Raw genomic sequence first — 71,734 nt, 5'->3', positions numbered from 1 at the left:
AATAATAACAGCAATATCTCAGAAATTCTTTGCTCTCAGTATTACAAAACTATTTGAATATGTGTTAAGTTATTGATATGTGAAAGGACCGAACCTTAAGACTGAACCAGACATTACTCTGACAGACTAGAGCGTGGTGAAATTCCCCTTTTAATCTGTTTCCAAGTTTAGTAAATGTTTGTGTAAGTGACAATCAAGCCACTTGACACTTTTGACACCTTTTCTCCTCCAACACTTCAGCCCACTGTGGCTGATGTTGCACGGCTGCTATAAAGACACCAAAAACAGACATTATGACACAGCATCACGTCTCTTCTTTGCTCTCTCTGAGCCTCGCCCCATGCTTTGGTTCAGTCTTACGCTCAATCAAACTTCTGACTTGTTGGTGTTTGTGTAAAAAGAATGTGTGAATATTCAGTTGTTTCATTAATTCTGCTCCACTTTGTGTAAAAATGTTATTACTGCACAATCTTTACTTTAAAGCAACTACAAGGAGAGTTTCCATGAGCGCCCCGCCTCGTGTCGTAAAGATCTTAATCCTAGAGCGTGCATTTGTTGTGGAAGCCAATGAAAAAACGACGCAACATAATACATATTAGTTTTTTTCTTTTTTTAACACACAGCTGTTTGCAGCATCCATAACGATGAGTTCATGTATCTATTTGTGGCTAAGATTAATAACTGTGAAATGAAGTCGGTACAACAAAGTAAACTTTGTTTGAGTACTCTTCATACACCTCGATTACATGTAAGCCTATAACAGATCTGGATGCTTGATAATAGTAATTTTGTTGATAAAGTTTATGTTTTCATAATAAGCCAGCAGCAGGATATAGCCGTTAGCAAGGCCAATATAAACATTACATTATAAGCCAGTTAGCTAGCTTTGTTTTGACCATCAATGGTACTTAAAACCACCACTTACAATATATTTCATGAATAAAACAGACACATTACCGGTCTGGGAAGAAAAGTAGCAATTCCGAATCAGTTTTGAATCTTTTGAAATCCTGCAATTCTGACTTGTGTTTTTGCCACTGTCGTCAGCCATAACCACAAAATATCATTCAGCTTAATTTGAAATGGCTAACGTATTCACTGCATAATTGAAAATGTAAACCAAGGCTCTTCCGGTTTGCGTGCCGTAAATCGTTTCGTCACAGGGATACCCGGTAAAGGCATAATGAATAACTGTAAAGAAACAGCCACTCTTCTAGCTGATGGTCTTGTTTGCTTACGTAGGTCATATAGAGGTGTCACTATTAAATTGACTCTGTTTCATAACAAGTTTTTAAAAAAACTCCTTATAATTGCTTTAAAGTACTGCATTAACACGATATATCAGTAGATAAACCACACAGGAGATGATTCTATTACAGAGAATTTCAAAGAAGAACTGCTATAATAATGCAGCCAGAAGTACAATTCTCCAAATAATCATATTTGAATTCATACACAGTATTTATTTCACTTTTAAACAGCTATAAATAATCTCTAATGAGGTCCAATTATATGCAATAGCAAACCAATAGCTTATTTTTGTAAAAATGTCCATACAATCACTTTTGTATCAATAGTATTTCAATTGAAGATCAACCCATTAATGATTCCAATCTGTGCTGCTTCATTTATGTTTCAAGCTTTTTATCAATATCATTTTGTGAAATTAGGCTTGATGTTAAGCTTCAAAAGCAGCCAAGGACAACTGAAGTGACTCTCGACATGAAGCTAATGGGCGTTTTTAACATCATACCTGGCACCATTATCACTCATTTGACGCGTTTAGCCTATAAGCCATGTGAGATATCACAAATTGTAACCATCTTTCATCAATGGAAAATTAGCATTTAGGCTTTCAACACAGTGGCAACTTAGATTCAGAGCAAACTGAACATTATTGAGTGGAAAGCATTCATTTGTCTTGTTTGTTTTTTCAAAACTGTGTCACCACTTGCATAATTTCTTTAATTCTGACATCATCATAGGCATTATCAAAATATGGAGGCTTTCCTGAATATTCCCCGTCCCATATTTGATCCCCAGTGCATGATAATTTTAGTGACAGTGCTTTTTTTTTTTTACTTTGGAAAACATGTACAGTAGTATTGATCTGTGCATGAAGGTAGGCTATAGCACCTCAGTGTCTCAGCATCCTTTTTATGCAGATCCATTACCCACCCACCTCCTCTTCCCTTAGCATGTTCTAGTTGTTTCTATTTATTTCATGTGATAGCATTACATCATCATCCATTGTGCATCTGTCTGGTGGTGAGAATACAAAAACAGTTGTGTTGTCCTCCAAGCATGAGCAATATGTAGGGTCACTTTTTGAAGAAAGGACTCTTATCCCTTCCTGTGCTGTTGAAGAAAGCATGAAAAACGATTGTGTTGTCATCAGCGTTAAAACATTTGAATCGTAATGACAGTTGAAACATCGAAAGAACTTCTGAATGTAAAAACAAGTTCAGTATCCATGGGATTTCCCCCCTTCAGTTTACAGATAGAAAAGCACACGACTTAAAAATAACTTACAAGCAATATATGGTAATGTAATGTTTGTAATAATAAAGCACCATGTTTAAAACACTGTGTGTGTGTGTGTGTGTATGTATGTGTGTGTGTGTGTATGTATATGTGCATCATCTTCAGCCAAATAATAAAATAGTCTTTAATCGATGCAGCAAGTCCTCTGCAGTACGACTCACTCACTACAATGTCTGTTTTTAGCCCTCCCTGAAGCAAAGTGTTGGTAATGAGGATTGGAACCAGCGTTTTTCACCTCGTTAGTGCTCTCCCATCTGCTTCTTTCCACCTGGACACTTCCAAAAGAGACCGTGGTTGGAGAAAATGAGGGATCACGGCCCAGGGTGGAAAACTTTCAGAGATCTAGAGACACGCTTGAGGTGTGTGCTCCTCATTAAAAGACCTATCTTTGACGTCTGAAGCGTAATGGCCAATTATTTTTTAGTTTTCTTGTGAACCGAAAGGATTTTATTAATTAGCATTTGCACAAAGGCACTTGCATCGCACCATACCTCCTTGATGCTGCTGCCAACACCCTGTATTTAAATCTTCAGAGGAGAGGAAAGAAATACAACACCTTATCTTTGATGTTTCTGCACTAGAAACAAGTCGGATGATTTAATTACATGAACAGGTCGATCTTTCTTTGTATTTAAATACATTATAAAAACTAAAAGTTTATGTTAAAGAATACAAAGGTCTCATTGCATGTAAAAACTTTCAGGTCAGCCGTTGCAAGAGATAATTATATTAAATAATAGTAGGTGACAGTGGTTTACAAGGAGTAGGCATGGGTTTGAACGTAACTTTAATAGTTCGACATTTGGGATACACGCTCGTGCTTTCTTGCAGAGAAATTAGAGGATTCATACCACTCTTGTGTTTGTTCGATAAATATGGAGCTGATTAGCTTAGCACAGCTAAACTAAGCTAAGCTGATTAGTTTAGCTTAAATAAAGAAATTATGCCTACAACCCTCTATAAGACTCATTAACATGTTTTATGTAGTTTAATGGTAATAAAACCAAAGAAAAGTTGTGGTTGGAGTTTGGGTTTCATTTCCTCACCTTTGGACACAGACGAGCTGTTTCTAAGTTTCCAGTCTAAGCAAAGTGCGTGCTGGCTGTAGTTTCATATTTATTGGACAGATATCAGAGTTGTATTAATCGTCTCATCTAACTCTCAGCAAAAGAAGTCAATACGTGTATTTCCCATCATTTCTAACTATTGTACAACTTTTAAACATCAACCCCTGAAGCATAATGATGTACTTATACTACACCTCAGAAACCCGAACACACTGTTTAGTCCGCACTTTCAAAGCTGCAGAGGTTTGAGCTTACAGTCACCGCACAAAATAAAATGTATGTGTGACAGGACCTGTAATACTCAAGTAATAGGCAGTTAAAAAAGATAGGTTGAATACAGGAATAGTGTTTTCAGAAACACAGTCTGCTGTCAGGACAAAGCTGGTGGCAGACAAACTGTCCCTAAAGTGGCCATCATGTCTGCACACCATGGCATAAAGAGACCGGAAACAAACGGTGCAAAAGGCTGTACAAGCTTAGCAATAAAGGCCTGACTAATGATGTTTTGAGATTATAAAGCAGAAAACTCTTCCCCACATTTGGATTTACACACAACACAAAACTATAGTACACCTGTTTGAGCACTGAACTTGTGACCCAACATTTAACTTTAAGATGCGTTTGTAAGCAAACATGATAAAAGCTGCGATAGGTTATTTCTCACATTAGCATCCCTAAATTTTAAAAAACACTATATCCTGTAACATGATGGTCATGTTTATTTGTCAACAAAGTTTGTAATTTAACCAACACAAAGGAGCAGGAAAATGTTCTGCTGTTTTTCTTTAAGTCTGTTGTTTGCTCTAAAGTTTCAATTTGTCATTTGAAGATGTGCAAATACCCGGGAAACAGAAGAAATATCGCAAATCTTAAAATGTAGAGATTGGGATGCCCATGATAATGTACTTAAAATGTACACAAAAATGCAATTACTAAGAATAAACTGTATAGTCATTAGGTTCAAAGAAAGGTGTAAACGGACATCTGCTTTTATAAGCAATAAAACATGTATCTTAATATGCTACAGAGTTAATACTGTCCAACATTTGGCGGACAGCTATGAATAAATAGATCAGTTCTTCTGGTGTTTCACTTGAAGAGGAACTCGATGACAATCCAACATCTACGCTGATGGAGGTTCATGCTCAATTTCTTTTGCAAGCTGTGAAAAACCCTCTCCAAGTGAGTTCCTCAGGGGTTAACCGACCACAGGTTTTCAGCTTGGTGCCAAAAACAATTCACAGGTTAGATTTGGGTCCACTATTGACCGGAATGGCCCTGAGCTCAGTCCGCATGCACAAGTACTCTCCAATTACAGCCATCAACGCCATGCAGGCTACATTGACGAGCCACCAGGACAAGGAGGCAGGAAGATGAGCGTTATAGATCCAGCAACCGATCATGTGGAAGAAGTGCACAGTGACTGTGAAATCCAGGCACTGTTTCCCCCGACGGATGAAGAACCACAAGCCCAGGGCGCTGTAGAAACGACGACACAGAAAAGGTTATCAGTGCTGATTTATGTTTCAGATAAGATTTGTGTGGATACAAAGATGCCCCTGCAAAATTGTAAATGTTCAAGTCTTGCCACGTACCAAATCTATATAAATGAAGTTTTATTTTTATGTAAATAAACATCTTTTCAACCATGGTTAGTTCTACTGGTGGAAATATTTCAGTTGTGTAGGTGTGAATGAATCCATTATGCCATTTTATCATTAGAGGCTTGAACAACAGCATTTAAGTGGGTGTGGGTGTCACATCGCTCATCTCTTTGGATGTGTACAGAGAAAAAAAAAAGGTAGAAATGACTTACCAGGTAAGAGAGTTCAGGATGAATGCCATCATTGAGAGCCTGCCCTGCATTGTTGCAAAACCAAGGATCTGCCAAAGCAGATCAAATATTTAAATACCTTTTCAGCAGTTTACAGATGTGTTACAAACATGTCATACAGCTGGAAGAGATCTATGTTATCTATAACTTACTTCATAGCTGAAGATCTGGTCCAATGACCGACTAGATTGCACCAGACTGTCCACTCCAGCTAACCACAGTCCCAAGAAGCTGTAGTAGATGCACTGCATCAGCACAATCTGGCTCACAATGAGGACCGGGTCCCAGATGTAGCTACGAAAGTGACTGCCCATTGCGAACTAATGTTACACGCCCCAACCGTCACCAGCTGGGCCATCCAGTTTGAGCCGAGTGTAATCTAGAAATCTGAAACATAGAAAGGCAAATTTAATTAATCTTAACCCAACAGCTGTATTATGCAGAAACAGGACAATAACCGAGGGACCATAATTATAGAAGTAAAAATACAGCCAACTCCACTGCTGTAAAGTACTCTATAAACAGTTCACAATATAGAATGAGAAGTATACGCTAAAAGCAATAAGAGCACAAATTTAGGCGTTGCATGAGGTAGAAAATATTTGAAAAACCCTGGAAAGTTTAGAGCTGGAGCTCAACAACGAGCTCTACTGGGAAATACGATAACCTCTCCTGGGTTTTAATAATTCTGTGACATTTTAGGCATTTTGTTATCGGGGTATTTGGTGTGTGACGGCATAGGTGATTCATTTAGGCAGTACAGAGAGTCCTTGTTTACCTTACAATACCTATTGTCAACAGGCCAGGAATGCAGTCAATTGAATCTCATCACTTTTTTATATCTTTTATCAAATTTAAACATTGGATACAGCTAAAAGGTCAAATTAATTATTAATAAAAGCTGCTGTTAATTAACCCAAAAAATGAGTTAATGCAAACATCAAGTACTGAATGAGGACATCTGTTCTGTATTAATAGCTACCAAAGAGTGATATTTGGAGCCTTTACTACTCATAAAAATTAAACAATGATGATAACAAATGTTTCGAGACATAATTTTTTTATTTTTATAAAAGGAACATCTATTGAACTTAAAAAAAAGTGTCTCCAGCCTGTCTGCAAGTAATGCTGAGAAAAAACTATTGCATCGGCCGATACAATACACCTAAAAAACGTAAATATCTGCCGATAATATCGGTCTATCGCTAGTTTCAATGTCAACTATTAGTAATGTATTTGCTCTTTGGTGCCACACTAACCACCTACAGCTCAACACCTCCAAGACAAAGAAGCTGGTCATTGATTTTGGGAGGTCCAGACCAAGACTGTGACCAGTCCTGCTAGAGGGGGCTGAGGTGGAGGCTGTGGACAATAAACTGGACTGGACACCACACACCAGCCACCTGTACAGGAAGACACAAAGCACGTTTTACTTCCTGAGGAGACTGGGGTCCTTCAACATCTGCAGCAAACTGATGTGGATGTTTTACCAGTCTGTGGTCACCAGTGTCCTCTTCTACACTGTGGTGTAGAAGAGGACACTGGATAAACTGATCAGGCGGGCCGGCTCTGTGGTCGGCATGAAACTGGACTCACTGGTGAAGGTGGCAGAGAGGAGGACACTGGACAAACTGCTAGACATTATGGACAATGGCAGCCACCCCCTGCATACTGTCATCAGCACCCAGAGGAGCCTGTTCAGTGGAAGGCTGCTCCTGCCCAAGTGTAGGACCAACAGGCTCAAGAACTCCTTTGTCCCTCAGGACGTCATCCTCTACAACTCCTCACTCAGGGGGAGGAGGAAATAAAGAGGACAGAAGGAGTGGGAGCCACTCACTGTGACATTAATAATCTACTCTCACATACCTGGACACTTATCTTCTTCTTTTCTTTGTGCAATAACTTTATCCACCACCTAAGAGCTTTTTCTGTCATATACAGTCATACATATCTTATATAATACATTTCCTCTACATTTTACTTATCTGATTTAAGTTTCTGTGAATTTTAATTGACCTGTATTCTTACATCTACCTCAAGAGTTTATTGTTAACTGTTTGTCTCTTTTTTATACTTTCTGTATTTATTTAGCTAAGAGTTTATTGGTTATCTTCTACTGTAATTTTTATATCTCCCTTGTGTTTTTGTAAGTTGCTGGAATCTCAATTTCCTTCCTTTTGAGTTCATCCCAAAGGATCGATAAAGAGAAGTCTAAGTCCACTATAATTTAACAAAGACCAATGTCTTCTACACACCTGGAGTAAATCTCCCACTGCTCCTGTATCAGGTATGTTACACTTAAACACATCACAGCCTAACGGAGCTCAACGACTAACGTGTGATTAAATTAATCAAAACACACAGTGACATTCAGTTCAAACAGACACAACACCCCAAATGAACACACACACACACACACACACATACACACGCATACCTGTGTGTGCGCGTGTGTGTGTGTGTGTGTCTGTGTGTGTGTGTGTGTGTGTGTGTCTGTGTGTGTGTGTGTGTGGATGTAAACAACAACACCGGAGTCTCTTTCTCGTCTAACGGTCACGTCACACGGACGCGCAGAGTTAGACCACGTTAACATGTTTATTTACCTATAAACAACAAAACATGGAGACAGCGGATACAGACCTGAGGAGATGAGTACAGATGTCTTATTAGCGAGTATCCCTTCAGTTATTTTCTGTGTTCACAGCGTAACCGGGCCTCGACATCGAATAAAGCTTGTTAACACAACACGGAAGTCCCGGCGCTGCACCCGGAAGGACTTTTCAGCGGTCAACACTTTCTTTTCAGTGTAAAATACCTCACTGATAAACTACGTGCTGATGTCCCTGCGGAATTAGTTTTCTGCAAACTACAAAGGGAGGAAAGCTCACAGTTTATTATATTATAGCTACATTTGTGCTTTCCATGATGCATTATGCTGTTTTTTTTTCTTTTTATGCAAGAGCAACATTTATTTTGAAATCCTTTCCTTTTTTTAACGTCCGGGGATGTAACCACTTTTAAATTCCCTTTATAAACTTCAGTTTTGTGATAAAAAAAACATATTGAAATTAAAAAGTCAAATAATAATTATCATATAAACATAATGTATAACGATAGATATAAAGGGAATACATTCTGTCATTATTGGGTTTCTCTTTTTACAAACAATAATGTGTTTCTTGCAAAATTTTTAAAATGTTAAAATGATTTCTTTATTTAAGATTCTCAAACAAATAAGAACATTGGTTTGGGAACCGTTGATTAAAAATCAATAAGGCAATAAACTATATCTTATACTTCATATTGTCATAACTAACTGAGATAACCTATTTTGCACTAATTATCCACTTCTACATCTATCTATTGAAGTGTCTTTATATATATATGTGTGTGTGTGTGTGTGTGTGTGTGTGTGTTATGTTTGGGTCAGCATGTCTAGTCTTGGGCCCAGAGGGAGGGGAAAGCAGTTCAGTCTCCCCTTCCCCTCTGTTGCATGACATTCGTTAGCTTGAAAACATCTAAATTAGAAACAGATGTTTTCTGTCCTTTCTTTGTGTGCCCCCTATAAACCTGAAGCTTTGTGTGTATTCAGGAGAGAAGAGAATCTCCAAGTCGATTGGGGACTTGGAGACACTGTATTTTTTGTAATAAACATTTTAATAAACTACACGGACAGCGTCGGCGGACTTCTTCTACATTACATCTTCATATCATCTGTAATAAGACACCTCACTTTCTACCTATCTATCCATCCATCCAGGGTCATGAATTAACGCCCGCCAACTCATTTAGGAAGGTTTTAATGATAACTTACTGGCCGTTTGGCCGGTGGTGTAGAATATGAGGCGCTGCATGCCTGATACAAGCCTGTGTTCTCGGTCATTGAGCCCTGTTGCAGCACTTCCTACATTTCCCATGAACGCGTTGCCGTAATGATACGCGATGACGTTTCAAATGCCCATTGGCTGAGCGCAGTTTGCAGCATGTGAAACCATGGAAACGAACGGCGTGTGCAACAGAAAACACAAGGAAGAAGAAGAACGGAGACGAAACAGGAACATAGACTAAAGAGGAGGGAGTTAGCTAATGTTAGTAAAGTAAAGTCTACAGTTCAGATTAAACTAAATGACTAAAGAGGAGGGAGTTAGCTAATGTTAGTAAAGTAAAGTCAAAAGTTCAGATTAAACTAAATGACTAAAGAGGAGGGAGTTAGCTAACGTTAGGAAAGTAAAGTCTACAGTTCAGATTAAACTAAATGACTAAAGAGGAGGGAGTTAGCTAACGTTAGGAAAGTAAAGTCTACAGTTCAGATTAAACCAAATGACTAAAGAGCAGGGAGTTAGCTAACGTTAGGAAAGTAAAGTCTACAGTTCAGATTAAACTAAATGACTAAAGAGGAGGGAGTTAGCTAATGTTAGTAAAGTAAAGTCTACAGTTCAGATTAAACTAAATGACTAAAGAGCAGGGAGTTAGCTAACGTTAGTAAAGTAAAGTCTACAGTTCAGATTAAACTAAATGACTAAAGAGGAGGGAGTTAGCTAATGTTAGTAAAGTAAAGTCTACAGTTCAGATTAAACTAAATGACTAAAGAGGAGGGAGTTAGCTAATGTTAGTAAAGTAAAGTCTACAGTTCAGATTAAACCAAATGACTAAAGAGCAGGGAGTTAGCTAACGTTAGGAAAGTAAAGTCTACAGTTCAGATTAAACTAAATGACTAAAGAGGAGGGAGTTAGCTAACGTTAGGAAAGTAAAGTCTACAGTTCAGATTAAACTAAATGACTAAAGAGGAGGGAGTTAGCTAACATTAGGAAAGTAAAGTCTACAGTTCAGATTAAACTAAATGACTAAAGAGGAGGGAGTTAGCTAACGTTAGTAAAGTAAAGTCTACAGTTCAGATTAAACTAAATGACTAAAGAGGAGGGAGTTAGCTAACATTAGTAAAGTAAAGTCTACAGCTCAGATTAAACTAAATGACTAAAGAGGAGGGAGTTAGCTAATGTTAGTAAAGTAAAGTCTACAGTTCAGATTAAACCAAATGACTAAAGAGGAGGGAGTTAGCTAACGTTAGTAAAGTAAAGTCTACAGCTCAGATTAAACCAAATGACTAAAGAGGAGGGAGTTAGCTAACGTTAGTAAAGTAAAGTCTACAGCTCAGATTAAACCAAATGACTAAAGAGGAGGGAGTTAGCTAACGTTAGTAAAGTAAAGTCTACAGTTCAGATTAAACCAAATGACTAAAGAGGAGGGAGTTAGCTAACGTTAGTAAAGTAAAGTCTACAGTTCAGATTAAACCAAATGACTAAAGAGGAGGGAGTTAGCTAACGTTAGTAAAGTAAAGTCAAAAGTTCAGTTAAGTTAATATATATATGTATATATTTATATATATATATATATATATACATAGATAGATAGATAGACTCCAAGTTTGAAATGAAATGTTTGCATTTTCTGTGTATATTTTGTTGTACGCATTATATCCATCCATCCATCTATCTACCTAGCTAACGTTGACTTTGCTATGTAAATCATGAAGCTGTCTAAAATCAAATATTTGATCAGAATTATGCATTATAGCTAATGTTAGTAAAGTAAAGTCAAAAATTCAGTCAAGTTAATACATATATATATATATATATATATATATATATATATAGAGAGAGAGAGAGAGAGAGAGAGAGAGAGATAGACTCCAAGTTTGAAATTAAATGTTTGTATTTTCTGTGTATATTTTGTTGTACGCATTACATCCATCCATCCATCTATCTATCTATCCATCTATCTATCTATCTATCTACCCATCCATCATCCATCTATCTATCTATCTATCTACAATCTATCTATCCATCTATCTATCCATCCATCCATCCATCTATCTACCCATCTATCTATCTATCTATATATCTATCTATCTATCTATCTATCTACCTATCTATCTATCTATCTATCTATCTATCTATCCATCCATCCATCCATCCATCCATCTATCTATCTATCTATCTATCTATCTATCTATCTATCTATCTATATATCTATCTATCTATCTATCTATCTACCTATCTATCTATCTATCTATCTATCTACCCATCTATCTATCTATCTACCTATCTATCTATCTATCTACCTATCTATCTATCTATCTACCCATCTATCCATCTATCTATCTACCCATCTATCTATCTATCTATCTATCTACCCATCTATCTATCTATCTATCTATCTATCTATCTATCTATCTATCTATCTATCTATCTATCCATCCATATATCTATCTATCAGAGTTGTGATCTTGATATTAGGCAAGGCAACTTTATTTGTATAGCACTTTTCATACACAAGGCAGACTCAAAGTGCTTCTTATTATTATTCCATCTCTTTCCATTAGAAAGTTCTGTATAAAACTGAAGAAGTATTTCTATCTAAGAATGGGTTGCTGATAAAAGCTAACGTTGACTTTGCTATGTAAATCATGACGCTGTCTAAAATTAAATATTTGATCAGAATAACGCATTATTATGAAAAACAGTGTGGACACGTCATCCCGAGTAAAGCGCTATTTTGCCAAACGAGACTAATGAAAAGAGGTTGAGTGACCAAACCTCTGGGGGTACGATACATGCGCAGTAAAATCTACTCTGCTATTTCCACGGCTCAATGGGTGACGCACTAATAAAGAAAGAGAGAAAGAAACGGCCCAAACCATCACTTTAATTCTTGCGCCATCTGGGCTGAACCCTACAACAGCACAGCTCCAGTTCCACTGCGCATGCGTCATACTCCCAGAGTGCCGCCATTCTTGTTTGGTGTCCCAACCTCCTTCCCATGAACATACAAAAATAGCTCCTTTCATGGCGAGGACATATTTAAAGAAAAGTTTCAGAGCTTTGGTGCCAAAGTTTACGCACTTTTCTACGCTGCTGTGGAAGGTCCCTAGTGGTAAGACAACCTTTTAAATATTTTTATATATAAAGTCACCCGTTTTGGTTTTCTGCACAGTGAGCCTAAAGAAAGTTAAACTCGGGATCCAGCACCCCTAAATTGAAACTCAGCACCCAAAAAACCTGGAGTAAGACATGCTGTCATTTTAAATAATTGTGTCCGTCTTTGACAGACTGCGGCCGCCGTTCGTCTTTTCGTAGTCAAACCAGCCGCGCCCGTATTACAGAACGTATCCTAAACGCACGGAATTTCCGGTTTTCAAAATAAAACATTGATTATTCGAAGGCAATAAAAACAGACGTGCCAATGAACTGAAATGCTATAATCTGATGCTTTCAGACTAATTTCTTACAACGAATGACATTTTGCACCTCAATACTACGTTTACTGCTCACTGACTCAGTATCAAGCACGGCCTCAAACTTACTTTTTTTGCATTGATAAAAGGCATTATGTGCAATATTTACTCTACTGTAAAATCCCTTTCAAACATAATTTCTGACAAAGGTTGTCAAAGCTGCTGTGACAGTATTTTATATTGAACCAGTTCTTGCAAACCTGACTGATTTTCAAGGATATAGAGAGAACACACGGAAATTAGATTATTTTTATTTACTCCAAATGTTCAAAAGAATTACACACTATATTGCATGTAAGTATGGGTGAATGGAGTAAGGGTTAGGTCAACTGTATGCTTCTTTGTCAGAAAGTATGGATGGACAGATTTTTACAGTAGAGGAAATATTTCACATAATGCCTTTTATCAATGCAAAAAAAGGAACTTTGAGGCTGAATTTCTCAAAAACTATTCAGTAAATATGCTTGATACTGAGTGAGTTAATAGTCAGTATGGTCCCGAGGTCAATTGTATCATTCTTTGTCAGAAATTATGGATGAAAGTAGAGTAAATATTGCACATAACACCTTTTCAGCTGCTATCTGGTGTGGAGATCCAGGTATTTAACCTTTCATAACGCCGATGATGTCACTGGAACCCTTTGTGCTCCAAGTGCCAACGACCGTCGTTAGAGTGGCAGTCGTTGGTGGGAAGTAGGTTTTGCCCTCACAACTTGTGGTTACCTCAGCTGGACCTTTGTGAAAACGGCAGCTGCTTCCAGAAAGAAAACCAAAGTGTATGTGACTAGGGTATCAGAGAAACTCAGGAGGATCTGCAACAAACACTGCATCCCTGTGTATTTCACACCCAGTAACACACTCAGACAGAGACTAGTACATCCCAAGGACAGAACACCACACAACCACAAAAGCAGGTTTATGCTGTTCAATGCAACGAGGAATGCAAAGATCTCTACAATGGAGAAACAAAACAACCACTGCATAAACGCATGGCCCAACACAGGAGAGCTAACTCCTCAGACCTGGACCCTTAATCACAATTGGATTTTTGATATCTAGTTCTTGCATATATCTCTATGAATCACACATACCAGCATATGAAAATCATTATCAACACAATATTGACTGGAGCAAGTTTTAAAAGATGCTAAAACTTCATACGAAACCTTCATTTCGTTCTATTCTCCTCATAAGCGATCGATTACCTGATCACTTGTGCATCCTGCTTTTGAATTTGCCTCTTTAGAACACTGAACAGATCTCTGTTGTTATACTGTAGCCTATACGTATAATGTTTTTATTTATAAAAAAGCAGAATATCGAGTTATAACCTACCAAATGTGTGTAGAGGTCTGTATGGTTAAAGCCTGCTGTAGCAGCAGTTTTCAGGTGCTTTAATGAAGGCAAACACAGTGGCCTGTGCATAATGCCAATGTGCTCAAGTGCACGTATTAGGTAATCCCGTCGTGCCTACCTGAATACATGGCATTCAGTATATAAGGCAGTACCACTGTCTTCTACACCCTCTTCAACACGCACCATATGAGAGACCTGGCCTGAGGTAGAGGGCTCCGCTTGTGCTGATAAAACTAGGGTTACATTATTGTATTCTTTGTTTTCTTATATTTCACATAGGCTTCACCCTCTGCTGGACTGTACTGGTGGAGTGGGCGGAGCCCGATGAATGAACGGGTGACGTAACATCACTCAACCACACTGATTCTGAAGAGCTAAAGGCAGCAGCCCACCTACCCCAGGGCTTTGCTCTTTGACCTGCCGCACATATCTGTCATCAGATAAGATAGCCAGTCAGGACAAAAACACGTTCTGGTAACTCAGTAACACAGCGTAACTTAGATTAGTAACTGTAATATGATAACTGATTTGAAAACAGCAATCCCTTACACTTGTTACTGGGGAAATAATAATTACAGTAATGTGTTACTGCCCAACACTGCTTGTGACGGTCGGGGGTGGTGGATCCTGTTCTTGTCCCCTGAATGGTTTGCACAACCTGATGTAAATGCCCCAGATCTGGGGCATTGTCCAGGGCTGGGCTGTCGCTATTTATATTTGGCATGTTGGTCCTCAAGGCCTTTATTGACGCCTGAATAAGACGTCTCCATACGACCCAGCACCGTGAGATAATCCACCGAGCCGGCAACCAAAGTTCTCGTCTGCTGCTGCAGGTAGAGGGAGCTAAACAAAAGCCGTCTGGGCTGGCTACGCTGATCAAGTGCAACCTGGCAACGATGGCCACAATAGGGGATTTAGAAATCTACGTAAATGTTAATGTCAATCTTAATCTAAGTTGCTAAAATGGGTGAAGTGTTCTATCAGACTGTGAAAGTCTGTGCCAGCATAGGGCCGACCGCGATGGCACTGACAAGGTTTCTGTAGTGGAAGTAAACAGCGGAGACATTTGAGTCCTGTTGGGCTACACGGATCAACATTTTTCAGCATGTGCTGACATTTTATAGACCAATCGACTTATTAATTAATTGAGAAAGTAATCGACAAAGCAAATAATAACCTGATGTAACTGAACAAACAAAAAGGAAAAAATAGTATCTTAATGACTCAAGTCAATGAAAGTCTTAGTGACTAAAAATAGCAGAGTTCAGTCCTGAGTGGAAAAGCAAAAACTTGCATTTTTCAGGACTCAGCCAGTCTTTAAGTAGCAACTGTTTTCTGACACAATAGGTCATGCTTACCAACAGAGGAGCAAGCAGCGTATAATTCACCCTTGGATCAGTTACAGTACAAGGTTTAATATGTAACCCTGAACTTCCGTTGACAGGGCAGAAGAAGCAGAGCTCATGTGACTGGGGCGATAATACGGCAGCTCATAGAAACGAAGATGTTCCCAACCATCGGTCTTCATAGGAACCTGACATGTTTGCATCGTGCTATGGGTAAGAATATTGTTCTTTATTATGTTTTTAGGGGTTATATGGAGAGCTTGTGTGTGAGCTGAGCAGTGAAATGTACTTTGATTTACATGAAGGTTTGTGATGTATTAATGTTGTATTTGCAATGTATTCATTTAACATTTAGACAAAAGTGCTTGTTGTTTTCTGCATCATTTCACTGTAGGACTTTTGTAAGTGAGCTGCTCAAAAACCTGTTGAGAGAATTTGATGTAAGTGGTAAGGGGCCAAGGACTTGCTCTATTACAATATTAAGCTTTTTAAAAAACATTCTTTCTATCTCATGAAGTACTGTACCAAAGTTATTGAAACCAGTCTGGGACACTTGTCTCCCCATGCAGAAACATATGTACATTAGTAAAGGAGGGTTACTGCAGGTCAGGTGGTCTGCTATTATTTAGAAGTAGTGATTTTGATTTCCAGCTCTTCCTGTCCACATGTCAAAGTGACCTTTAGCTAGACAATGAACCCAAAATTGCCTTCAATTGGTGGGGTTAGGTATTTAAATTGCTGTGGACAAAATCATCTGTCAAGTGCATTAAAACATCTTCAGACCTGAGCCAATTGGATCATTATCAGCCCTGTGATACTTGATAGTTTGACAATAGAGCATTTGAAATACGCTATTATCTACAGCGCACTCACACTGTCCGTCCGTACCGTGCCCCCCCCCCCTTGCCCGCGGGGGGGGGAGCAAATGCTTCTTGCTGCCTCTAAGTCATCACGTCGTAACACGATGCGACGTGATGCAACACTGATCAAACGAACTAGACTTCAGCGTGAAGCGTGCTTGGGCAAGGAACGGATGGACAGCGTGAATGCGCCCTTAGAGTTTCTTCTGTAATACTTTCCAGTTTTCTTCTACCGTAGGTGGAGTTCGGTGGAAGAGCCGCTTTAGGCCAGCCCCCCTGTTGACAGCCGCTCCTGTTCGTGGACTCATAGATGAACAGATCAGCATCAAAGGACGTTTCCTGCCCCCACAGTATCCCGTCACAGTGTGTGCACAAATGAAGAGTGATGATGGTGACCTGTGGGAGGCATTTGCCCATTATACTACGAATGCAGATGGCACTGTCAACTGTGAGTCGCATTGAGTTACATGGTAATAAACTGCACGATTAAAACAAGAGTTATTTTACAATGACGTTTTTTGCAGGTAGTTTATTATTCACATCTCATTTAACCAAAACTCATACAGTTATTCACAACGAAAAGGAGATTTGAATCACTAAAAGAACAATATAAGCTGAATAAAGTAATATTAAATCAGAGCAGCAGATATGGTTGATGGAAGATAAACATTGAATCCATGTGTCATGCAACTTTTAGTAATCAGATTATATTAACCATTGGACGGCATTTATAAAGGCAGTCATTAATCCCGCCTCTCTGTCTTTCTGTCTTCTCAATAGTGACCAGGGATCATTCAGTCGGGGGTTCATATGTGGGCTGTGAGCCGATGGGACTGTTCTGGGGACTGCAGCCGGCTCCTGGTGCAAGAGAAGGATTGAGGCGGGTGATAAAACAAGTTCACTAAGAGCTCAAAACAATGTTTGTGGCATCAAACCCATTGTCTTATTGTTGCAAAGTCTACCAACTCCGCATAAACCTTGTTGATAATGCAGCGTTTGACAGTGGTCTTTTTTTTTTTTTCATATTTTCCATATGCCTTCCAATAATAAATGACCACAACCTAAGTGGCTGAGTTATTTATAAATTAGTCTACTGGGTAAATCTCATAACCCCAGAATGCATACACCCACCTGTCCCATCAAAATGTAATATCAAATGAATATCAGCTCATGTCCTTTTCATTGGGTCTTGTTTAATTTACTGGGAAAAGCCACACTGCCACACTCAATGCTGTCATTTCGACAATAAGTGGTAAAACGTTGTGTGACTGAAATTTGCCCTTTCTTTACAGGCTGAGGAAAAAAAACGTTGAGACACCGTACGTAATGCTCATTTCCTTACTGGAGGGCCACGTTTCACCCAGTGAGAGACAGAGCACCGAGCTGGCTGCAGTGGCTACTGAGCGCTGGTACATGGCACCAGGCGTACAGAGAACAGAGATCCGCCAGGATGGAGTTGTGGGGACGTTGTTTTTACCCCCCGGTGAGCACAAGATTTAAAGGATTCACTCACAAATTTTTAAGTGTGCCGTGGACAGACTGTGGACTCCATACTTACCGTATGGATTTTCCTGCAGGCCCAGGCCCATTTCCGGCCATGTTGGACCTGTGGGGAATGGGTGGAGGACTGGTCGAGTACCGTTCTGCCCTTTTTGCTTCAAAGGGCTATGCTAGCTTGTCCCTTGCCTACATAGGTCACAAAGATTTGCCTGGACCACAAAGCCATGTCAATGTTGGTGATTCATATTTTAAAGTAAGATGAAATGCTTTACCTTCATTTATTTTTTTCTGCATCATGTAAACAATTCACTTTAACAAAAAAACTCACATTTACTTTGATCCCCTTAAAAATAAAACAACTTGATTGTTTGGGCAGTCAGCATTCCACCTGCTTCAAGATCATCACCAGGTCTGTGCCGACAGAATTGGGATCATAGGCCTCTCCTTTGGAGTCTACCTGACTCTTCGAATTGCCACTAAGGGCGATGTCAAGGTATGTGAGAGAGGCCGTTCTCTGTCATCTACAGTTTGATAAATACAAAGCACCATGCGCATGAAAAATTGTATGCGGAAAACTAACACCTGATTTTTAGAGAATGAGTATAAAATGTATATTATTAAGCAGTAGCTCACGACAGGCCGTGGTATGTTGGGCTTCGCGTCGGGCCGAACAACACCCCTTAGCTGTGATATAATCCCAACATATCACAGCCTGAAGTGAGCTATTGCTTTTATAAAACGGTTACCAACTATGGCAATATTAAAGTGATGGACAGATTCCAATTTAAACCGTTTTATTAACAAAAATCATCCACAAACCATTGTTCTTACAAAACAATAGGCCCTCCTGACCTGTGGTTGCTATGGAACGTACTATCTTGATTTAACTAAGCCTATTGCTGCCCTGTTAGCTTAACCAAGCATAGCCTAGCGTTAGCATAGCTTGTAGGCATCGTGAAATTCACACATATACACATTTAAACACGACACATATAAACACCAAACTTTTTTGCTTGCTTAATCTTGTTGTAACTTGGAAATCTACTGAAAACAAAAGCTTTTTCTGTAGACAGATTTAGCTATTACGTCTGTGAACATGTAGGGTTAGCTTAAACTAAAGATAGCACTCTATCAACACCGTGTTACCGGCACACCAGTACAGCTGATTGACATTTCCAATTACATTGTGTGATTCGAGTGATCCGTTTTATAATATGTGCCAAGCAACAGAAAGTTCAGACTTTAAATGAAGTTTGGTGAGTTCACATTGACTTTCAACAATTAATGTTCTTTCCTCCAGCCCTCTTGTTTGATTTGTATCAATGGTCCAGCAGGAAGTACCATCCAGCTCTCAGATACAGAAGGCAGGACGGACCACTTTGAGAGGTAAATGCCCATTAAAGATGTAACCTGTACAATATTATTGTAAATGCATGTGTGAGCACGACCAGTGGTGGTGGACAGGGCAAGGCCAGGTCTAGAATTTATCAATGAGGGAGAAAGGGTAGCTGTGCTTCCTGCCCTTATTTTATTTTCTTTGTGGAAAAACCATGTTAAACTAAATTTTAATAATAGTGTAGATTTTATACACTGTCTACAGTGGGGTTTTAATTTAATTGTATCATTGATTGACATCTTTTAAAATAGCTTTTTAGGTATTTTACCCAGATTTTATGAATTTGAGAAGCAGAAAATGTGCACCACGGAGGTTGTTTTCAACAATCTTCCTATAGACTGATTAAGTTGTGGTTTTCTTTGTCAACGTGTCCTTTTAGTGACCAGAAATATTGGACTTACGATGATCAAGGCCGTGTCAGTTTCAGAGAAGTCTCCTTGCCTGCAAACATTTCCCCTGAGAGAAAACTGAAGGTGAAGACTTAGAAGCCCCCCTAAACCCACCACAACACACATGTACACACTTAAATATCAACTCAATATGCATATTGATGTTTATGAATAAGAGAAACTCTGCTCCAGAATGACATCTTGTGTTTTTGCAGCTCGAGCTCCTCAGCTGTCCATTAATGTGCATAGTGGGTGAAGATGACCTGAGTGCTTCAAGTGTGGAGAACGCAAACCTGGTAAGACTGTCTTAATTTACTGTTTACCAGTATTACACATTATTGATGTTGGAAAGTATTTATTAAGCAGTCCTTGATTTTTTTTTTAGTCATGGCAAAGTATATTTGATAGTGTTTTTTTTATGTGTAGTAGCCCATTTGTCAAACATTTCAAAGGTCTTGATCTCACTTCAAATCCACTAGCTTTAGCTGTAAATTAAACTGATGTTTAATTTTGTATGCATTTGTTTTATGGGCTCACTCTAGGTTCGTGGTTGTTGTTACAGTGTTGTTTTATTGTTCATCAGATCGAAGAGACCTTGAGGGCTGCCGGTAAATCCCAGCTGTTCACCCGCTTGTCGTACCCCGGTGCCGGTCACCTCATTGAACCGCCTTACACACCAAATTCAAGAGCGTCCCTGTGGAGTGTCAAACCAAAAAAATGTGAGCTGCATTTTTCATTAAGCCAGATCCTATTTTAGACTTTTTGTCATACATTTTTAATGTGTGAGCGGTCGTTGTAATATAGAATATGGAACTAATGTGAAAAATAATAATAAATGCCCAATTTTTTTCCCGCAGTGGTCACTCTGTGGGGAGGTCACCCCTCACCACACGCTGCTGCCCAACAAGATGCCTGGAAGAAGATCCTGGATTTTATGGGGAAAAATCTGAGACAATGAATCCGTGGTAAAATTTGAGATAGAAAATATGTTGTCATAATGTGAAAATGGGAAATGCTGCATGTATCTCAGGACCTCATAGAACTGATATATCAGAAAATCTCAACACAAATTCACTTCTTCATATTTAACAGGCTGCAGATTCTCCACAAGGCAGCGGGTTTGCAGGTCTAAAATGCTGCACACTGAGGGCCCTTGTAGTAAATGTATGGATCTGCCTGTTTTCATCCTTTATACATTTTATTTCATGCAACAAACTTTTATACTACGAAACTTGTAACAAAGATCCACCATCCAACCTGGTCAAAATGTTCTCACACACCTTGTGTCACTCAGTTAAACTTAAAGGGGAATCTTCTGGGTTTTTGTTTGTTTTAAATGCTGTTTCAAGAGCACAGAGCGACAGAGTGGAGGTAGGCTAATGCTATTAGCTAACGCTAAAACTTGCTATGTTGACCTGCATCAGGTGCTACACATCAAAGCATGGCAGGATAACGGATAACTTTTCCATCTTCTGACACCTATGATTATAACCTGAGCCTTTCAAAAACAAGCACTTTTTGTGGATGTGTATTGATTGTGCAGCGTTGTCCTGTTAATTACATTGTCAGTTCACAGCGGCCAGGCTGCCGCGCTCACGCTCAGTACTGAACCAATTTTTTTTTTAAAGTTTCACATAGGGTCCAGGTTGAAAAATACCGAAATGTCCCTTTAAAAAAGTTAGATGAGTAACATGCCAACTAATCATTTGGGTCGTTTGGGATGAACTCTTTGAAGTCAACCTCCAGGTCTCCGTTCTGGTCGAGGTCTGCGAAGAGTTCGTCGAGAGTGTCATTCTCTTGGATTTTCTGTTCAGCAGAAAAATGGAAATAAAGTGAAATGTTTGCAGGCCATGTTATTTATTTACAGTTTTTTCTCAATTGTTAACACATTAAGACTGGTACTTGGGACACAATAACGACAACCTGTTACTCATGTACCAACCCCTGAACCAGTTCTGCTTAAAGACAAACACTTTTCATGATTATCCTCAGATTAAAGTTCTGAAGACACAGACATGGAGATTGTAATAATCGTCAAAGAGGCAACAAGTGCTTTCATTAGTGGGTCACATGATCAATCACCATTGTTTTAACTCACTCTTTGATAGATAGTAACTTCAAAGACAATTAACTCTCACTCTGACTCCTCACATGGGCAAACACATATTGCACAATTGTTCAACTAGAAATCAGAGCTTAATCATTCAAAGTGCCAAATGTGAGCTCTTCTGTTTTATAGCAATGGATGCCAACATAGGAGAGAGAGGAAGAGGAAGGAGACGAATAATCACTGATGAGCGTTAGACCACTGGTTGACCACGTGCTCCACCACGGTGTAACAATGTGTTCTCTAAGGATAAAGAAGGACTATGAGTGCAATCCCAAATGTGTATTCTGCAAGCTATGGATGACGCATGTGCAGATAGAGCGGTAGAAGCATCCTAGTGCACGGGGAAATTCGATGTTTTCACTGTATTATTATTATTCATATTACACACACACAGGCCCGAAATACACCTATGTACATGCAATTAATGGAGAGATGTTAGAGCGAGGTGGCTGCCAGTGACCAGCAGTTGGTCCACCTAAGGACTGAGCCACTGCCGCCCCATTTGAAATGCTGAGCGATATTTCCTCCACTGCCTGTGTTGTTGAAGCTGCCTGAGCTTCATGTTTGATTATATGTATACAATATTTTGGTGAGAACTATGAGAAAAGGGAATTTAGTGTCCCTTTTCTTTGTTTTTTTTGTCTCTAAATGATCTTGTATAGTCTATTGTAATTTTCATATTATAGTTACTCTGTTATAGTTTCTATTTTTTATTCTATTATTTTAGTTTAGTATCTTTTTTCTATATTCTGTATGAATTACTGTGCAACAACTGAATTTCCCTGGATCAATAAAGGTGTATTTTATCTTTTATTTGTGTGTTTTAAACTTTTTCAAAAGGCCGTTTTGGTCCCCTGCACTTTTTACCGTTTCAAAAACAATGTTACGTGATAGTAAACAGACGTGTTTACAGAAGCTGAAGTTCCTCCATTGGCTCTGCCGTTTCTTGTGTGATTGGCCGTCCCGCCGTCACTCCATCTTGCTCGCACACCGGTCTGCTAATAATACTGCTACTGTAAATTGGGACTTTGTTCTGCCTGGTTCGCGTCAGCTAGAAGGATTGTAAAATCAGAGGTTTAATTTACATCTGGGTCCATGTGCGTTTGTGTTTGGTAATTAGGCGCAGCTAGGATGCTTAAAAAAAGAACATAAGAGACTTCTTTAGAAGTCAAAGTGTAAGTTACTCAAAGAAATGCGTTACACCCATCCTGCAACACCTTTACTGGCTCCAAATAAAGAAGCATATTCTCTTCAAGATCTTCCTAATCATTTGCAAAGCTCTCAATAATCCGATAATAAAATGTATTATTGTTGTTGTTATTATTATTATTATTATTATTGTAGAGCCTCAATAATGCCATGCTTTAAACAAAGCTTATATTCATTGCCAAAGAGATACACTTATTTCCCTGTATTATTTTTATGTTGAAAGGCAGCAACTGTTAAAAAAAACACCAACAATGAAAGATTTAGAGGAAAATACAATAAAACCTCAGATTACAAATTTGATTTTATACATCCAAACTCATGATCATTGTGACGTTTTTTTTTACTTTATAACAGTAATTGATGATTGTTGCACCACAAATTGTCTCACTGTTCATGTCATGTATCAGGCGCGTTGCTAGCTTGTGGAAACATCCGGGATTTTAGCCCAGAAACCAGAGTCCTATTTAGACGGGGTTCGGGGGATTCTCCCAGGAGAAAATTTTGAAATCGGGCAGATGAACATGCAATTGTGACCAGTGGCTGCTCCTGACAAATTTCTTAGGGGGGCAACTTTTGGGATGATGGGTAAGATGACCCGTTCAATGGGTCAAATCATAATGAAAAAAGGTCTGACAGCTAACTTGACAGTGTAACATTAAATTGTTTAATTTGGTTATCCTGTTCAACCACTAGATGGCAACACCAGACATGAATTATACATACATTATTTTTGTAAAACTATATCAATATTATAAATAATAATATATTTAAGTGTCTCAAATAAAATTAACTTGGTTCCACCATAAAACACTTCCAGCGTGGCCATGATCATTTCAATCTGATAGAAATCGCCCCAAGGAGGCGGTGCTACTGGTTGGGGAGTGATATTCAGGCTGCTGACTGGACAATAATATTAAGACCTTTATACAGTCAATGATTACGACTTAGATCAGTACAATATATATTTTTTTGTGTGGCTGAAGGAGGGCGGTGCACTAGCAATGGTCGTGTGTGAGAAAGTGAACAACAGACACCAGCAGCCAGAATGAGACATAAGAACAGCCTGTAGCCTCCGAAACACTGACATGCACCGACCCGATGTCAAGTGGACCGGGCTGAATCCTCTGCAGGTCTGAAACTGTGCAGACTAGAAACCATCACTGATCCGACGGACGTTTTCTCTCCTGACCAGTGCATCTAGGAAGAGAATGGGTTAGCTGTCGTTGTGAATGCCTCTATGTTTAGTTCTTTGTTACAATGCTAAACATAACGTTACCTACCTGATCAGTCTTTATAGTGTGAGGAGATGTGTCAGTGGTGTTTTGTACGGAGGAGATGGAGGAGTAGAGGCTGGAGGAGTAGAGGCTGGAGGAGTAGAGGCTGGAGGAGGGAGAGGAGGAGGAGATGGAGGCTCACAGGTGAGGTTGAAAGAATAAACAGCATAAAGTAGCAATAGAAAACCAGAAGAACTACTACAAAACACACTGAACTAAAAGAGTTGTATTAAGTTTTATTAAAAATACTTTTCAGTGGGTGAATGCATGCCATTATTGGAGAAGAGTATTAACCATCAAGTTCCGGAGAGGGCGGAGCCTGTGTGAGATAGGACTAACTGTTGAACTTGCGTTGAACTAATGACAGCTCAGCGTGTTAGCTGCACCAGGCAGGGGAAGCTGATTTGGGAAGTTGCTGCATTTACTCACATGTGAACAACCAAAACCATTGTGGGTGTGTTCAACCAACACAGTCTCACTCCGCTCCTTGAAGAAATAACACCACCTGCAACTGCCTGCTCGGTTCGGATTCCTCCTTCGCTATTGATTACATTTAATTTGACAAAAAAAAAATAACAATGTGATTGCAACGTGTAACACAACCCAGTGTAGAAATGTAGTGGAGTAGAAAGTACAAATATTTGCTCTAAGATGTAGTAAAAGTCAAAAGTACACAAAACTATATCTACTTAACTAAAGTACAGATACATGGAAAATTGACTTAAAGTGAAATTCCGACACATTTACTCAAACAAAACTATAAAGACTGATCAGATCGGTGACGTCATGTTCAAAAGTGTCTTGAAAAGTATTCAGGAATTCACAAGGACAGCTACGCATCTGCCATCACTATGGCAACCGTGGACGCAGCTGAAAGTATCCAGTTAACGGGTTAAACCCAAACACCGGGTCAGGAGAGAAAACGTCCATCGGATCAGTGATGGTTTGTAGTCTGCACAGTTTCAGACCTGCAGTGGATTCAACCCGGTCCACTTGACATCAGGTCGGTGCATGTCAGTGTTTCTGAGGCTGTTCTCGTGTCTCATTCTGCTGCTGGTGTCTGTGCTGACCTAAGAATTAACCTCCTCAGTGGACCTGCCCCGACAGGAGTCACACATGACCAGGTCTTTCCTTTAATTCCCAAACTACGTCACAACTGCATGTTTATCAGCACAGGTTCAAACATTTCTCAGGGGAGAATTCCCCGAACCCCGTTTGGAAAAGACGCTGACTTCTGGGCTACAGCCCCAGAGGTTTTCACGAGCTAGTGACGCGCCTGCCCTGAGCTAATCAGTGTTAGCCACATTCGACTGTTAGTAACTGTCTGGAATATTTCTGTTAATAGTTGTTACACCCTACATTTGGGTGGGGTAATCACACAGGTGTGACAAACAAGAGACCTGGAACAAGACAACATGTGAGTCACAAAATAAAACAGGAAACACAAGGCTATAAAACACTGGGAAACATAAAACAACACTAAGGTCACCCCAGGTCTGGCGTGATAAGCAGGTTATGCAGAACAAAACTACAGAACTATTGATTACCAACTGACAAAACTATAAAGCAGAGTGTATAGTTCAACCTCTGATCAGTTACATCATGTGAGTAAGACAATACGGCAGCTCATAGAAACGAAGATGTTCCCATTCATCGGTGTTTGTAGGAACCTGACATGTTTGCATCGTGCTATGGGTAAAAATATTGTTCTTTATTTTATTTTTAGGTGTTATTGGAGACCTTGTGTGTGAGCTGAGCAGTGAAATGTACTTTGACTCTGAGTAAATGTGCGATCCCAGTATAATACTGCAGTTTATGAAGGTCTGCTAACGCTGTATTCAGAACACGAGAACCCTTTTCTACTTGAACACTACTGAGAAAGTCGGCGCAAAGAGCTATTTTTGTACCCTTTTGTTAAGAAAAACGGAAGATTAATTATTAATTATTAATGTAATATTTGTAATGTATGTATTAGTTTAATATCTAGACTCAAGTACTTTTTGTTTTCTGCATCATTTCTCTGCATGATTTTTGTAAGTGAGCAGTTCAAGAACCTGTCAAGAGATATCTGTAGAATTGGGTGTAAAGTAACACGATGGGGCAAGAAACAAGTTATTCGTTTAAGTTACTAAACCAGGGTTTTTGTAGAGGACAATTGCACTATTTCAATATATAGCTTGTTTTAACATTCTTGCAGTTCTCTCATGAAGAACTAACATTCAGTTACTATACTATTCACTATTTTTTTATTCCACTATTCAACGCAGTCTCTGGCAAGCATAGATTATTTTTATAAATATTTTATATCAGTAATTATGTTCTGGACAGGTTCTACATTTGATCCATTAACAGTTAAGTAAAGCCCTCATCACGTATCACTCATCACTTCATTATTTGGCTTTAATACATCATCTACAGCCTGTTAAACCGGTTTCGCCCAGTTTATATACGCTCATAACATGCAAATTATAACCTTTATAATTATCAAAAAAAGTTCATGCAATAATTAATATGAATTACTTTTTCTTATTTTAACACATTTTCACAAAGAATAACTGTATAGTTCAATTGAACACATACATCTGCAAAAAGCTGTCAGACACTGTCTTCATTTCAGAAAACAGTTTCATGATAGTATCTCCATGACTACAACAAATAAAATGCTAACTGCTGTTTGGTTTCTAGTCAAGCTAGCAAGCTAGTAATGTGTAGTTGATCTACATCTAACTGATTCTAAGGGTTAGTTTTCACACACTCAGCAGGGAAGTCGCCATAAATAAAATAAATGACCATAACTGTAAATGGATAAATGTTATGTTTTCGTCGCCCATGTTCCTGAACAATGTCAGCGACAGCCTTGAGGAAACCGGCCGTGGCCTGCAAATGTATGCAGTTTTTGAGACATTTGGTTGTCCTTACGGCCACGGTCCTACCATCAGATCTGGGGTGGCCAATGAGATTTGAGAGGTGGCTTTGGACAACGCCTTAAAATCGCCAATGCTGTCTACACGTCAAAGTGACCTTTAGCTAGACAATGAACCCAAAATTGCCTTTAATTGGTGGGGTTAGGTATTTGAATTGCTGTGGACAAAATCATATTATCTACCTCTTAGAGTTTCTTCTGTAATACTTTCCAGTTTTCTTCTACCGTAGGTGGAGTTCGGTGGAAGAGCCGCTTTAGGCCAGCCCCCCTGTTGACAGCCACTCCTGTTCGTGGACTCATAGATGAACAGATCAGCATCAAAGGACGTTTCCTGCCCCCACAGTATCCCGTCACAGTGTGTGCACAAATGCACAGTGATGATGGTGACCTGTGGGAGGCATTTGCCCATTATACTACGAATGCAGATGGCACTGTCAACTGTGAGTCGCATTGAGTTTCATAGTACAGAATATTTCCTCATGGACTATATGTAATGCTTTTGTAATAATGTTATAACCACAAATGTATTCTCATCTCATCTAATGTCATCTCAACCGCTTATCCGGGGTCGGGTCGAGGAGGCAGCAGCTTTAGCAGGGGACCCCAAACTTCCCTTTCCCGGGCCACATTAACCAGCTCTAACTGGGGGATCCCGAGGCGTTCCCAGGCCAGCGTGGAGATATAATCTCTCCACCTAGTCCTGGGTCTTCCCCGAGGCTTCCTCCCAGCTGGACGTGCCTGGAACACCTCCCTAGGGAGGCGCCCAGGGGGCATCCTTACTAGATGCCCGAACCACCTCAACTGGCGCCTTTCAACGCAAAGGAGCAGCGGCTCAAATACAATACAAATACAAATGTATTATATTAACTTATTGCAATTTCTGAATTTAAACACATTGGTTTATAGACGTAAAAAGGGTTCAAATTAATGATGGAAATGTCATAAATTTGAGATTAAAACAGAGTTATTTTACAAAGATGTTGTTTTTTGCAGGTAGTTTATTATTCACATCTCATTTAACCAAAACTCATACAGTTATTCACAACGAAAAGGAGATTTGAATCACTAAAATAACAATATAAGCTGAATAAAGTAATATTAAATCAGAGCAGCAGATATGGTTGATGGAAGATAAACATTGAATCCATGTGTCATGCAACTTTTAGTAATCAGATTATATTAACCATTGGACGGCATTTATAAAGGCAGTCATTAATCCCGCCTCTCTGTCTTTCTGTCTTCTCAATAGTGACCAGGGATCATTCAGTCGGGGGTTCATATGTGGGCTGTGAGCCGATGGGACTGTTCTGGGGACTGCAGCCGGCTCCTGGTGCAAGAGAAGGATTGAGGCGGGTGATAAAACAAGTTCACTGAGAGCTCAAAACAATGTTTGTGGCATCAAACCCATTGTCTTATTGTTGCAAAGGCTACCAAGAGCAGGGGAGGCAGGAGGAGATGCAGGAGGTAAAGTAGGAGATGCTAGAGGCTCACAGGTGAGGTTGTAAGAATAGATGGCATAAAGTATCAATAGAAAACTAGAATAACTAGTAGAAAACACAGTGAACTGAAAGAGTTAGTTCTCTTAAAAATACTTGTGTGTCCCCCCACCCCCCACCTCTGAAACCAAAATTTTGTCCTTGCACCCGACCAACAATCTGCCAACTTCATACACAGCATTGCATTAATTGCCTGGAGGGGACGAAATGGTCGACTATTACACACAACATTTCTTTTATGAATGACTTAGACTACTAGGAATGCTGCTTTGGCACTTTTTGACCCTCCTATTCATCAACCGCCATGACGGTTTTCCCATTCACACACAGATGTCGACTCTGTGACTACCTCTGCTGCCGGCTCAGGGGAGCAACAGATCTGTCTCTTCATTTCATTTTCGTACCCTTCACACAGACGGCGGGCTGTAAAAAAGATGCAACAGCACTGCGGTGCACAGGCAGTGTGAAAGGGGTTTGTGCCTTGCTCTTATGTAAGAGAGGTGGAGGGGCCTTTTGCATGTCAAAGGAAACCGGCATGATATCAAATGAAGCTCACGTCCATTTCATTGGGTCTTGTTTAATTCTGTCAACGTCACACAGATTTGTTCTTGAGCATTTACTGGGAAAAACCTCCCTGCCACACTCAATGCTGTCATTTCGACAATAAGTGGTAAAACGTTGTGTGACTGAAATTTGCCCTTTCTTTACAGGCTGAGGAAAAAAAACGTTGAGACACCGTACGTAATGCTCATTTCCTTACTGGAGGGCCACGTTTCACCCAGTGAGAGACAGAGCACCGAGCTGGCTGCAGTGGCTACTGAGCGCTGGTACATGGCACCAGGCGTACAGAGAACAGAGATCCGCCAGGATGGAGTTGTGGGGACGTTGTTTTTACCCCCCGGTGAGCACAAGATTTAAAGCATTCACTCAAAAATTTTTAAGTGTGCCGTGGACAGACTGTGGACTCCATACTTACCATATGGATTTTCCTGCAGGCCCAGGCCCATTTCCGGCCATGTTGGACCTGTGGGGAATGGGTGGAGGACTGGTCGAGTACCGTTCTGCCCTTTTTGCTTCAAAGGGCTATGCTAGCTTGTCCCTTGCCTACATAGGTCACAAAGATTTGCCTGGACCACAAAGCCATGTCAATGTTGGTGATTCATATTTCAAAGTAAGATGAAATGCTTTACCTTCATTTTTATTTTTTTCTGCATCATGTAAACGTTTCACTTTAACAAAAAAACTCACATTTACTTTGATCCCCTTAAAAATAAAACAATTTGATTGTTTGGGCAGTCAGCATTTCACCTGCTTCAAGATCATCACCAGGTCTGTGCCGACAGAATTGGGATCATAGGCCTCTCCTTTGGAGTCTACCTGACTCTTCGAATTGCCACTAAGGGCGATGTCAAGGTATGTGAGAGAGGCCGTTCTCTGTCATCTACAGTTTGATAAATACAAAGCTTCATGCGCATGAAAAATCCAGGCTGTTCTCATCACTGTTTAAAATTAAAACTATGAAAAGTAATGCACTATTTAATTCGCATACAACATAACCCATGTAATCATGGAGGATTTTAGGTGACCGCAAAGTGATTGTAAACTGACTCCACCACATGGATTGATTCGCATGATTTGCATTTGCTCAGCATATTTATCTGGGAACTCCCGGTTGGAGATCTTTTGATAAGGGGCTAAAAAATACTGATTGCTGATTGGATAGATCATCTGTCTATCCCCACCTATGTTGGTGATTGACAGGCCAAATCAACCAATCAGATCAACAAAGCGTATGACGTACTAACAGAGCATCAAGGCAAAGTAAACAACATGTTGGTAAAGGATATATGCATCTTTTTCTCCAAGAAAAGCCTCCAGTGCCGTTTTTTGCTTTTCTTCCAGAGAAGGAATACTCTCTATTTCTCATAAAACTTGCTTGAGAGCTGCGCTCATCTCATCTGTGGGAGCCACCATGTTGTTTACACTGAACAGTCCCTTCACATTGCGTCACACTTAAACCTGCCTCAAAATCAACTCTAATTGGGCGTTTACTTGGCAAACGGCTCCATGTTTTCACTGTCTCGCGTTACCAGACAGATTTGTGAGTAAAATACAATAGAGCTCGCAAGATCAGGATGGCCTCACGAGGCTACAGGGATGTGGAGGTCGTGGTGAGTCGACAGATGCGTCAAACTAAAAATCAGGACTTTCACCCAGGAGACCAGCGTTGGTGTCCTGTGTGAAAGCAAAAGTCAGCGCTGAGTTATGTGAATTTAGTTTTGTTATATAATTTACATTCTTGATTATCATTCAAATTACATAACAGACATACTTATTTTGACCCAGTCCACAATCTTTGCCTAAACGTAACCCAGGTAGTATAAGCTCGTGTTGCTGGACATACGTAAGACAAAGCAGAAAAAATTATGCGTTACTTTTCGTAATATATCATACAAACCATTATATGATGAAAAATTTCACCTGTATATAATATATGCATAGCAATAGCAAGATAGGACTTTTAATAAAGTTTGGCTAGTTCACATTGATTTTCAACAATTAATGTTTTTCCTTCCAGCCATCCTGTTTGATTTGTATCAATGGCCCAGCAGGAAGTAGCATCAAGCTCTTAGATGCTGAGGGCAGGACTGAAAATTTTGAGAGGTAAATGGTCATTAAAGATGTAACTTGAAGGAATCGATCTGATCAGGTCTTCATAAGTATTGATACAACAGGACATTGTTAAAGCCCCCCCCCAAAAAAATTTTTTTGTCTCTTAACTTTATTTCCTCTAAAATGTTTGATGTTGATTATAGTGACTTTTATCCAAGAAAAGTTTGTCACTACAGAAGTGTTTTCACATTCCTCTCCTGAAGGAGGAGATGTTTTCTCCGAGATCTGAGAAACATATTGTTAGTTTGTACATCACTAATCCATGAACCACTCACTGTTTAATATGGGGAGCCTGTCTCAGTGTTCATCCACCCACGAGGCTCTGCGATTCACACTCGCAATACTGCGAGACGGCAATCCGCTCAAGGGGCTCCCTGCTTTGCTGCCATTTGTCAGAGTTCGTCTCAAGTAGACCTATGACTAATTCTCTCCGATATGTTAAGTTGACTTGATGGCCGTGCTTCTCTTTCACCTGGTCGACTACCCTGAATGAGGCGGGTCTATCTCGTCAAAAACGCCCCTAATTTGCATTTGAGTCGCTCAGGAGGCCAGGAGTAGAAAGAGGCCCTATTGGAGAACAGGGCCTCTTTCTTACTTTTGTCCCCTGAGATATATCCGGTTGCTGATTGGATGTAGCTCTCAGCGGGATGTGACGTGTGGTAGAACAGACGCCACAACACCAGGGCGAAGTAGAGACACTTTTATCCAGTGGTGTAAGAGAATGCAGCGCAGAAAATGATCTGTGTATGGATTCTGGATTGAATTTCCGTCCTTTGCTGCATGCTCCATACCTCTCTCTCTCTCTCTCTCTCCCATTTACACACAAATGTGCACACACACACACACACACACACACACACACACACACACACACACACACACACACACACACACACACACACACACACACACACAGTTCTCTTGAGGAAGAAGGTGCCGCTTTATCACTGATCGGCTGATCACTGGCGATCTAAACCCATTAAGAGTGATGCGTCATCTCCGGAGTCTCGTAAATCCCTCTCGGGCCTTTGTTTTTCAATGGAAACACAGCGAGTGAAAGGTAATTTGAGAGGGCGTGGACTGAAACTTTCCTGGAGGCCAGTCTACAGGGCTAATGGGAACATTTTTATTGTGAGTACAGGCCGGGCCTGAGCCGCGGGGGAAGAGGGAGGGGGGCCAATCACCCTGAAACATGCAAGTGTGATTGCACCCTAAAACATGATTGGAGTGGGACTTTAATTCAATTGTCTAATCCAGGGGTCTTCAACGTTTTTTAGGCTAAGGACCCCTTGGCTGAAAGCCAGATGAAGCAGGTAACCCCTACTACAAATATTGTACTAAATTAAATTGCATATTAAATGGTTGGGTGCATATAATACTAAGATATTACAGTGATCATTATTAACATATTCATATATTTATACATCATATGTTAATGTTAAACATACATTTGGAAAGCACATTGAATACTCCAGCTCAATTGCATGGCTACCTTAGTGGCTTTTTCAGTAACTCTTGACCCCCTTTTGAAGATCTCTTGTCCAATTGATTGACATCTACTAAAATAGCTTTTTAGGTATTTTACGCAGATTTTATGAACTTGAGAAGCAGAAAATGTGCACCACGGAGGTTGTTTTCAACAATCTTCCTATAGACTGATTAAGTTGTGGTTTTCTTTGTCAACGTGTCCTTTTAGTGACCAGAAATATTGGACTTACGATGATCAAGGCCGTGTCAGTTTCAGAGAAGTCTCCTTGCCTGCAAACATTTCCCCTGAGAGAAAACTGAAGGTGAAGACTTAGAAGCCCCCCTAAACCCACCACAACACACATGTACACACTTAAATATCAACTCAATATGCATATTGATATTTTATATGATTAATATAGTATAGTATATAGAATATAAGAAACTCTGCTCCAGACTGACATCTTGTGTTTTTGCAGCTTGAGCTCCTCAGCTGTCCATTAATGTGCATAGTGGCTGAAGATGACCTGAGCGTTTCAAGTATGGAGAACGCAAACCTGGTAAGACTGTCTTAATTTACTGTTTTTCCCCCAGTATTAAACATTATTGATGTTGGAAAGTATTTATTAAAGTTAAAATCTGTAATATTTGAGATACGATGTTTCCAGCGGCCCCTTTGGCGGTAAGATGTAACTGCAGGCGAGCCCATTCTTTCAGATTCTCCATCTTGTCACATTCATGGTCACTATGGCCCTCATTTATCAAACGGACGTACGGCAGAAAAACGTGCGTACGACCATTTCCTGGCAAACTTCGGCATTTATCAATTTGGACGTAAGCGGGAGCTACGATCAAATCTCACGTCTGGTCTGAGATCGAGAAATTTCAGCCTGTGTATTTGCGGTGCAGCACAGCAAAATCTGGCTGAAAATAATGAACAAACCTCAGCTGTCATTAAGCATAAGCAGTCACATATTAAGAACAGATCAAAACGGATTCTTAAAACGAATAAAAAAAATAAAAATTGTACTCATGTGCGTCTGAAGGCACCATCCGTGAATGATTACGCATTCATCAATCGCCAAAACTACCACTCGATAAATGTACAGGTAATTTGTGATGCCAAGCTGTCGCTTTTAAACGTGGTGGCCAGGTGGCCAGGGGGACACACACGATTCTTTTATATTTCAAAACAGCTCGGCTCCAGCCCCCCGCGACCCCGACAGGGACAAGCAATTGAAGATGAATTAATTAATTAATGTGTTGGCGCGCGGCAGCAGCAAGACGCACTGCAGAGCAAAAGTCATCTCCTCGGTTCGTGGCTACCCTCGATAAATTGCATTAAATCAAACAAGGTATCAGATGATTAACATCTTGGTATGGTTCTTCAAGGTGACAAAGGTATCCTCTAACGGAATACCTAATAACCCCGCTGGCAAACCCTGCTACAGAGCAAGAGCGCAGGTGTTGTGCCGTATTCAGCACCCCTGCTCACCCTCAGCAAACTACTCCTATAGGTGGAAACAACAGCCTTCTGATCCAGAATATCACCTATAATGCGAGGGGGTGCATTTCACGGCAGGGGTGCTGAATACGGCACAACACCTGTCCAACAGTGCGCACAGGCGCACACGGGTCTCAATGGAGCGCTGCTTCGGGTTGACTGCCTCCTTTATTCTTTTCCATACAGCGTTTTTATGGGCTCCTTTTATTCCACTCTTAAGACTGACAAAAAGCACATCTTTATTTTGCTAGATCTCGGATGTCAGGATGCTGATCTCTGTCGGAAAAAGTTTCTTTTCTTACACGTGTTTCGTCTCCGTGTTTGACCTCAGTGGGCGAGGCCTCCGAACCAGGAATATTTAAGGGCGTAACATGTTAATGACGATCGAATTCAGCCTCATTCGAACGCTGAGATTGGTCGGATACGAATGTTTCATAAATCACACGTGAGTCCTTTCCTACGACCAATTCTGCGCTCAGATCTGCGCCCGTTTTCACGCAAGATTGATAAACGAGGCCCTATGTGTGTTGACCTTTTTTTTTCTCTCTTTTGTAAACTTTATTGACACACATTCACCTCTCTACTTCCGGACCGTCCCCTATACGTTCCCCACTTAAACCCAAACACATGTTCCTATTACACTTCTGCCCTTACTGCAAGCCTGACTCAGAAGTTGGAAGTTCCCGATTGCGATTACATAACATTACTTTTTTCATGGCTGGAAATTATTTTTAGCATTATAAAATATAAGAGAGACGGGTCAGTTCACACAGCTGCAACTTTCCCCTGCAACGTCCTAAAACAGTTTTGTCTAATCACAAATCTTTGGTATAAACCAAGCCGCCACCACAGCGATTTCCTGGTTGATCCAATATGGAAGTGCCAAAAAACTGCAGTTCTCTGAGTGGCCATTAGGGTAGTTTGCACAATAGAGCAGTTTCTTAGTCAGTGTGTTTACATCATAGACTGTATAAAAAATGGACGTAGCCTCTCTCTCAACTTGATCCAGTCATATTTGCCTCTGGGAGCTGCCATATTGTCAGACTTTGACTCCTCCTCATTTCCTCTTACCAAAAAGGGCGATAATGTGACATTTTGGGGGGAGGGAGATACGTCTGTCTGGGTAATGTTTACAGAATTAGCCACATTAGCTCACATTAGCTCCAGCGCCCAATAGCTAGGCTAACAGAAATAGTGACTAGATAAACGGGAGTGGGAGTCTACCGGAGACTACACCAGCTATGATATGAAATAAAGTTTTGGGGGGAAAAAACAAAAAAAACACAGGCTTCGAGAGTAAAGTGCAGGCATAACCATAAGTACAGGATGAATGAAAATGCAATTGATGTGAACCACAACAGTTAAGTTCTCCCCAAAGCCATTTCAGTCAAAAGCAACTGGACTTGGTTATTTGTCTAGGAAGACGTTTCATCTCTCATCCAAGAGGCTTCATCAGTTCATGTACGCATCTGACCAGACTGGGACTGGTCCAACTATCTGGTGTGGAGATCCAGGTATTTAACCTCTCACAAGGCCGATGATTTCACTTGAACCCTTGATCACTACCTACTGCTTGAAAAAACTTCTTCACTCTATTGTTTTTTCTCGAAGCGATCTACTGTGGTTTAACTCATACCTTCATAACAGATGCCAATGTGTAACCTTTAATGGAAGTCAATCCAACTCAATTGTTGAGAAAGGGGTCCCGCAAGGTTCGTCATTGGGACCACTCCTTTTCTCTATTTTTATAAACGACCTCCCTTCATTAAAAGAAGAATTGTCCCTCAGCTATTGCTACCAATACTGGATTATGCTGACATTGTATATCAGAATACATTTGATTCACATCTTAAACCCCTCAGTGTAATTTATAATAGTTTCTGCAGATTTATTTTAAGGTGTCCATATTTAACTCACCACTGTTTTGCGTGTGTGCCATTGTTATTGTTTGATGTGTCAAGTCAATTGGAAAATGTTGTAAACTGCAGCAGGTGTGTGGATAGGTGTATGTTGTGTCGGTTGTTGTTGTTGTAATGGTAATGTCTTGTCTTGTCTTGTATGTTCTGTTGGAACCCCTTGAAAACGAGATGACTGCTCATCTCAATAATGAAACTTGAAACTTGAAAGAACTGGAGACTTTTAGCTGAGTGCCTCTGCGGTTGCCATAGTGACTGTAGATGATGAAAACAGAATTATGTTCTAAGAGAGATACTCATAAACTGTATAAAAGATACTCTGAGATATGTTTTACTACACCAGGATGACAGGAGACAGGTACGTGGCTGGTGGCGCACCGAGTTAATCTCTTTTGAATTTCATTTATTTTCCCACAACGCATGACAATGAATCTCCTAAAAAAGTTTTAGTTTTTTTTAAGTGGTTGATAAAATTATATGCACACATGTTTACACAGGCAGGTTTCAAAGACGAATGATTCATTTAGAAAATGAATTAGAGATTAATTATTAGGAAGAACTCACTCCTCCGAATGAAAAACGAAACATAGAGGTATTTTTACAATGACAGCTACCATTCTATTCCTGTTATTAACATCATTAACACCGCAGACGCTTTCAGCTGAAAGTGTCCAGTTAACGGGTCACATATTAAACCCAAACACAGGTCAAAAAGAGAAAACATACTTCCGAGCAGTGATGTCTTCTAGTTCGCGAAGTTTGAGGACCTGCAGTGGATTCAGCCCGGTTCATTTGACATTGGGTCGGTGCATGACAGTGTTTATGAGGCTGTAGGCCAGGGCTATTCAATTAATTTGGAATTGGTCCAAAATGAGGGCCGGGAAAAATGAGCATCACATTAATGGATATCGTAAAACAATGCAGCGACATAGGAGTGCATATATTGTCTTTATTTTATCCATGTAAATATTAGTCATATGTCTCAAAGTGCAACAAGCTTGTCAAAAAACAATCCTTGTTGAATGAACAAACCTGTTAACCAGAGGTTTACTCTCAATTATTGGACTAAAGTACAAGTTTGAGGCTCTTATCCTTTACTTGAATATTTTCATTACATGCTACTTTAAACATCTACTCCACTACAATCAGTAGTAGAAATATTCTGCTTTTTACTGCACTACATTTATCTGATTACTTCAGTTAATAGTAACTTTACCAGGCTTACAGGCACATACCAAACATTAGTTTATTTATCAAAAACTGCACTGACAAAAATTAACATAACATAAATGCAGAGTATTTTTTACAGTTCAGTGGAAAAGTGGTGTTGAAATTTGCATGATTTTTCTTCAAAGTCCTTCTCAACTTATACTCTTTACACACTGATATGACTGCAGAGTAAACATAGGCCGTCACTGCTCCTTGGAGGTAAACGTCAGCCAGATGGACGTTTCTCTCTCCCCCCAACATCACATACATGCCCCTTTTTGGTGAGAGGAAATGAGGCGGAGTCAAAATCCTGTATGCGGGTACGATTGGATTAAGTTGAGAGAACGGATCCCGATGGGTATGCTACATCCATTTTTTATACAGCCTATGGTCTAAACTGGGCTTAAGTGACGAGTTCAGCCGGCAGACCAACCGCTGTCAGCAGCATCACTAACACAGCAGCGTATTTGCATCTAGGGAGGTAATGTCACAACAGACACAGAGAGGCAACAAGCGATTAAATTAGTTGATCATAGGATCAGTAATAGTGATCCGATACATCGGCCTGATATTTTCGGCCGATATTTGTGTGTTTTTTAGGTGTATCAATGCGGGCTGCTGCGTTCGGTGATAGTTTTTTCCCGTCATTGTTTACAGACAGGCGTCCACAGGCAGCTCTGTGTTGCTGGAGACGCCTGTTTTAAGTTCACTTACTTTGTTAAATTGAGACTCGTAACATTTGTTATCATCATTGTGTAATTGTTTTATGATGTAATTGAGGGATCAAAAGTAGCATCTGCTCCAAATATCGGCTCAAGAAAATCGGCATTCCGTATCGGTCATCGGCTAAGGCTGATGGAAAAAAAAAATCGGCATCGGCCCTAAAAAATCCATATCAGTCGATCCCTAATCAGTAACCACCATTTTAACTCCATCTTTGGTAGATAGATAACTTTACATACAATTAATCTAGATGAAAATCTTATGGATCACAACTTTAAGCAGTCCTTGGTTTTTTCTTAAATAGTCAAAGCAAAGCATATTGGATAGTGTTTTTCTTTTGTTTGTTTGTTTTAAAGATTTTTGGGGGGGAGTTTTTCAAGCCTTTATTATATAGGACAGACTGGAAATGGGGTGAGAGAGAGAGAGGGAGACATGCAGCAAAGGGCAACAGGTCGGAGTCAAACCTGCGGCCACTACCTCGAGGACCTTCAGCCTCTTTGCATGGGGCAACTGCTTTAACCACTGTTCGACCGGCCACCCTGGATAGGTTTTTTTTTATGTGTAGTAGCCCATTTGTCAAACATTTCAAAGGTCTTGATCTCACTTCAAATCCACTAGCTTTAGCTGTAAATTAAACTGATGTTTGATTTTGTATGCATTTGTTTTATGGGCTCACTGTAGGTTCGTGGTTGTTGTTACAGTGTTGTTTTATTGTTCATCAGATCGAAGAGACCTTGAGGGCTGCCGGTAAATCCCAGCTGTTCATCCGCTTGTCGTACCCCGGTGCCGGTCACCTCATTGAACCGCCTTACACACCAAATTCAAGAGCGTCCCTGTGGAGTGTCAAGCCAAAAAAATGTGAGCTGCATTTTTCATTAAGCCAGATCCTATTTTAGACTTTTTGTCATACATTTTTAATGTGTGAGCGGTCGTTGTAATATAGAATATGGAACTATTGTGAAAAATAATAAAAAATGCCCAATTTTTTTTCCCGCAGTGGTCACTCTGTGGGGAGGTCACCCCTCACCACACGCTGCTGCCCAACAAGATGCCTGGAAGAAGATCCTGGATTTTTTGGGGGAAAATCTGAGACAATGAATCTGTGGTAAAATTTGAGATAGAAAATATGTTGTCATAATGTGAAAATGGGAAATGCTGCATGTATCTCAGGACCTCATAGAACTGATATATCAGAAAACCTCAACACAAATTCACCTCTTCAGATTTAACAGGCTGCAGATTCTCCACAAGGCAAGGATGGATTAAACACATGGGCCCCTGGGCAACTGCTGAACTGCTGAAATAAAAAAATTTGAAGGATATCAGGAACGCCGAAAATTAAAAATATATACTGAAAATATGGGATTTCTTCACGCTAGTAAATGTTAGCAACTGTTCTGCTGAGGCAGCATCCGTCAACGAGGACAGCTCAGCTGGCCAGTCACTAGCTAATGTTAACAGGCCCGAGAGCGAAGAGCCCCTGGCAGTATCTTCAACCGTTGACCCGGATTCTACTACCAGTGCAACTGTTGAGGGAAGCGGTGATGGGTCTCGAGTCTCACCACCATCTGAACCGCTCGTCGACCATGCAAGCATCCCCTGTACCTCAACGCCTCTAACGTTACTCCCCAGGGATCCTGCACTGTGGGGGCCTGTTACAGAGCCACTCCGGGAAGAGGCGATCTTTCGAGGCCTGCAGCTTTCCAGAACCGGGCTAAATATGTGTGTGTGTGTGTGTGTGTGTGTGTGTGTGTGTGTGTGTGTGTGTGTGTGTGTGTGTGTGTGTGTGTGTGTGTGTGTGTGTGTGTGTGTGTGTGTGTGTGTGTGTGTGTGTGTGTGTGCGTGTGTGAGAGAGAGAGATACCTCTTTGGAGTTTTATTTGAGAGAGACTGCAGTGATAGTGATGCGTGTGAAAGAGCTACTAAACTGTGCCATTGAACTGTTAGTGCCCTTGATTTTGAAGATATTGTACACAAGTTTGCACATTCAAAGTCCAGAAAAATTCCAGTATAACATGTGTTTGCCAAATGAAATCAATTATTTCAACAGTTAACATGCTCTTCCCCATTATTTAGGACTAAAATGTTTACCCCTTGCCTGTGTTGTTGAACTGTGATGTGACAGGTTGTTTTTGTTTTAAAACAAGTTAAAAATTAGTTTAGGAGCAGGTAAATATTTTTTAATTGCTCCATATATTTAGTTATTATATTTATTTTATGAGAATCAGCTTTAATGGACAAGTATATGTGCACATTTAGCTATTTGATGCTCTCAATTAACTCACTGACAAACATTTAACTATTATGTACAGATATAAAAACAACAACAAATATCTGTTGATTACATGAGGTAAATTGATATGACAGTAACAGACTATACAGCACGTTCAAACTATGTTTCACAGATGTTTACAGTATGTATTTAAAATGTATTAAAATTGTATAATTTATACTACTGGTGAAGTTGCTGGGTGCATGTTAAAGGGTTATTCCACAGAGATTGATCCTGACACTATACTGCCCTACAAAGCTTAAGTTCAGTCACTACAAAACCACTAATAACATGATTTCTGTATAATTCTGAGTCAAAAAGTATGGATGTTAGGAAGTAATAATTATTAAATGGCAAACTAATAAACCATAAGCCATCATGAGTGTGTCAAATATTAATTTGTTGGGACAATAAACAAACGTTAAATACATTTTTTTTAACCTTAAATGTTTGCATAGTTACTGCACTTCGGCTTTGTGGGGCAGTAGTGGACTGGGGTTTAGTGTGTATCAACGGCCTGTTTCTTTGTTTAATACCAGCAGAAATATTTTACATGATTGTAATACTTGTACAACCTCAGTGGCAATATCTTGAATGTTTTGGGTTGAACATTAACATTTTGAACGATAGAGGGCGAGCAAATGCTAGCTACACCTGTAGTTACACATACGGATGTCCAGGTTGTTTTTGTTTTAAAACAAGTTAAAAATTAGTTTAGGAGCAGATGATACTGCATTTTATTTATTTGTTCCTTGTGGTAGCAGCATACGCATGCTCTAAATTGTTTATTGTTGTTGAGAGAAAACAGTAGATCTAGTAAAAATGTTTATATTGCACTATAAATTGATTATATTGTGACAGCTTCTGTTTAAAACGAGCTGAGGACCTAAATGCTACTTGATTCTAGGAGATTATGGATTTTTGTTTGTGTCTTGTCTGTGGACTTCAATACATTTGTGTTGGGAGTAGGTGTTGTTAAATAAACATTGGATGCTTTGAAAGTGGTTGCTTATTTATGTTTTGTGTGAAAATGGAGGCCACTTCCTGGGTCAATTTTGCAAGATTATACTGTTGCCGGTTCCTTTTTTTTCTCTTCATAACATCTTATTTGAACGAGTGGCCTTGACAATAGAACAGAGTGGTGCATTTGTGGTTCTATGAGCATTTGCACATCTGTACATCAAAATGCACTTGATGAGAGTTAGTTTATGAAATATTTAGTATATTTAATGTATATTACTGTAATTTATTCTGTATTTTGCCAGATTATGGTGATCCTGGGGTCGTGATAATGGGGCCCTTGAATATTGTTGTCCAGGGTACAGTGAAGTGTTAATCTGGCCTCTCTCAGTCCGTGCTCGCTCCTGTGGTTTGTTACAGCACATAAACATAGTGTGGAGCTATACAATGCAATTCCAGATATGACTGATAATATATGCACATATTTTTTCTATTAGTGCTTAGTATAGCCTATTTGTGGTATTTTATTTAGTTAGTACATGGTAGACGTACTATTCCTAATAAATATATGAATAAACATTCATAAATAATATAATAATTCCAGTTATATCCAAGATAATGCTTATGGACAGGGAAGTAAAACTTATATTACGAGAGGATTGAAATTTTAAAAAAGCTCAATAAAGAATACGAAAATAATTTTTGCTTGATTGAAACCAATAATACAGTATACTATTGTTATTTTGGCTAATTTAAATAAATATATAAACATATGCCAACTACTTATATGGACAACATTTACTCAGTCTACTAACTACCGAGCCAGATACCATGGACAGAAAAAAAGAATACGAAAATATCTTACTTTCAAAAAATAAGAGGCTTCGTTCGTCAGAGACAGACTCGCTCGTGCTTGGCGCTAGGGCATTTCTACATCTGGTAAGTCTTGCCGGGTTCACGAGAAGCAAAAATGGCGCCGTCCTTAGGGGAGCCTGAGCCACTGAGCAGCAGCACCATCCGTAGGAATGAATGGGGAATAAGAACAAGAACAATAAGGCAAATATACGATATACGATGAACTTTTTATGTTAAGTCATCTAGATCAATAAAATACAGTAATTACAGCTGACTATTCGTTTGTTCATTCATTATCCACACAAGAAATCAGCACTGATCAACCATAAAAATGATCTTTATTAAAAATACGAAATGTAAAACTGTAAAAATATGTATATATAATAAGGGATAACAGAACAACCCAGAGCTAAATATGAAATAAAAACAGTACAAAATACAATTAGGGAATTAGGCACAGATAGCAGTGTACACCAGGATCCTTTTGACATCAGTGTTGAAGTAAGGACATTTCTTGTACTCATTGTCAGTGTCAGGAATGTTGTCATCTTCCCTTTCCTCTTTTTCTTTTTTATTGGCACAATTTGTACAGCGACATTAGTCTGTGCAACACAGTCCTGCAGAGAAACAGGAACATCTGCCTGCCTCACAGGCACTTTCTTTACAGCTGCAGTGTATCACATGCAAAACATTGTCAGGTGCCGGATTTCTTGTCATCCAGGCAAGGCCGGATTAACCATATGAGCAACTAGGCTGTTGCCCAGGGGGCCCACGACCTCTGACACGTGTCCCAACAGCACGGGACTCGAGAGAGCGTCAGCGACGCAATCACTTTGATTACATTGTTTCCTATTGGATTGTCCTATCTGGCCACGAGCGACACGGCCCGCCGTTTGGAACTGCACTTTGTGTGACGCCCCATCTCTATTTTATTCCTGTCGCATGCTTTAAAAGTGCCGTGATAGATAAAATACGGCTGATTGATGAAGTTGAAAAGAGGAGTTATCTATACAATACCTCATCATTTCACTACAAAAACCTAAATAAGGTGGGAGCTGAACATCTCTGGTAAGGAAATATGGATATTATTGTTGTGTTATTTTGTTTTGTACAAAGTGGAGATGGTTATATGATAGTGTGGTAGCTAAAACAATATCTAAGAAGGGCTTAGGTGATCAGCAGGCAAAACACTTTAGCACAGAACAAAGGGAGACGCAGATTTAAATACACAGAGGGCTAATGAGGAACAGGTGGAAACAATCAGGAATCAGGGAAGATGTCAGACTGGAGACACATGAGGAAGGGAGAGTGACCTGAAACGAGAGGAGAGTCAGAATGTCAAAATGAAACGTGAACTACACGAGACAAAACACCCAAGACAAGACAAACCTCACTGCTGTGACATTTCACATTTTAACTTATTTTAATTTCACACTTGCTTTGGCAATTTAAAAGTATGCTTCCAATGACAATAGAGCCCTCTTTAATTGATATCAGAATTGAGACATAAATGAGATGACCATGACTACGCCCGGTTATCCTGTCCATAAAAATCACAAACAGGATTGGTGACAAAGCGCACCCCTGGCGGAAGCCAACCCCCACCTGGAACGAATCCGACTTACTGCCGAGGATCCAGACACAGCTCTCGCTTTGAGTGTACAGATTGGATGGCCCACAGAAGTGACCCTCTCACCCCATACTCCTGCAGTACCTCCTACAGTATCTACCGGAAGACTCGGTCATATGCCTTCTCCAGATCCACAAAACACATGTAGACCGGATGGGCATACTCCCAGGCCCCTTCCAGGATCCTTGCAAGAGTGAAGAGCTGGTAAGTTGCTACATATCCAGGATGGAATCCGCATTGTTCCTCTTCAATCCGAGGTTCGACTATAGCACAAACCCTTTTTTCCAGCACGTTGGAGTAGACTTTACCCGCAAGGCTGAGTAATGGGATACCCCTTTAATTGGCACACATCCTCTGGTCCCCCTTTTTAACCAGGGGAACCGCCATCCCGGTGTGCCACTCCCTTGGCACTGTCCCAGCATTTCTGGAAGAATCTCATCAATCCCTGGGGCTTTGCCACTGTGGAGTTGATTGACTATCTCAGTGACTTCCGCCAGAGATATTGACGATGATTCCCCATCAGCCTCCAGCTCTGCCTCTACAAAAGAGGGCGTGTTAGTCGGATTAAGGAGTTCCTAAAAGTGCTCCTTCCACCACCCAATTACCTCATCAGCTGACGTCACCAGCGTTCCGTCCTGTACACAGCTTGGACGGTTCCCCGTTTCCCCTTTCTTAGGTGACGAATGGTTTTCCAGAAGAACCTTGGTGCTGCTCGAAAGTCCTTCCCCATGACTTCGCCGAACTCCTCCCCACCCGCTGCTTTGCCTCTGACACAGCAGAGGCTGCAGCCCTTCTGGCCTGTCGGTACCATGCAACTGCCTCCGGAGTCTTCTGGGATAACATATCCGGGAAGGCCTCCTTCTTCAGTCGAACAGCTTCCCTGACCACCGGTGTCCACCACGGTGTTTGACGGTTACCGCCCCTTGAGGCACCTAAGACTTTGAGGCCACAGCTCACCGCTGCACCTTCAGCAATGGAAGCTTTGAACATTGCCCACTCCGGTTCAATGCCCCCAACCTCCACAAGCTCCGCCAGAGGTGTGAGTTGAAGATCTCTCTGACAGGGGCCTCCTCCAGACGTTCCCAGCACTACTCGTTTGGGCTTACCTGGTCTGTCCAGAATCTTCCCCCATCCTCTGACTCAACTCATCACCAGATGGTGATCAGTTGACAGCTCTGCCCCTCTCTTCACTGAAGTGTCCAAAACATACAGCCTCAGAACTGATGATACGATCACAAAATCGATCATCGACCTTTGGCCTAGGGTGCTCTGGTACCACGTACACTTATGAGTATCCTTATGTTCGAACATGGTGTTAGTTATAGACAAACCGTGGCTAGCACAGAAGTCTAATAACCGACGACCACTCGGATTTAGATCAGGGAGGCCCTTCCTCCCAATCACGCCTCTCCAGGTGTCTCCATCATTGCCCACGTGGGCATTGAAGTCTCCCAGCAGAACTATGGAGTACCCTACTGGAGCCCCATGCTGCATAAATAACAAAATGCATACTTTGGAACTTTTAGACAGTAGATACAGTAGATCAAATTGATGCCAACACCAGTAGAATTTTTTTTTTTTACAATTGTGTGTTATTGACTATACATTTTTATAATTTTAACAGATCTGCGACACAATCCTGTGCCATGCCAAAGACAGGTTCTTCTTCACCAGCCACGTTGTGAGTGCCGTGCTGCTAGAGGGAGAGCTGTTTGACCGGCATCTGAAAACATTCCCTGAAGAGGCTCTGAATACCACTGTGAGGGCGTACTCCATGCAACACAAGGAGAAGTTTTTGGCGTTGCCCTCTAGTGGACAGACACAAGAATGACTTTGTATTTGGTTAATCATCTAACAACAAATTGATACTGTCTTGCTTAATGCACCTATTAAATGGGTCACCTTATCATTATCAGATTAATGATTTTGCACTTGCACAGCCACTGGTGCTGATTACATAACCGCGTCCAAAAAGAACAATAAGGCAAATATAGGATAAGGTGAACATTTTATATTATGAAATAAAAAACTGTACAAAAATGGAATTAGGGATAACACAACAGCCCAGAGCTAAATATGAATAAAAAAAAGTGTGCAAAAAATAGTTACAGGTACATTTGGCTTGCAGAGACCATACTTCAGAAAATGCTCTCTTTGCGTATACGTATTGACTTTGTCACTGGCCAATATCAACTAATCAGTATCAAAAAACCTGGAACAGTCACGTATAGCTGATGCAGGGTCACAACGCGTGCAAATCTTTGGCCCGGATCAGAGGACCCGAAAGCAATGGAAGAGGTTTCTCTCTGAAGGAAAAAATAAGAGAGCGCTTAAGGAATTCCTGTATGTTGCATGGGAAATGCAGAACTTACAACAGTGGGAAAAAACCTCTGCTTGTACATCACATATGCTGCACAGGAGCACGACGCTGTCATTATCAAGAGCTCTGACACTGATGTGGCAGTCATTGCTTTAAGTCTGCAACAGGACACATATCATTGACATTACCAAGGTATCATCAGGTCTTGGAACAAGCGTGTGTTCAGTCTTGATTGGAATTCACGTATTTTCTGGTTGTGACTCCACAACTGCCTTTTATGGCAAAGGAAAAAAAAGACATTTTCTGTTGCATGTGAGAAAGATGAGTACCTAAGGCTTCCAAGAGTTTAGGAACCAACTTTAACTTGGAGCAGTCAACATTTGCCCTTCTTTGCCAGTATGTATGCCACCTACTGTATATGATCAGCCAGCTGCCGGAAATGTAAATGAGGCTAGGTACAAGGCTTTCAGTATGGCATCATCGACCTTGCCAGAATTATGCATTCCCCCTACTACTGATGCCCTCCACCAGCAATGCAACAGGGCAAACTACCAGGCTGCAACAATGAGGTCCTGTCTCAAAAAGATATAAGTGCTCCATCGCCTGCTGGATATGGTTGACAAATAGAGGATGGGGACATACGTGTCACCTGGATGATAAGAAATCCAGCCCCTGACAGTGTTTTGCATGTGATACACTGCAGCTGAAAGGAAAGTGCCTGTGAGGCCGGCAGATGTTCCTGTTTCTCTGCAGGACTGTGTTGCACAGACTAATGTCGCTGTACAAATTGTGCCAATAAAGAGGAAGGGGAAGATGACAACTGTCCTGACACTGAAATTGAGGAAGAGAAGTGCCATTATTTCACCACTGACATCAAAAGGATTCTGGTGTACACTGCTATATTTGCCTAATCCCCTAATTCTATTTTGTACAGTTGTTTTTATTTCATATTTAGCTAGGGTGACCATTTCCTTAACAACAAAAAGGAAGAAAGTATGCGGCATATCGCGAGGCAAGAAACATTACTATGGTGTAAATAGAACTCTGTTATACTCTCATTTACAATACGATTTTGCATGGTTTATAGATGTTTGTGTAGCTGAATAGGAAATGAATATTAATGAAAAGTCAGAAAGTGTGTGTTTACAATATTTGTATTAATTCAACACATTGTGGTGTTCACAAACCGAGCACTGATACAGGTGTGGACGTTTTATGTAAACAACAAAGGAGATTGTAAAAAAAAAAAGAACACATTTACATTCAACTGCATCAAAGAGTCCTCAGCTCGTCTTGCTTGTCAGCAAGTACACATGAGCTATTTCTTTACTGCATTAATAAAAAATTACAATTAGAACGAAATATGATACAAACACAGCCTGTCACTTTTAATTTCCATTTCCACAGACAGATTCAGATACCTCAAAGATACATTTGATAGATGAAATTGCCGATAAACTTGCAATTGGGTGCATATTTAAAGACTAACATAGCCTAGGACTATGTTATACTCTCATACAATTTTGCATGGTTTATAGATGTTTGTGTAGCTGCATAGGAAAGAAATAACAATGACAATTAAAAAAGCGTTTGTTTACAATATTTGTATTAATTCAACACATTGTGGTGTTCACAATGTGAGCACTGATACAGGTGTGGACTTAAATGTAAAAAAACCAAACAAATCACAGGTAAAATACACATAACGTTTTATGTAAACAACAAAGGAGATTGTAAATAAAAAAAATGTTTACATTCAACTGCATCCAAGAGTTATTTGTTTCTAATTAACTTCTTGTTAACCTTGCACAGCTCAGCAGCGGTTATTTTATTATCCAGGGGCGGCGAAGCTTCACAAAGAAATGTTCTCACGTGTGTTGCTTTTGTGCCTCTCCGTGCCGCATGTCTGCAATATCAACATCACAACGACAGACTGTGCAGAAGCCATGAAAGGAGTCTCGACTGCTTTGTGATATAAAGTCGTGTTCTTTCGACGTTTCTGGACTGAATAAAGTTTGTCGTTTTGGCGAGATGGCATGCAAACAGCTGACTTTCTGTCAACAAAGCCGGCATAGATGTGACGTAGAAGCACATGGAGCCTTGTTTACGTTTTTAACCAATGATACAGCAGATATTCATGTGACGCCGCTCTTAGCCAATCATTTGTTAGACCGGAAATGATAAGGAACTGGGAGATCCTGCGTTCCAGGAAAGATTCTAGAACTCTGCTGTTCGGGTCTCGTGCCTCAAAAAGGACAAGTACACGTCTGGTTCGGACGCTGGGCAGGGCATTGAAAACCCGGAAGTCTGGCCACCCTACATGTAGCTCTGGGTGGTTCGGTTATCACTTAATATATAGGTTTTACATTTTGTGTTATTAATAAAGATCGTTTTTATGGTTGATCAGTGCTGTTTTCGTGTGTGGATAATGAATGGACAAACGAGTAGTCAGCTGTATGAGTACAATTACTGTGTTTTATCGATCTAGATGACTTAACATAAAAAAGTTCATCTTGTCATATATTTATTTTATTGTTCTTCTTGGACGCGGTTGTGTAAGCACGGGTGAGAATCCATTTGGCCCACTTGAGAGGATTTTCGGGTGTGTTCCTCTTTATCGCTAACGTTGAAACCAACCACGGGAGCCGCCATCTTGCCATTCTGTTGACAAAAAGCAGCGATCTCATGGACATAGAAAAGAAGAACGGACAGAGTACACAAAATGGCGCCCCATTCATTCCTACGGAAAGCTGCTCAGTGGCGCAGGCTCCCCTAAGGACGGCGCCATTTTTGCTTCTTGTGAGCGCGGGAGAATGTTTCTCAATACCAAGTACGCCAAGTTCTTACATGTGGACTCGATAGTTCAGACTTGGCAAGTTCCACTCGGGAGTCCAGACTCCGAAGGATGGCCCAGCAGCGGTTATTTTATTATCCAGGGGCGGCGAAGCTCCACAAAGAAATGTTCTCAATTAAGATGTAGCTACCTGCCTCACGTGTGTTGCTTTTGTTCTTCTCCGTGCCGCACGTCTGCAATATCAACATCACAACGACAGACTGTGCAGAAGCCATGAAAGGAGTCTCGACTGCTTTGTGATATAAAGTCGTGTTCTTTCGACGTTTCTGGACTGAATGAAGTTTGACGTTTTGGCGAGATGGCATGCAAACAGCTGACTTTCTGTCAACAAAGCCGGCATAGATGTGACGTAAAAGCACATGGAGCCTTGTTTACCTTTTTAACCAATGATATAGCAGATAGTCATGTGACGCCGCTCTTAGCCAATCATTTGTTAGACCGGAAATGATATTGAACTGGAAGATGCTGCGTTCCAGGAAAGATTCTAGAACTCTGCTGTTCAGGTCTCGTGCCTGAAAAGGGACAAATAAGCGTCCGGTTCGGACGCTGGGCAGGGCATTGAAAACCCGGAAGTCTGGCCGCCCTACATGTAGCTCTGTGTTTTTTCTGTTATCACTTAATATATAGGTTTTACATTTTGTATTATTAATAAAGATCGTTTTTATGGTTGATCATTGGTGTTTTCGTGTGTGGATAATGAATGAACAAGCGAGTAGTCAGCTGTACGAGTACAATTACTGTGTTTTATTGATCTAAATGACTTAACATAAAAAGTTCACCTTGTCGTATATTTGCTTTATTGTTCTTCTTGGACGCGGTTGTGTAATCAGCACGGTTTAGAATCCATTTGGCCCACTTGAGAGGATTTTCGGGTGTGTTCCTCTTTATCGCTAACGTTGAAACCAACCACGGGAGCCGCCATCTTGCCATTCTGTTGACAAAAAGCAGCTATCTCATGGACATAGAAAAGAAGAACGGACAGAGTACACAAAATGGCGCCCCATTCATTCCTACGGAAAGCTGCTCAGTGGCGCAGGCTCCCCTAAGGACGGCGCCATTTTTGCTTCTCGTAAGCGCGGGAGAATGTTTCTCAATACCAAGTACGCCAAGTTCTTACATGTGGACTCGGTAGTACAGACTTGGCAAGTTCCACTCGGGAGTCCAGACTCCAAAGGATGGCTCAGCAGCGGTTATTTTATTATCCAGGGGCGGCGAAGCGTCACAAAGAAATGTTCTCAATAAAGATGTAGCTACCTGCCTCACGTGTGTTGCTTTTGTTCTTCTCCGTGCCGCATGTCTGCAATATCAACATCACAACGACAGACTGTGCAGAAGCCATGAAAGGAGTCTCGACTGCTTTGTGATATAAAGTCGTGTTCTTTCGACGTTTCTGGACTGAATGAAGTTTGACGTTTTGGCGCGATGGCATGCAAACAGCTGACTTTCTGTCAACAAAGCCGGCATAGATGTGACGTAGAAGCACATGGAGCCTTGTTTACCTTTTTAACCAATGATATAGCAGATAGTCATGTGACGCCGCTCTTAGCCAATCAATTTGTTAGACCGGAAAAGATATGGAACTGGAAGATGCTGCGTTCCAGGAAAGATTCTAGAACTCTGCTGTTCAGGTCTCGTGCCTGAAAAGGGACAAATACACGTCCGGTTCGGACGCTGGACAGGGCATCGAAAACCCGGAAGTGTGGGTTGTTCCGTTATCACTTAATATAGGATTTACATTTTGAATTATTAATAAAGATCGTTTTTATGGTTAATCGGTGCTGTTTTCGTGTGTTGATAAATGAATGAACAAGCGAGTAGTCAGCTGTATGAGTACAACTAATGTATTTTATTGATCTAGAAGACTTAACATAAAAAGTTCACCTTGTCGTATATTTGCTTTATTGTTCTTCTTGGACACGGTTGTGTAATCAGCACGGTTAGAATCCATTTGTCTCTTTTCATTTCTATTTCCACAGACAGATTCAGATACCTCAAAGATACATTTGATAGATGAAATTGCTGATAAACTTGCAATTGGGTGCATATTTAAAGACTAACATAGTCTTTATCCATTTGTTTAAATGTTTGAGATGCACTGTAGGAATATTCACACTTCCCTCCATTGTCTGCCAGAAACATACAAGTAAACACAAGTTCATGGATTAAGTTTCCTCATCAACCCAACTTCAAGATCATAGACTTGCACAGTCTATTTTTAAGAACCAGCTCAGATTCAGTGCCTCTTTTTCAACACCAGAGGTCACATTTTCACAGAAAATCCCTCTAGTCCACCACAGCAACTTATCTATTAAGTCTAGAATTCATGTCACTTTTGTTGATTTAAATCACTACCCTGTTTCAAGGTTAGTCATACGTCACTTGAAGAAGCGGTTTGAGATGGCATGTTCTTGTAAATCCACAGTCTTTGGAAAATGATCAGTGATGCTGATAAGCATACACTGATATAGTATATATGCAATGGGTATAATGAAAAGCCAAAGCATATCAACTTATACATATATATATATTGTCATGTTTAATGTTGCTGCTATAGGCCTAGTCTGTGGGGGGATAATACTGTTCCTGATACTCTGAGCTTCTCTCCTCTCTATTTCTATCATTCATGTCTCATCAATGCATGTTACTAATTCAACTTCTTCCCCTGAGTGGTTTGTGCTTTGTAGACTTGCAAGTCTCTGCTGATCGTGGTGGTGCCTGCTGCCGTGGTGCTGCGTGACGCTTCCTGCTACTATTATTACTGTTACTCATATATCATTAGATTTTTTTAATTTTGAAATGTGTAGCCATAAAAACATCACCAGTAATATATCTCATTGTATCACAGCTGTTATCACCACTACTCATCATTGATCATATTTACCACCATAATTATTATCATTGTCATATTCTAGACCTTACAACAGTGGGAAAAAACCTCTGCTTGTACATCACATGTTTTTATTTCATATTTAGCTCTATGCTGTTCAGTTATCCCTAATTCTATTTTGTACAGTTGTTTTTATTTTTTATACTTAGCTAGGGTGACCATTTCCATGACACCAAAAAGGAGCACAGTAGGCCTATGTGCCATATCGCAAGGCAAGAATAATTACAATGGTGTACATAGGACTATGTTATTCTCCCATTTATAATACAATTTTGCATTATAGATGTTTGTGTAGCTGCATAGGAAAGAAATAACAATGAAAAGTCGAAAACCGTTTGTTTACAATATTTGTATTAATTCAAAACATTGTGGTGTTCACAAACTGAGCACTGATACAGGTGTGGACTTAAATGTAAAAAACAAGTCACAGGTAACATACACATAACGTTTTATGTAAACAACAAAGGAGATTGTAAAAAAAAAAAAAATTACATTCAACTGCATCCAAGAGTTTTTTTGTTTCTAATTAACTTCTTGTTAACCTTGCAAAGCTCAGCAGCGGTTATTTTATTATCCAGGGGCGGCGAAGCTTCACAAAGAAATGTTCTCAGTGAAGAGGCAGCTACCTGCCGCACTTCTGCTGCTTTTGTGCTTCTCCGTGCCGCATGTCTGCAATATCAACATCACAACAACAGACTGTGCATAAGCCATGAAAGGAGTCTCGACTGCTTTGTGATATAAAGTCGTGTTCTTTCGACGTTTCTGGACTGAATGAAGTTTGACGTTTTGGCACGATGGCATGCAAACAGCTGACTTTCTGTCAACAAAGCCGGCATAGATGTGACGTAGACGCACATGGAGCCTTGTTTACGTTTTTAACCAATGATATAGCACATAGTCATGTGACGCCGCTCTTAGCCAATCATTTGTTAGACCGGAAATGTTAAGGAACTGGAGGATGCTGCGTTCCAGGAAAGATTCTAGAACTCTGCTGTTCGGGTCTTAAAAAAGGACAAATACGCGTCCGGTTCGGACGCTGGACAGGACATTGGAAACCCGGAAGTGTGGCCACCCTATATTCAGCTCTGGGTTGTTCTGTTATCACTTAATATATAGGTTTTACATTTTGTATTATTAATAAAGATCGTTTTTATGGTTGATCGGTGCTGTTTTCGTATGTGGATAATGAATGAACAAGCTCGTAGTCAGCTGTACGAGTACAATTACTGTGTTTGATTGATCTAGATAACTTAACATAAAAAGTTCACCTTGTCGTATATTTACTTTATTGTTCTTCTTGGTTGCGGTTGTGTAATCAGCACGGGTGAGAATCCATTTGGCCCACTTGAGAGGATTTTCGGGTGTTTTCCTCTTTATCGCTAACGTTGAAACCAACCACGGCAGCCGCCATCTTGCCTTTCTGTTGACAAAAAGCAGCTATCTAATGGACATAGAACAGAAGAACGGACAGAGTACACAAAATGGCGCCCCATTCATTCCTACGGAAAGCTGCTCGGTGGCGCAGGCTCCCCTAAGGACGGCGCCATTTTTGCTTCTTGTGAGCGCGGGAGAATGTTTCTCAATACCAAGTACGCCAAGTTCTTACACCTGGACTCGGTAGGTCAGACTTGGCAAGTTCCACTCGGGAGTCCAGACCCCGAAGGATGGCTCAGCAGCGGTTATTTTATTATCCAGGGGCGGCGAAGCTCCACAAAGAAATGTTCTCAATTAAAATGTAGCTACCTGCCTCACGTGTGTTGCTTTTGTGCCTCTCCGTGCCGCATGTCTGCAATATCAACATCACAACGACAGACTGTGCAGAAGCCATGAAAGGAGTCTCGACTGCTTTGTGATATAAAGTCGTGTTCTTTCGACGTTTCTGGACTGAATGAAGTTTGACGTTTTGGCGCGATGGCATGCAAACAGCTGACTTTCTGTCAACAAAGCCGGCATAGTTGTGACGTAAAAGCACATGGAGCCTTGTTTACCTTTTTAACCAATGATACAGCAGATATTCATGTGACGCCGCTCTTAGCCAATCATTTGTTAGACCGGAAATGATAAGGAACTGGAAGATGCTGCGTTCCAGGAAAGATTCTAGAACTCTGCTGTTCGGTTCTCGTGCCTCAAAAAGGACAAATACGCGTCCGGTTCGGACGCTGGACAGGGCATTAGAAACCCGGAAGTCTAGGTTGTTCCGTTATCACTTAATATATAGGTTTTACATTTTGTATTATTAATAAAAATCGTTTTTATGGTTGATCAGTGCTGTTTTGGTGTGTGGATAAATGAACGAACAAGCGAGTAGTCAGCTGTATGAGTACAACTACTGTCTTTTATTGATCTAGATGACTTAACATAAAAAGTTCACCTTATCGTATATTTGCTTTATTGTTTTTATTGGACGCGGTTGTGTAATCAGCACGGTTAGAATCCATTTGTCTCTTTTCATTTCTATTGCCACAGACAGATTCAGATACCTCAAAGATACATTTGATAGATGAATTTGTTGATAAACTTGCAATTGGGTGCATATTTAAAGACTAACAGTCTTCATCCATTTGTTTAAATGTTTGAGATGCACTGTAGGAATATTCACACTTTCCTCCATTGTCTGCCAGAAACATACAAGTAAACACAAGTTCATGGATTAAGTTTCCTCATCAACCCAACTTCAAGATCATAGACTTGTACAGTCTATTTTTAAGAACCAGCTCAGAGTCAGTGCCTCTTTTTCAACACCAGAGGTCACATTTTCACAGAAAATCCCTCTAGTCCACCACAGCAACTTATCTATTAAGTCTAGAATTCATGTCACTTTTGTTGATTTAAAGCACTACCCAGTTTCAAGGTTAGTCACACGTCACTTGGAGAAGCGGTTTGAGATGGCATGTCCATGTAAATCCACAGTCTTTGAAAAATGATCAGTGATGCTGATAAGCAAACACTGATATAGTATATATGCAATGGGTATAATGAAAAGCCAAAGCATATCAAGTCATATATATTTTGTCATGTTTAATTTCGCTGCTATAGGCCTAGTCTGTGGGGGGATAATACTGTTCCTGATACTCTGAGCTTCTCTCCTCTCTATTTCTATCATTCATGTCTCATCAATGCATGTTACTAATTCAACTTCTTCCCCTGAGTGGTTTGTGCTTTGTAGACTTGCAGGTCTCTGCTGATCGTGGTGGTGCCTGCTGCCGTGGTGCTGCGTGACGCTTCCTGCTACTATTATTACTGTTACTCATATATCATTAGATTTTTTTAATTATGAAATGTGTAGCCATAAAAACATCATCAGTAATATATCTCATTGTATAACAGCTGTTATTACCACTACTCATCATTGATCATATTTACCACCATAATTATTATCATTGTCATATTCTAGACCTTACAACAGTGGGAAAAAACCTCTGCTTGTACATCACATGTTTTTATTTCATATTTAGCTCTATGCTGTTCAGTTATCCCTAATTCTATTTTGTACAGTTCTTTTTATTTTTTATACTTAGCTAGGGTGACCATTTCCATGACACCAAAAAGGAGCACAGTAGGCCTATGTGCCATATCGCAAGGCAAGAATAATTACAATGGTGTACATAGGACTATGTTATACTCTCATTTACAATACAATTGTGCATGGTTTATCGATGTTTGTGTAGCTGAATAGGAAAGAAATAACAATGAAAAGTCGAAAAGCGTTTGTTTACAATTTTTGTATTAATTCAACACATTGTGGTTGTATCTACCCTGGTTAAATGATTCACACTTCTTACTGATGTCCACAACCAATTTATTCTCTCCACAAAGTAACGGAACACCGTGAAAACTGTAACAACATAAAACACATTTTACATTTGTTATTTTCACAGATAGGTTTCTTATACATGGGTACACAAGTTTTTAATATTTAGAATAATTACCGTGTACGCCTGCTTAGCCAGTAGTAGACAGTTTCTCTCATCTTTTTTCTCTCTCTCCCTCTAGTCCCTCTGTTTCTCACTAACAACTTAGGCTCATGTCCAACGCCACTTGGACAGGAAGTGACCTCTCACTATTTCAATGAAACATTTCAATACATTTTTACAGCAGAACTATTAATTAAACTGCATTTAGGTTTCATCACAAATTCATGTAAACATATTAAAATAATAAAACCAATTAGAAGTCAATGATGACTTCACTAACTTCCGGTGTTGCCACGGTAACTCATTGCTTTATTTCGGCGACAGCTACACTCCCACCAAATTACCTCCAATTAACACAAATGGAGACGTGAAATACATTTACACTCTTGATTAAATAAGCACTGGTCTGTGGTTTCTTTTAAGAATCTGACATCTGAAAATATACCATGTGACCATAATCACCATTACCACAAAAAACAATTCAACAACACAGTTAATCAATATAATTAACCTCTCAACACAAGGAATACTCATTTGAAAATGAACTTCAGTATAATGACCACCTTTGACTTAGAAAGGATACATTCAATCAATTTCTGAACTATCTCCCCTTATTAGCTACTCTTCACTAGAACCACTAACTTCTGAATGGGTCTTTGAATGATGGATGGTTGATTGAGGCGTTCACCCTTTTTTCCTAACTCCCATTCTCCAATTTGCAATGTCCATCATCATCCTTGTGTGCTTCTACGACCTTGGCAAGTTTCCATTCATTGGGAGGGACGTCCTCCTCCTTGATGATCACAATATCATCCACATCCACGTTACGCCTTGGCGCATGCCATCGCTGGCGCAAAGCAATGTTTGATAAGTATTCCTTCTTCCATCTGTGCCAGAATTGCTGGGACAGATATTGGACCCTTCTCCACCGTTTTTTAGCATAGAGGTCTTCCTTGACAAACCTTCCTGGTGGAGGAAGTGGAACTGAAGATTTCATTGTGATCAAATGATTTGGCGTGAGACGCTCCAAACTTGTGGGATCACTGATGGTATCGACAGTGGGTGGTCGATTGTTTACAATGGACATAGCTTCGTAAAAGAATGTTCTTAAGGAAGTATCGTCCAACCTTCCAGCACCGTTGGCAAGGACTGTGCTCAGTATACTCCTCCTGATTTGGCGCTCCCAGACACCGCCAGTGTGACTTGAGTGTGGTGTATTCATCTGGAAGTCACATTGATTTTCTGTCAGGTATGCAGCCACTCTTTCCTTATTGAGTTCTTTCAGAGCCTTTGCCATTTCGTTCTTTGCTCCCACAAAGTTAGTGCCTTGGTCCGATCTAATGTGCCTAACGGATAGCGACAAAGCATCGTAAGGAATTGACGAACGCGTCGGTCGTCATGTCCTCCAACATTTCTATGTGCACTGCCCTGGAACAAAGACATGTGAAGAGGAGGCCGTACCGTTTTTGTTCTTTACGACCCTGATTGGTGTGGAAGGGACCAAAGCAGTCCATGCCGCAGTAGGTGAACGGTGGTGCAGGTTCAACACGGTCACTCGGTAAATCCGCCATCCGTTGTTCCTCTGGCGGTGCACGCACCCGCCTGCACCGTACACACTGCCTGATGTGTTGAGCTACAGCCTTACTTCCACCAACTATCCAGTAACCATTGGCTCTTAGTTCATTGAGAGTTTGTCCTCTGTCTTGGTGTTGTAGTCTGTCATGATGATGTGCAATGATGAGGTTTGTGACAGTGCCTTCTTTAACAAGAATTTTTGGGTGTCTCATCTCCAGAGGTGCAGATGCCTTTCTCAGTCTTCCTCCCACTCTCATTATACCATCTTGGAGGAACGGGTCAAGCTGATAGAGTTGGTGGTTGCAAGGCAGCTTTCCTGATTTCCGGCTGAGCATGTTCAACTCCTCTTGGAAGGCATCGTGTTGTGCAAGCTTGATAAGAGTCAGTGCAGCTTGCCTTCTCTCTTCCACATTTAAAGGTTCTGTGGTCTTGATTCTCTTAGCCAACCGCTGGATACGTGCAATGACATTGACTGCTGTGGTCCATCGTGAGAACCGTGACAGGTGTCCTTGGATGTCAAATTGCCTTGCAGCCTCAGTTTTTAGCACTTGTGTAATCCTCACCTCCGGATCTCCCACCAGTAGCTCTGATGTACTCTGGCTAGTGGCTATTTCTCTTTCCCATAAAAACTTAGGACCAGAGAGCCAATTTGAGTTGATGAAGTCAGCGACCTTAAAGCCTCTCGAGGCGTGGTCAGCGGGATTCTCTCCTGTGTCAACGTAGTGCCATTGTTTTGTGTCAGTGGTTTCTCGAATTCTCTCGACACGGTTTGCAATGAATACATGAAACCTTCGCGCTTCATTGTTAATGTAGCCGAGGACCACTTTAGAATCAGTCCAATAATATTCTTTGTCGATCTTTAGCTCTAGTTCCTCCCTTAACATGTTGCTCACTGCTGCGGAGGTTACTGCAGCAGTTAGCTCCAACCTCGGTATGGTGACTATTTTGGTTGGCGCAACTCTCGCTTTGCCCATGACCAAGGAGCAGTGCACTTTTTCTTTGCTCAACAACCTGATGTAAGAGCACTGGCCATACCCTTGACTGCTCGCGTCGGAAAAGTGATGCAGTTCCGCTCTCTGGACCTCACCAAAGCCATCAGGTACGAAGCATCTTGGTATCTCGATCGTCTCAAGGTTTTCCAAATCCTTCATCCAAGTCTCCCACCTTACCTTCAGATCTCTGGGTAATGGTTCGTCCCACCCTGTACCTCTCTGACACATCTCCTGCAGCACTCTTTTCCCTCATGGTTGAGATTGACATTTTTTACCTCTACAGCGCGTTCTGCCATGTTGATGGAATCCAGTACCTCTCTGTTATTGGAAAGGAATTTGTGAAGGTGCAACTTTCCTTTGGCACACACAGCCTGAGCTTCCTTTACTAATTCAGTTGCCTCACCAACCGATTTCACGCTTATGAGGCCATCATCAACGTAGAAATGCTTCCTGATGAAACTAGCTGCAGAGGGGCACTCTGTCTCATTTTGAGTGGCGAGGTGTTTCATGCCATAATTGGCGCAGCCAGGGGAAGATGATGCTCCAAACAGTTGCACCTTCATGCGGTGCTCTGTGGGTTCTGCGCTCGTGTCCCCATTTTCCCACCAGAGAAATCGCAAATAGTCTCTATCTTCTTTACTGACATGAAACCTGTGAAACATCTTTTCCACATCGCACATAACTGCAATGGGATGTTTACAGAAACGACACAGTACAGCTGTGAGACCATTTGTAAGGTCGGGTCCTGTTAGTAGATGATCGTTTAATGAGGTGCCTTCGTACTTTGCAGAGCAGTCGAAAACCACCTGAATCTTGTCTGGTTTCCTGGGGTGGTAAACCCCTAGATGTGGGATATACCAAACTTTCCCGGTCTCTGGTTGGGTGTCCACCTTCTCTGCATCACCATCCTTGAAAACGCCTTCCATAAACCGCACATAGTCACTTTTGAACTTGGAATCTTTGTCCAGCTTTCTTTTGAGGTGCTTCAGTTGGGCCAAGGCCAGCTTCTTATTGTCTGGGAGGTGAGGACGTACTTTAAAGGGAAGAGGCATCTCAAGGTGGCCAAGTTCATTTTGTTGGATTCCACTCTTCAAGATTTGCAGGAAGCAAATATCTTCTTGAGATATACTTTTATCGCCTGATTTGGTGTCTGCAAAGTCGGTCTCAAGAGCCTTAATGACAGAAGATGGTGTTACAGGTGGTAGCTCTCTGACAGATACCCGATGACAAAGACCAGTAACATGTTTAGCGTTCACACCCTGTGGTGCGCTTCCCACAATGCTCCAACCGAGGTCAGTTTTAATGGCGTAGGGCTCGTAGTCACCCCCAGTGATGACCTTTCTTGGAATTAGCGCTCTGGAGCAGTCATAGCCAATCAATAATCCGACACCACAGTCCATCAATGGGGGTAGCTCATGGGCCGTGCTGACGAGGTGTTTCCATTTTTTGGCTGTTTGACAAGTGGGGATATGTGTACGGTCAAGAGGAATGAAGTCTCTTGTGTAGGCTGGAGGTAAGTTAATGGAAATGTCTGAGGAGAGACCTCTGACTTTGAGATCACATACTCTTTGACTCTTCACAACTGAATCCTTCCCCATCATGGTGGAGAGCTTCAGCTTGACTGGTTCCATTGCTGCCTGAAGCTTTTCACAAACCTCTTGATCGACAAATGTGTGACTGCTTTGTGTGTCCAATAAGGCATATGCTAGGGTTTCATTATCAGGAGCATTGGGTGCTGAAATCTACACTGGTACAATCATAGACATACTCCCACCTTCTCCATTCACGCAGCATGATAGTGAAGATGTACTTTCTTCAACTGCACTTTGCTTTGTTTCGGCTGAGAAACGATCTTCATGCAGTGGAGTTGGGTGATTCTTTCTGCATATGCCACACATGGCTCTATTTCTACAGTCTTTAGAATTTAGACCTTTTCTTAGACATGCAAAACACAGTTTATTCTCATGTATGCATTTTTTCTTTTCTTCTACAGACATGTCTATTAGCCTTTTTCATCTATGTATGGAGTGGTTTTCTCCACAACAAATACACTTGCTTATGTTTGAGTTTTGCAGCGGTGCGCTCCATTTCTTTGTTTTTTCCGTATCTCTCAACTGGATCTCCCCAAGGTCCGATTTGGATGTGGAGCTCGATGGAATTGGAGCTTTCACATTTGTAACAAAGGTGTTTGCTTTTGAGCGCTTTACCTCTCTTACTTGTGTCTCTGCGGAGTGCCTTAAAGCATGTAAGTGTAGCAGGACGCAGTCATTTGGCCTGTGACATCACGCAGGAGGCGGCTCCAGCCAATTGCGGTGGGTGAAGGCCGCATAAAAGGGGGTGGAGAGTACCTGTCTTCCTTTTTGCTTGCCTGGGGCCAGGCCACGTCATTTCCTGGTGTCCGTCACTTCCGCCCCTCTTTTAGCAGAGGCTTGCTTGGGTGTTGCTGCTGGCTTCATGCTGCTCACCGCTTCGTACCACTCCGTACGCTGCTCGCTGCTGGTTGTTTTCGTGTAGCGCCGAACTCTCCCCACGCTGCGTTGGCCGCGACTGCCTGACTGGCTAAAGATGTCTATGTAGCGGCTTAGCACCGGCTAATCTGACCCCCAAACCCCTGCTGTTTTGCCTATGTAGCAGGACGCGGTCATTTGGCCTGTGACATCACGCAGGAGGCGGCCCCAGCCAATTGCGGTGGGTGAAGGCTGCATAAAAGGGGGTGGAGAGTACCTGTCTTCCTCTTGCTTGCCTGGGGCCAGGCCACGTCATTTCCTGGTGTCCGTCACTTCCGCCCCTCTGTTAGCAGAGGCTAGCTCGGGTGTTGCTGCATGCTGCATGCTGCTCACCGCTTCGTACTGCTCCGTACGCTGCTCGCTGCTGGTAGGTGAGCTTTCTGCCTCCCGTGTCTTCCCCTGTAGCATTGCACGTGTGGCAACCTGTGTGTTTGTTTACAGGTTGTTTTCGTGTAGCGCCGAACTCTCCCCACGCTGCATTGGCCGCGACTGCCTGACCGGTATGTGGTAGAGTGACAGTAGCTTCCTCCTTCAGCCACTTGTAAGTTTCTCATGTTTGTTTATTATTGTAGGCTAAAGATGTCTATGTAGCGGCTTAGCGCTGGCTAATCTGACCACTAAACCACTGCTGCTTTGCCTGGTTTGAGCTGTGTGCCTGGCTGGAGCTGCTTGCCTCGCTGGAGCTGCTTTGCCTTGCTGGAGTTACCGCGTCTCGCCGAACCTCCTTGGCGTTTAGACACCGCTTATTGCTGCAGATCGATCGCTTGCTGTACCACCTTTTGCTGCTGTGCTTGAGCTCCCATTGCCGCCTCGGCCGTCTCGGCCCCCGCCTGCTCTGTTAGGCTTTGACTGTTGGGCTGGCTGGGTGTCTTCGGTGCTGCCCGTCGCTGCCTGGGCGTACCTGTGGTTCAGCAACGCTGTCGCTTCATTTATTCTGCCACGTCTTAATGTATGTGTGTGTGTGCATGAGAGAACAGTGTGGGAATGTTTATGGTGGTTTCTGTTATCTTGTGTTTGTTTCGTAGTTGTTGGCTGTATGTTCATTATTATAATTTTCTTTTCTTTTGCAACCCATAGATTTGGTTAGTCATTATTTCCTTTTGAGGGTTGTGATTTTGTATATTTTGGGTAAGCAATTTGATTTGCTATTGTGCCTAATTATTGTGTGTATATATTGTAAATTCAAGTTTATTCATTTCTTTTCTTAATAGCTATTATATTGTTTTCTTTGTCCCTAAACTGTTTCTCTGGTGTCCCCCCCCCCCTTTCAGGTGCTGAGCCTACGTTGGTGGATTGGTGTCTGGTGGTTGTGCCCTTCCCTTTTTTTGTGTTGTCTTCACTGGCTGAGTATTCACTTTATCCTTATTTTGCTGCACGTGTGGTGTTCCTGGTATCCCCGTTTTGTTGACCCAATCTTACACTAGTAGGTCTCAGCCCTGATTGGTTTAATTTAATTTCCCCATAGTGAATTATTTCGTTTAACCCTTTTTTAAATAACAGAATAATAATAAAATAATATTTTTATATCAGTGAACTACTGTCTCTGCCTCATTTTGTTACGGACCTGAATGCCTTCCCATTTCAAGTTAGTTCACTTAAAGTCCCTGGGTGAAACTCCCAGGGTGGCGTTGTCTGGCAACAATTATTTGATCTAAACACCTTACTGTAAACTAAAATCATCTCCTCGCGCCGCCACACAAGTACGCCAAGTTCTTACACCTGGACTCGGTAGTTCAGACTTGGCAAGTTCCACTCGGGAGTCCAGACTCCGAAGGACGGCTCAGCAGCGGTTATTTTATTATCCAGGGGCGGCGAAGCTCCACAAAGAAATGTTCTCAATGATGATGTAGCTACCTGCCTCACGTGTGTTGCTTTTGTGCCTCTCCGTGCCGCCTGTCTGCAATATCAACATCACAACGACAGACTGTGCAGAAGCCATGAAAGGAGTCTCGACTGCTTTGTGATATAAAGTCGTGTTCTTTCGACGTTTCTGGACTGAATGAAGTTTGACGTTTTGGCGCGATGGCATGCAAACAGCTGACTTTCTGTCAACAAAGCCGGCATAGATGTAACGTAGAAGCACATGGAGCCTTGTTTACTTTTATAACCAATGATATAGCAGATATTCATGTGACGCCGCTCTTAGCCAATCATTTGTTAGACCGGAAATGTTAAGGAACTGGGAGATGCTGCGTTCCAGGAAAGATTCTAGAACTCTGCTGTTCGGGTCTCGTGCCTCAAAAAGGACAAATACGCGTCCGGTTCGGACGCTGGATAGGGCATTGAAAACCCGGAAGTGTGGGTTGTTCCGTTATCACTTAATATATATTGTGTAGCGAACCTGCAGTAATGTGACTGTTATAATGGTTGTGTTCTAAAGTTCTGTGATTTCCGATTGTCAATGAACGTGTTTTAGGTAGACAGGTATGTGGTTGGATGAGTGAGCAGGGGGCGGGAATGAGGTAGGAAGTGAGTGTATGACTGGATGTGATGGAGAGAGCGCTGGAGACGAGCTCAACGCTGTTATTCTTTTTTTGGCGTAGTTACGGGCGACAGTAACTGTTTCGTTCTATTAATAAAGAAAGGTGAGACCAACTCCTCCTCATTCTTCTTTTGTCCGGTCGGACGTTACATTGGTGTCAGAAGTAAAAACCGCCGGAGTTTGACTTGCTACCATCCACCGCGGCTAGCCCCGTCACAGCTAACTCTGTGGTCAGCTTGCGGTATGGCTGCGCGGCGGGAAAAGACAGACGCTCGTCCGAGAGTCAAGGAAGAGGTGGTGGATGATGCTTACGACATGTGGTCGGGGCGTGAGGCGGAGTTCGACCGTGCTTCTTCGGAGCATGTTGCTCGCCTGAGACAGACCGCCAGGAGGCTAGCTGCCGATGCCGGCTTCGGCTCGAACACCGGAAAGAGCGCCGGCGGGAGAATGTGTGCTGGGGACATCGCGGGGCCGAATGTAAACAAAGATGGCGGCGCCCGCTGTAGTAACTTCCAAGTGAAGACGCCGAAATACTCCGGTAAGGCGGACTGGGAGGCCTTCCAGGCCCAATTTGAACTCTTAGCAAAGGCGGCAGTCTGGTCAGAGAACAGTAAAGCACTCCAACTGGCCCTGTGCCTTACAGATGAAGCTTTGACATGCTTGCTGCTGCTTAGCCCGGCTGAAAGAGATGACTGTGGGGCTTTAGTTGGTGCGCTGCGGAGGCGTTTTGGACAATGCAACCAACCCAGTGTCCTACGCTCAGAGCTATCAAATAAACAGAGGCAAGCCGGGGAGCTGGCCAGGGACCAGTTCATCCGAGCCATAAAGCCTAGGGAACTGCGCATTCAGACACAGCTAGCGCACCCCCGCACTCTGCAGGAGGCACTGGAGCTGGCCTTGGAGAGGGAGGTCGTAGGTGAGGCTTCGGAGAGCGACCACGTAGGGGGCAGCCCTGTTGTGAGAACTGTGGTGCAGGAGGGCACGGGCCAAGAGAAGCCAGCATGGGTGAATGAATTGACTGAGCTCATCCGTGCTGTGTCACTGCAATCGCAGCACAACAACACCCGTCCTCGCCGGGGCCCCCCTGTGTGTTGGACCTGTGGCGCGCCTGGCCATATCAGCGTGCAGTGCCCCAAGCAGGCTGGTGTCCAGGGAAACGCCCCGGGGTCTGTGTAAAAGGGACGACGCAGACCCTTGCCCCTGTGTCCCAACATGCTACGCCTCCTCTGGACAGAGCCCAGCTGTACAGATGGGGGAGCGAGGCTCCACTCCCCCCAGAAGCAGACGCCACCACTGAATCTGCTAGAGTGGTGGGTTGGACCCACGTGGGAGGCTTTTGCCATGTTCCCATCACCCTGGCAGGCGCTCCATGCATAGCCCTTGTTGACACCGGCTCCACAGCAACGCTGATGAGACCTGACGTGGTCCCAGCAGGGATACAGTTGGAACCTACTGTGGTAAAGCTGCGAACAGTGACTGGTGAGTTAGCCCCTATGCTTGGAAGAGGGGTGGTGGCTGTGCAAATTGGGGGGCTATCAGTGAACTTTAAGGTGTGGGTTGTGGCAGTGCAGGATCCCTGCATATTAGGACTGGACTTCCTGCGGGCCGCCTGCTGTGTGTTAGACCTGGGGAGAAACACACTGGCCTTTCCACGGGGACCCACAGTTGAAATGGTGCACCCCACACAGGCCCAAAGACCACACCCACCTACCTCGCGAGCAGCAGAGGCACGTCATGGGCCAGACCCCCCACTTGAAGCCCCCCCCCCCCCCCCCCTACATCCCCCCCCCACACACACACACACACGCCACACCCCAGTTGATGTGCAGCCCCCTGCCCTCGACCAGCAACCCACAGCAAGCGGAGTCGACAGACTGGCAGCAGTACGAGAGGTGTGGAAACGCAGCTGTGATAACTTGGAGCCAAGACAGCAGGATGAGCTGTGGTGGGTGTTGTTGTGGGAATTTTGGATATTTGTAATTCATAATCATAGTTTTGTCAGGTCAGACGCAGTTCAATGTCTCCTCTGTCTCACATTCTTAATGGATAATGCAAATAACTAACTCATGATGATATATTGGCACATTTGTGCATCTGTACCCTGTGTTTGAGACCTTGTGATGAGAGAGATTCAGAATGTTCAGAATTGTAATGTCTAAGGCAGGTTTTTGTTTGGTCTAAAGACGTCACCCAACCAAGGCTATTGGCGTCCTGTCCCTCTCCCTAAAAGACTGTGCGAGTTTTGGCAAATCGTCATTCCCTGCTGGACTCTAACTTGTGAGGATGTGGGGATGAACGTATTTTTGTCTGCAGAAGAAAATGCTTTGGCAAAATAAACCACGGAGAAAAAGCTGATCCTGTTTGTTGATCTTTATTGAAGAATCCATTTCCACAACAATTTGGCGTCCCTGGGTGGGCACCCGGAGTGAGAGGCACAGGCTGGACAGGACTGACGGTGAAACCTGTGCACAGTGGAGTGAAGCTCCTTCCTCAACCTCGCCACAAATTCAGCTGAGAAGTGGGGGCCTAACGTCCAACAGCAGGAGTGTCCTCTCACTGCTGGTGCCTACTGAACTCGGTGGAGGATCTCTTCAATAATCTCCGGTGAGTTTATTTTTGTTGGTGACGTCTAGGACAGGGTAAGAGTCCCTGAGCCGCAAATGGTTCGAGTCCATTTGCTTTTTTTTGTTGACGTCTAGAGGACGAGGGTGCCACTCCCTCTTTGCAAATGGTTTAAGTCTATTTGTTTGTTTGTTGACGTCTAGAGGACGTCTGGAGGATGAGTGTGCCGTCCCTCTTCCGCAAATGGTTCGAGTCCATTTGTTTGGTGGTTGACGTCTAGAGGACGTCCGGAGGACGAGGGTGAGAGTCCCTCTTCCGCAAATGGTTCGAGTCCATTTGTTTGTTTGTTGACGTCCAGAGGACGAGGGTTACCAGCCCCTCTTCCGCAAATGGTTCGAGTCCATTTGTTTGTGTGTAGACGTCCACTAGGGCCCTAGAAGACGAGGGTGCGGGACCCTCCTCTGCAGGAAGTTCGAGTCTTTCTGTTTTTTGACGTACAGTGTCTGTGCGAGGGCCGGCCAGCAGTCTGATCAGCTGCTCTCTTTTCAGTTCGAGTCTGATTAGTAGTACTGGTTTGTGAAAACGTTGTCTCACAGTTCGAGTCTGTTTGAGGTGAATTACAGCAACGTTTCCGGTTAGCTCATGAGCAAAGTAAGAGGTGATTCCGGACAGTATGGTAGATAGTTTGTTGTAAGTCTATATGTGCATTGTTCCCATGTGCGTCTCTTTTTTCTCTTTCCCTCTCTACCCCATCTTTGTGTGTGTGCGTTCATGTTCGAAAGCTGTGGAAAGAGGAGAGTGTGTAAAGGCTTTGTTTTAGCTCAAGGTCACATCAACGGTACTATCCTCCCTTTCCTTCGCGCTGAGGAAAGAGGGAGCATAAGATAATATAGGGAGAGATTGTTTTTACGTCAATAAATAACTAGAAACAAAATAAAGTAATTCAGTCAGTAGGGTGAAAACTCCGCTTGTGAAAACTCCTACAGGAATATATATATATGTATACTCATATAACCACTGCATGTACGATATGTAAAGCAACAATTAATAAGGTAACGTTACTGTCGAAAATAAATAAATATATAGATCTGTAAAAAATCTGTAACCCATAGATATATGTAGATCCATAAACTGGATTCTAGAAAATCTTTGAACGGGTAAAAACGGGTAAATCACTGACTGACCCACTTTTATCAAGGATGTTTGCATTGGAATGAATGTTGCAGGCCTGTGTGTGTGCGTATGTGTGTGCGTTCATTTAAGACATGTTTTGACTGACCAGATGACCAATTGAGATAATGTATGTGCCTTGGCAAAATGCTATCAGCATGTTGAGCAGCTGGCTTTCATGGTTCCGAGTAGAAAAGGTTAATATGACTCAGCTGTGATCCAAATTTAGAAAAAAAATCTAAATAGAATGTTTATATACATGCTGTAAATCAAACAAATGAAGTTTTGCGGACGGTATCATTTTGACAATTGAAATTCAAAAGTTGGGTGTGGCTATAAAGGCCAATCGCCATTTTTGAACAGTGGCGCAGAAGAAAATCGGAAATAGGTGTGGTTGTGCTATCAATCGCCATTTTGTAGTTGGGGCGCAGTTGAAATTTAGGTATTGGGCGTGGCTTGGAGGCCCGCCATTTTAAGACCTGGTCGCCATTTTGAATCAAACGTTGTGTAGTTTAAATTCTTGGTACACGTCACTTTTGCCAGGAGTGGTTTGGCAGACCGCCAGACAGGAGGGGGGTGCAACAGACAGCACCAGCTGAGAGGGACTAGCAGTTAGCTATAGGCCCTAGTAGCATAGCTACCAGAAAGGCTAAGCTAAGTTGTTAGCATTTACGATTGATTGCACCTATTACTATAGACTAGCTTAGCATAACTAGCATAGCTAATGCTAGGCTAATTAGCATTGAGAAAAATAGCATATCAAAATTAGACTGTGGGTATTGTCAAATTAAGTTAGCATTACCAATATAGCTAAAGCTAAACTAGCTAGCATTAAAGCTAAAGAGATGATGGTTCAATTGATTTCAATATCACTAAAGACGAGCTTAGCATAACTAAGGTAAGCTGGGCCCAAACTAACTACCAGTGAAACATAGAAATTGCATCCTCAGAGAAACAATGAAGCACATAATTGACACGCCAGTGCGACTCTAGACAGACTTAAACAAGCGAGATGGGGCCAACTCAAAGCAAACGCGACGAAGGCGTAGCCCTAAGCCCAAATCTCCAGTACATGAACAAAACTACGGTGAATCTTGCGTTGACCAATTCAAATTTTGGGCCACTGAGTGCGGTTTTCCCAATACAGGCAGTTTTAGTCTCAGACAATTGGATTCTGAAAAGTAACCTCAGACAGAAGGCAGCAGGCAGGCAGGGAAAGGGTAACCTCTCCTCCCCCTCCTTCTTCTCTGTGTCTTAAACTAGATGCGACCCTCGACCTCAACTCGGCTCCTCCGACCAGGCTGGCTCCCCAACCAGCCAACCAGAAGCAGGCTCAGCAGGCTCAGCAGGCTCAGCCCCAGATCCAAGAGGCTGCCCAGCCTGCACCATAACCGCACCAACCACTCTACCCCCTTGACGACCTGGCTGCACTGGGGAGGGGGATAGGTGGCCAGCCGGCCGCCACGACAGGCAGATCCAGGGGAAGAGGCAGAGGACTCGGCCCCCGGCGATCGCGATCATCTACACAACTCCCCCACCTACGTGCACGAGCTGGCTCCCACTACACCAGGAGCAAAAACCTGAACAGCGTGACGAACATGAAAAAACTGTTCCACTGTTCCCCTGTTCCCCAAGGTCAAGGATGGAGGACAGAAATATGCAGCAGAGCTCCTGACTTTTTGTCAGCATTTCCGAAGAGACAATCATCACAGAGGTCGTGAAAAAGGCAGAGGGCATGGCTGAGGGCCAAGGGGGCGAGAAGCTATTTCATCTGCGGAAAGCATGGACACTGGCGAAACGACTGCCCAGAGCGTGAACAATGGCAGACCAACCGCCAGGGATTCCGACACAGGGGCGATTGACTGGCCGGAGGACTGGGGAGAGTGAGGGGCGCATCTGGACCGGACACAGGCCATCCGAACGGAACACGTAAATACACCAACACATCCACATTCTCTCCACAACACAGTTTAAATTCCGTACTTCAGGCTATTGAATGCTTAGAAAACACACACACATCACAAAACTTGCAGGAAATGTATGCTTCACTAAACTTTGCTGCCTATAAGAATCTACCCACACTAACACTCACTGTTGCAGACGTACCCCTCACATCCCTAGTAGATCCTGGAGCGACAGGATCTGTAATACGACACACCGATTTCAAAACAACACCCAAAATGAGCAGGAGATGTGTTAGAGATCTTATGTGTGTGTTAGGCATAAACATTAAGTCAGGCTCAATGGCCTAACCATAATTAAAAATGATCTATACACTAAAACCTTTCTGACTTCTCCTGATAATGCGGCTACTTACCACTAACTATGGCTCCTCCCCCACTCGAGCCTCACTGCAGCACATTGTGCTGCACACATCTGCTTAAGGAAAGATATTCTATTTGAACAAACATGGTTTAAACAAAGTACTCTGTGGGACAGTTTAGAACTGCAATGCCTGTATTGGGATAACACACGCTGTGCAATTTCTGTGTGCCTGCCTAACGTTTCCTTCCAAGTGCCGCAGTTCCCGTATGTTTCCCTGATCAAAACACAGGAGCCGCAACAATCTGGAACCTTGGTTGACAAAATGCATCAAGGCGACCGGATGGAATCAAACGGCCGACCCCGCAACTGAGCATCATGAAGGTTTAAAGGTGCATCGAATAACAATTCAAAAGGCAGTTGCTGCTCTTGAGATCGGTCGCGATTTAAACTTCAAAACCCAGAGGTATACTCTACATCACACTTCACTGCACCACATGGAAAGATAATGATTAATAATGTCACTGACGTACCAGAACTGAAACGAGTGCCACCGCAAGTGTGGGCACAACACCGGCACAATGTAGATTTGCTTAAAACAAATTAAAAAAAAAAAAAAACCTGTTGTAATCACCCAAAAATCCTTATAGGCCCCGCCAGCGACAGTATCCATTACGAAAAATAAGTATGTACGGTGGGGGAAAAAAAAAAAAAGGCATCCACATACGCCAGACAAGTGAAGGGTTTGTCCAGGACTTGCAGGCGGTAAATGCAGCAATCCATGCACGTGCCCCTACAGTACCAAATCCTCATACAATTTTTTCACAAGTTCCACCTGAAAGTGAGTGGCTTTCGACTGTGTCAGGGGCTGTCGGAGTCTCCAACCATCCTCAACGCTGCTCAGCGTGAGAATTTATAGTCCTTAAGTCTGCCACAAAACAGCGCCTTGCTGGCACATGTGGATCATTTAATGATTTGCTCTCCTACACAGGAGGCTTGCGTCACTGACACGCTAGCCTTGCTTACACACATTATATCGCAAGAGGGGAAAATACTTTCCCAAAAGTGCATCTCTGCATCCAAGAAATCCCAAAACCAATCACAAAGAAACAGGTTATGAGTTTTCTTGGCATGACATCATACTGTAGACAGTGGATCCCTGACTATGCAAGCATCAAGGCACCTTTGGCGGCCATTGCTCATGGTCAGGGTCTAGCAGCACGGGACAAAGTCCTTTGGACACCCGATGCAGAAAAAACATTCCACGATCAAAAGCTAGCTCTACAGACACTACCCACTCTGGGCCTCCCAGATTGCAACCGCCAATTTACACAAACCGTTGATAAAAAGGGACACTACATGTCCTCGGTCTTACTGAAGGATTACGGGGGCAAAAAAAAAAAAAAAAAACGGTTGCATACTCATCCAAACTAGACCCTATGGCAGCCGGTCTCCCAGCCTGCCCTAGAGCTGTGGCAGCTGCGGAGAAGGCAGTCATAGCTTCTCGCGACATTGTCGGTTACTCTCCACTAACCTTGTTAGTCCCACATGCAGTCTTAATGATTTTGTTAGAGGAAAAAACCTCAAAAAATATGTCCTCCGCAAGATGGTTAAAATACAACACCATTCTGCTCAAACTGCCCAATATCACTGTACGGAGCTGCACTGTACTCAATACTGCCACGTTGCTCCCTACTTCTGAGAAACAGGAGCCCTATGACTGTGTGGCTATTATTAATGAAATCTGTTCCCCCAGACCTGATCTTCGCGAAACACCTCTCACCAACCGCGACATGGAGCTTTTTGTGGGCTGCTCAGCATCAAGGGACCCAGGAAAAGGCCTTAACCAATCAGGTTTTGCAGTCACCATACACAAAACACTTTTGCCAGAACTTCTCCCAGCGAACTATTCAGCAAAAGCCGCTGAGCTTGTGGCCATGACTGAAGCATGCAAATTGGCTAGAGGTAAGACTGTCACTATTTTCACAGATAGCAGATATACATGGGGGGTTTGCCACTCGTTTAAACAAATTTGGGCTAATCGAGATTTTCTCACTGCATCTGGCAAACCCATCACCCATCACAACTTGGTCGCTTCCCTCCTTGATGCTTTGCTGTTGCCACATCACATCGCCATATGTAATAGAAGAAAATACACATAAAACAGACTATGTCTCACTAGGAAATGCCCGTGCTGATGCTGCAACCAACGTTGCAGCTAAACAACCGCTGATTACAGAGCTTGCTATCACTTCCAGCCCGCTGTAACACCATACGCAGACTTACAAGAGCTGCAGAACAGAGCCACACCAAAAGAGAAATGGGCGTGGAAGCAAGCTGGCAGTGTGATGAAACAAAACGTTTGGTATGGGCCTAATGACAAGCCCTGTTTGCCGGATTATTT

The 71,734-nt window shown here is 41.9% G+C and overlaps 4 protein-coding genes across 9 annotated transcripts in view; 3 read left to right on the top strand and 1 right to left on the bottom strand.

Annotated features, from left to right (window-relative positions):
* The window catches only part of LOC310965687 (neuritin-like), a 5,651-nt gene extending 3,152 nt beyond the window's left edge, over nucleotides 1-2,499 (top strand). Inside the window, exon 3 of the mRNA XM_083939416.1 lies at nucleotides 1-2,499. This exon is cut by the window's left edge and continues 1,412 nt beyond it. The gene's annotated coding sequence lies outside the window, so the exon portion shown is untranslated.
* A 740-nt stretch (nucleotides 2,500-3,239) lies between these two features.
* On the bottom strand, nucleotides 3,240-8,205 carry sys1 (SYS1 golgi trafficking protein). The gene is made up of 4 exons (XM_083938707.1): nucleotides 8,086-8,205; nucleotides 5,598-5,832; nucleotides 5,428-5,495; nucleotides 3,240-5,090 (listed from the first exon to the last, which is right to left on the bottom strand). Exons 2-4 carry the CDS (start codon nucleotides 5,757-5,759, stop codon nucleotides 4,850-4,852), a joined length of 471 nt encoding a protein of 156 aa, XP_083794833.1. The 5' UTR covers nucleotides 5,760-5,832; nucleotides 8,086-8,205; the 3' UTR covers nucleotides 3,240-4,849.
* A 4,045-nt stretch (nucleotides 8,206-12,250) lies between these two features.
* Nucleotides 12,251-22,223, top strand: LOC310965198 (peroxisomal succinyl-coenzyme A thioesterase-like). Of its 5 annotated transcripts, XM_083938681.1 has the most exons (14): nucleotides 12,251-12,378; nucleotides 14,374-14,430; nucleotides 15,539-15,653; nucleotides 16,539-16,748; nucleotides 17,081-17,180; nucleotides 17,593-17,783; nucleotides 17,878-18,053; nucleotides 18,177-18,293; nucleotides 19,101-19,186; nucleotides 19,576-19,669; nucleotides 19,801-19,881; nucleotides 20,169-20,304; nucleotides 20,443-20,550; nucleotides 21,825-22,223. In XM_083938681.1, exons 2-13 carry the CDS (start codon nucleotides 14,419-14,421, stop codon nucleotides 20,541-20,543), a joined length of 1,419 nt encoding a protein of 472 aa, XP_083794807.1. In that variant the 5' UTR covers nucleotides 12,251-12,378; nucleotides 14,374-14,418; the 3' UTR covers nucleotides 20,544-20,550; nucleotides 21,825-22,223. The 5 variants fall into 5 exon arrangements, with proteins under 5 accessions (XP_083794807.1, XP_083794806.1, XP_083794809.1 ...); XM_083938680.1 differs by lacking the exon at nucleotides 21,825-22,223 and having other exon boundaries at nucleotides 20,443-20,813; XM_083938683.1 differs by lacking the exon at nucleotides 21,825-22,223 and having other exon boundaries at nucleotides 14,374-14,568; nucleotides 20,443-20,813.
* A 3,535-nt stretch (nucleotides 22,224-25,758) lies between these two features.
* Nucleotides 25,759-41,361, top strand: LOC310965593 (peroxisomal succinyl-coenzyme A thioesterase-like). 2 transcript variants are annotated; one of them, XM_083939286.1, is made up of 11 exons: nucleotides 25,759-25,873; nucleotides 27,332-27,541; nucleotides 28,351-28,450; nucleotides 29,308-29,498; nucleotides 29,593-29,768; nucleotides 29,894-30,010; nucleotides 31,176-31,261; nucleotides 32,967-33,060; nucleotides 33,217-33,297; nucleotides 38,812-38,947; nucleotides 39,087-41,361. In XM_083939286.1, the coding sequence occupies exons 1-11, from the start codon at nucleotides 25,819-25,821 to the stop codon at nucleotides 39,185-39,187; spliced, it is 1,347 nt and encodes a 448-aa protein (XP_083795412.1). In that variant the 5' UTR covers nucleotides 25,759-25,818; the 3' UTR covers nucleotides 39,188-41,361. The 2 variants fall into 2 exon arrangements, with proteins under 2 accessions (XP_083795412.1, XP_083795413.1); XM_083939287.1 differs by lacking the exon at nucleotides 39,087-41,361 and adding an exon at nucleotides 35,661-35,755 and having other exon boundaries at nucleotides 38,812-38,922.
* Nucleotides 41,362-71,734: the final 30,373 nt, after the last annotated feature.

The sequence above is a fragment of the Echiichthys vipera genome (genome assembly GCF_963691815.1).
Source record: "Echiichthys vipera genome assembly, chromosome: X".
Classification (NCBI taxonomy): domain Eukaryota; kingdom Metazoa; phylum Chordata; class Actinopteri; order Perciformes; family Trachinidae; genus Echiichthys; species Echiichthys vipera.
Note: the sequence above shows the minus strand (reverse complement) of the source record. Positions and strands in the feature narration are given on the sequence as shown.

Bases quoted from the DNA above. Each gene is read 5' to 3' on its own strand.
- sys1 (XM_083938707.1), bottom strand. From the start codon at position 5,759: ATGGGCAGTCACTTTCGTAGCTACATCTGGGACCCGGTCCTCATTGTG. The intron at 5,496-5,597 runs GTAAGTTATAGA...CTGCTTTGGCAG, and splicing joins ACCAGATCTTCAGCTATGAA to ATCCTTGGTTTTGCAACAAT. The intron at 5,091-5,427 runs GTAAGTCATTTC...TCGTTTCTACAG, and splicing joins ATCCTGAACTCTCTTACCTG to CGCCCTGGGCTTGTGGTTCT.
- LOC310965198 (XM_083938681.1), top strand. The intron at 19,187-19,575 runs GTAAATGCCCAT...GTGTCCTTTTAG, and splicing joins AGGACGGACCACTTTGAGAG to TGACCAGAAATATTGGACTT. The intron at 19,882-20,168 runs GTAAGACTGTCT...ATTGTTCATCAG, and splicing joins GTGTGGAGAACGCAAACCTG to ATCGAAGAGACCTTGAGGGC.
- LOC310965593 (XM_083939286.1), top strand. From the start codon at position 25,819: ATGTTCCCATTCATCGGTGTTTGTAGGAACCTGACATGTTTGCATCGT. The intron at 25,874-27,331 runs GTAAAAATATTG...CTTCTACCGTAG, and splicing joins ATGTTTGCATCGTGCTATGG to GTGGAGTTCGGTGGAAGAGC. The intron at 30,011-31,175 runs GTATGTGAGAGA...TTTTCCTTCCAG, and splicing joins CCACTAAGGGCGATGTCAAG to CCATCCTGTTTGATTTGTAT.